The 60,948-nt window shown below is 43.4% G+C and overlaps 1 protein-coding gene across 1 annotated transcript; it reads right to left on the bottom strand.

The window, feature by feature from the left end:
* Positions 1–19,724: 19,724 nt before the first annotated feature.
* LOC124259540 lies at positions 19,725–60,682 on the bottom strand. Its single transcript, XM_046693681.1, has 17 exons — positions 60,634–60,682; positions 57,399–57,419; positions 56,700–56,799; positions 55,502–55,705; positions 45,597–45,833; positions 44,745–44,905; positions 43,551–43,673; positions 41,844–41,955; positions 36,800–36,957; positions 35,768–35,869; positions 35,057–35,137; positions 31,750–31,873; positions 30,672–30,781; positions 26,239–26,412; positions 24,656–25,100; positions 22,520–22,622; positions 19,725–21,217 (listed from the first exon to the last, which is right to left on the bottom strand). Exons 3-16 carry the CDS (start codon positions 56,797–56,799, stop codon positions 22,528–22,530), a joined length of 2,226 nt encoding a protein of 741 aa, XP_046549637.1. The 5' UTR covers positions 57,399–57,419; positions 60,634–60,682; the 3' UTR covers positions 19,725–21,217; positions 22,520–22,527.
* Between the last annotated feature and the right edge of the window lie 266 nt (positions 60,683–60,948).

Here is a 60,948-nt window from a genome sequence, read left to right on the forward strand (position 1 = left end):
TGGAGAGCCAACATAAGCCTATTTTGGAATGTTTAGAGATAATATTTTCGCTGACTGTTACCATTATTTTGTTTAATACTGCCATTGTTAATGTGTCGTCACTGAATTTTGAACTCCCACTCCACTGGGTACCGCCAATGTAATTGCTCTGTAGTAATTGGTCCCGATTCAGTGAGTGAGTGAGTTGGGTTTTATGCCGCTTTTAGCAATTTACCAGTAATATGAGGGAAGGTGAGGGAACCAGACATGGGCTTCACACAATGTACCCAAGTGGGGAATCGAACCCGGCATTCGGCGTGACGAGGGAACGCTTATCCACTAGACTCTGAATTAGTTTAGCCACTCAATTTTGTACAGTCATAGTGATACTGTTGTATTGATTTGGTTGGAAAAGGGTGTTTGCTGCATTAGGTCAATAAACGAGGCTATTCATCTTTGTCTACAATGTTAATGTGTGACTAATCACGAAGCTTTTAAAGGTTATTCGTAATGTTTGTACGTATTTCAAGTGGTCTCCGTATCATTTGGTGTTTATTCAGGTGTAACGTGGAACATGCATGTTGAAAAATACTCCAACATATTGACGTTCGTTTTATTATCAAACCTCAATAAAGGGAACATATTATTTCCTTGAACAGTAAGCTGGACGCTAGTTCCACTGCAATAAAACACCCGAGTCTTTTACCGAACACCTGGTGTCATCACTATTTGATTGTCATTCAGAAACAATCAAACATGGTCGGAACCGTACGACTGACCCCTCATGAGTAGGGACACGGTTTTGTCACAGTATTGATTGTAACAGCACACGAGATTATAATACATGATTTGAAGACGTGCATTGTTAACCCTCACCTATACTTCTTGCCAGGTTGGAGTTGGTTTACATGTATAAACAGGTTCCCGAATATTCTCTAACTCCCTGTAATACAAATACGACAATGTTCTACATTGTCTACAAATACTACCACATGTCAACATGGAAAGGGATGGGTGTGATGATCTTCACACAATGCTGGACTTCTGGTTACTTGATATGTATGGTGAGATGGGAAGCAGGACAGAAAAGGCCAAGGAAAATCCTGAATGATCCAGAAGGCAGGTGATTCTGGAACAGACTTTCCAGATCATTTTACTGTCTTCTCAGTGCCACTGGGCATGCCCGTAAGGTTGTAGCACAATCTAAATATAGCACAACATTGTCCAACACTCATTCTACAAGGTTTAGAGGACGGTGGGGTAGTCTAGGTGTTAATGCGTTTGCTCGTCACACCGAAGACCCGGGGTTGATTCCCCACATGCACACACTGTGTGAAGCCCATTTCTGGTGTCCCAAGCCGTGATATTACTGAAAGCAGCTTAATCCTAGAGTCTCTCACTCAATTTAATGTGAAATGTGACTTAAAGACACGTATTATCTACTCCCACCTATACTTGTCGCCAGTTTGTTGGTGGATGGCTCCGACCCACATATGTGTCTTCTCCTCATAGACGAAGAACATATCAAGCTTGACATTGTGAACTCTAAACAACATCTTGTAACCGTCGGATAACTGAAACAGAATTGATCTTTAAAAAGTGATATTTAAATCTTTTGCATGGCATAACCCTAGCAATTATGCTTTACAGAATCTTGTATGACAATTTCACAAGGAAAAATCATAAGTATGTTTTAATGAATTAATTGGAATAAGCGTATTTTTTTCTAGTAAACCAGGATTTCAAATTTGGCCAAACGTCGTGCCCAGTTTCAAGATGGAGACGTAACTAGATCTATGTGCACAGCGTTCTGTTTCAACATAATGTTTTCGTTCTTTTCTGAGACGGGGCGGTTGGACAGCCTAGTAGTGGAAGCGTTTGTTCGTCACACCTAAGATCCGGGTTTGATTCCCACATAGGTACAAAGTGTGAAGCCTATTTCTAGTGTCCCTAAACGTAATATTACTGGAATATTGCTGATTTCAACGTAATATTACTGGAATATTGCTGATTTCAACGTAATATTGCTGGAATATTGCTGATTTCAACGTAATATTACTGGAATATTGCTGATTTCAACGTAATATTACTGGAATATGGCTGATTTCAACGTAAACTCAACTCAGAGGCTTACTCTTTTCTGAAACTGTATAAATACAAGTATATCCTTGTAGTATTTCTTTGATTCCACATTACTGTGACTTCCACTTTCATCAACTGTGAAAATAAAGAAAGTGTTTCCTTGAGTATGTTGACGATCATAGGTTTTGGCTGAGGCAGATGTTGATTTGTACATTTGCTTCAACCAACAATATATCTCTTCTTGTACCATTTTGATGGAGCTTTGGAATCCCGTACAACATTTAACACATTTTAAGTTTAACATTATTTAAATTCTGCATGTTTTGACATTGTATAAATATAAATAAATTCTTGTAAGTGTTTGGTTTTAGATTCCGCATCGTGTTATTTTTAGAAACTTATGAGTTAGTGAATGACATCCCATAATACACAACTGTTGATTGGTAGCCTTTACATGTTATAGTGAGTGAGTTTTACGCCACTTTTAGCAATATTCCACCACCTTTATGACCAGCAACACCATAAATGGGTTTCACATGTCGGGAATCGAACCAACGCTTTAACCACTAGGGTAATCCACCGTCCCCTTGCTTGTTATAGATATACAGAAAAAAATATGGATGTTTCAAGCATGGTAGGGGTAAAAAAAACGAGGAACAGGTTATATTTTACAAACTGTTACCGGAATGAAAAACAACAATAAGCACCTGCGTATACTTTTTTGATGCTCAGAATTTAAAAAAGCGACAACGCAGTTATCAGAATATTAGAATGAATGAATGAGGTTATGTTTACGCCGCACTCAGCAATATTCCAGCTATATGACGGCGGTTTGTAAATAATCGAGTCTGGACCTGACAATCCAGTGATCAACAGCAGTTGGGAACAGATGACATGTGTCAACCAAGCCAGCGAGCCTGATCACCCGGTCCCGTTAGTGGCCTCTTTCGACAAGTATGGGTTACCGAAGACCAATTCTAACCCGGGTTTTCAGGGGTCCAGAATATTAGAAGAGAATGGGTTTTGACAAAAGCAAATCAGCCAGATGTTCTGGAAGATATCGGCAGATGTCGCCATATTGATTCCCCGGGACATCACTGATGTGATCAGTGGAGTCTGTTAACAGCTCAGTACAGCCTTCGTGTTTCCAATACACAGCGGTGCGTGATCATGTGTATAGAGCTCAGGTCACAAAACAGTTGAAGTTAAGAAACGCTGAGCTCGGAGAGTCCTTGAATGGGTGACGTGTTTGGCAGCTTGACTCCTGAGAGTTTCTAGGACTTCAGTCCTGCTCCACACCGAAACACATGTGACACATGTGGTCTCAATTTAGGCATTTATGTTTGTTCAAAATTGTCTCCATTCACCCAGCAGAAAATGGGTACCTGGTGGGATACGTCGTGTGACTATAACCCTCTAGCGCCTAAGGAGCAGCTTGGATTATCCGGGGCAATGATAAGCAGATTCTGAACACAGCGTCCAGTGAGCAACTAGTCAGATGGATACTAGGCCCTATATAAATGATTTATATTATTATGTTTTACAAATTAAAGATAGTATGCAGCAGGGAGGGTTCAGGTGATCCTGGCACAGTCAGGCTGGTGAGGCTCATCAGCTCAGGGCCCTTGCCCCCTCTACACGCAGCCCAGACAGCGAATGGGACTTCTCCCAGGAAACACTGCCTAGTCGAACCCACCAAGAACTTTCCGGAGAATATGTAAACTCCCCAACACTGCAGCCTTCTGCATTACCCAGAATGTCAGAAGGGCTGTGCTCCCGGTGGAGAACCCGGGCACTCTACTGATCTGCGCAAAGATATAAAGAGGTACCAAAGAACTGAGAACAATGGGGAGACAGTGACGACAGTGTACTAGGGATGCAAGCGAGACATTTAAAAGGCGTACTTTTCCTGAATCTTGCCAATCACGTTGCTGTCAAGACGGACAGAAAATTCAATGATATAGATAAATTCATTGGTTTATCAAAAATAACCAGATCAGGTTTGTTGGCTGGAATTCTTCTCTGGCTGTACATGGGCCTATTCCACAGAAGTTTGAAAGCAGCATTTTCCATTGACCTCGGCGACAAAGCCACAGGCATGGCGGAGACACTAGTGAAAGCAAGAGCCATGCCATCATGTCGTTTAAGATATGCTGTTTGTGCCAAGGAAGGGAATCCACTGACAAGGTGTTGTCTAGTCTCTGTAAATTCATTGCAAAGTCGGCATTTCATATTTATATTTTCTTTAAAAATCACATTTTGGCGACTGCAAGTGGGAAGTGACTTGTCTTGGGCAGCAAAATACAAGCCCTCAGTTTCATATTTAAGACCAGCCGACTTCATCCAAGCGAAGGAGTCGTGGGATTGCTATTCTGTTCCACACACTGTATATATACAGGGTGAAGTGGCTTCTCAGAAAGCTACTCCACAAATGACCGACTCTGGGCAAACTTGGTGAAGGACTTCATTTGGTTTACTTCCATCGCTGTACCGTCCAGCAGTAGATCGCCATCAAACAAAATCAACCTCAAATTTCAGATTCCGTCCAAGTGAAAAGTGAGCACATCCTACTCATTCGTGACAGCAATGGCATAAATCCGCCTGTCATTTTCCCTACTGAGGAGTATTTATACACCTGTACCAAAGAAGAGTTAAAACCTGAATACCTTCAATCCAAATGTTAAGATCCCAAAGTCTTACCTTCCCTTCCACTCGGATGAGTTTAAACCCTGCCTTCAAAAATGCCGGCAGGATACTAGCACTGTAGTCCTGAATAGGAATCTCTATGTCTATATCGTTGGTATATGGGATGATACCACACTGGCGATACCAACCTGATTAATGAGAAAACAATCTTTAATGTTGTTTTAGTACTTAGTACTACAGAACAGATTTTAGGACATCCCATTACGGGCTACATCCCAACGGCCTTCTTCCGACCAATTTGTGAGGGCTGATTACCAGATGTGGAAAGAGACAGTCAGAATGTGTTGAAACACGGGGGATTGATAATGTGTTGAAATGGTTATATACGGGGTGTTGAGAATGTGATGAAATGGTGAAAACAGGGTACTGAGAATTTGTTCAAATGTTTAACATAGGGTACTAAGAATGTATTGAAATGGTTAAACACGGGATACTGAGAATGTATGAAATCGTTAACACAGGGTATTGCGAATGTGTTGAAATGGTTAACACAGGGTACTGAGAATTCGTTCAAATGGTTAACACGGGGTATTGCGAATGTGTTGAAATGGTTAACACAGGGTACTGAGAATTCGTTTAAATGGTTAACACGGGGTATTGCGAATGTGTTGAAATGGTTAACACAGGGTACTGAGAATTTGTTCAAATGGTTAACACAGGGTACTGAGAATGTGTTGAAATGGTTAAGCACGGGTCACTAAGAATGTGTTGAAATGGTCAAGCACAGGGTACTAAGAATGTGTTTGAATGGTTAACACAGGGTATTGAGAATGTGTTGAAATGGTTAACACATGGTATTGAGAATGTGTTGAAATGGTTAAACACGGGGTTTTGCAAATGTGTTGAAATGGTTAACACTGGGCTGATAAATGATAAGTGAAATTAAAATGTTAGTTTTCGATAAGCTGAACAAAGATCTGCGGATACCCTAGTACGGGTCACATACAAACGACTTTTCTGCTGACCAGTCTGAGCATTGGAAAGATCATCAGATTTGGAAAGACAGCCAGGATGTGTTTCCTATGTTATCCTATGGTTAACCTATGGTTATACCCCACATGGGTACAATGTGTGAAGCCCATTTCTGGTGTGCCCCCCTCGTGATATTGCTGGATTATTGCTCGAAAATGTTAACACGAGTTCTTCAGAGCAAAGTTTCAGACTGATCTCGTCAAAACTCTAGCCAGCGTCAGTAGGTTAAACATGGAAAACACAATCTGGCCTTCTATTAAACAATTCATAACTGACTGCTATGTGATGCCATTCCGTCGTCGTGTAGCTGCAGTGAGCACTAAGATCTTATTGTAGTAAGATTGTTAAAATGAAATACGCAATGTAGGAGTAATCAAAATATAACACTCCGGTGCAATATGTCGCGAAGTTCATGTCAATTGCTCTTTCTGCTTCTCTAACACTTTTTTCACAACCCACGAATGGGGATTTTAAGATACTGCTTGTTGGCCAAGGCACACCCACCCACTCTCACTCTACCACACACCCACTCTCTCTCTCTCTCTCTCTCTCTCTCTCTCTCTCTCTCTCTCTCTCTCTCTCTCTCTCTCTCTCTCTCTCTCTCTCTCTCTCTCTCTCTTCACAAAAGCAAACAACGTGTTCACTGGACAGACTTGATGTTCATAGCGATGTTTTGTAGGCCCTAAATTGTTATGCTGCTCTACGTTTTGCGTTTGTTCTGAGAAAAACAAACACTTCTGGCAGCGTTGATGAACACACTTAGGAAACACACCCACTCACACACCCACTCACACACCAACTCACACACCAATCCCCTCACCCACCCACTCACGCACCCACTCACTCACCCACTCACGCACCCACACACACCCACTCACTCACGCACACACTCACCCACCCAGTCACGCACCAACTCACACACCCACTCTGGCTGTGTGAGTTTACTTGCAGTAAGTGAAGAGTCAGTCTGTTGTTAGACAAATCAAATTGCAAATTGTGAACACTGTTATTATCAATATTGTGTAATAAATAAAATTGTTTGCATGTCTGTTGTTTAACGCTGCACATATTATAGTAATATAGCGACGGTCTGTAAATTATCGAGTAGGCATCAGACAATCCAGTGATCAACAGCATGAGCATCGATTTACGCAATACAGATACGATGACATGTGCCAACCAAGTCAGCGAGTCTGACTATCTGATCCCGTCAGTCGCATCTTACGACAAACATGGGTAGCTGAAGACCAATTCTAACCTTGATCTTCACGGTTCGTGAATAAATAGAATAAATATATGATGATCTCACCAAGAAATGTGCCAGCGGCGATCCGGAACCGGACGCCAAGGTGGTCCAGTGACCTTTTAATTTGTAACAAGGCCTTTGCCCCATTTCGTGTAATGTGACTGCTTGTCGGAGGGTTTGCCCTGAGAAATGCTTGTGCTCTGTGATAGTCACATTCGATGAACTTCGCCTTTCTCTTCTGGACCAGGAACTCCTCTATTGGACGAGGGAGGTGGATGACCATGCCGTCCACCATCGCGGGACGGACGTCGAATCTAGTTTGGAAAGGAGAGTTGACATACACTGTAGTTCTACTTCACAGATAAACAATATTTCATAACTGAAATCTGTGGTTGGCTGGCCGATTGGTTAAAGTGTTCGCTCGTGGGTTCGATTGCCCATATGGGTACAATGTGTGAAGCCCATTTCTCGTGTCCCCCGCCGTGAATACATGTATTGCTAAGGGCATTACTGAAACATTCCCTCGATAAATGTTGTCATAAAACCTAACAAAATTAACATGTTCTTTAGATATATGTTGACACGTTGTGAAATCATGTTGTGAAATCAGTTTTTCCATATTCTTGGGGAGAGAAAGTCATGATTATTCAATGCAAGTATTCATTCGAGATGATGCGGGTTAGAATTGGTCTTCAGCAACCCATGCTAACATAATGCCAGTAACGGGAGTGGGCGGTCAGGCTCGCTGGCTTGGTTGATGCATTTCATTGTAACCCAATCGTGCAGACCACCTCCCGGTCAATCACCGGATTGTCTGATGCACACTCGATCATTTACTGACCACCGTCAATTAGCTGGAATATTGCTAAACAAGGCGTTAAACAGCAAACATAGAATGCAAATAAAATCGACACCAACACCGTACATCTCTCACAGATGGTTGTGAGAAAGTATTTGTGCAGTTTTGAGTTTCGAGATGGATTTCTTAAACACATCATCCAGGATTTAATATCCAAGAGAAGAACAAAAATTTATGAAATACACTGAGTCAAAAAAAACCTTCACATTCTTTCTTCAGGGCACTACTAAAGAACAAGAGATGGTAAGATGGTTAAATTGTTATTATTTCATTGCTGAGATCTGTGTGATGTACTCGATACACTGACAGTGCCATAATCAGTTCCATTAGGCTACACCGCCGTTCCGAAACATGGGTATACAGAATGTCAAGTCACAAGAATAAAAATGCAAAATTTCTCAGTTCAATATCGTGTATGGCCGCCCCGCGCATTCACCACTGCCAAACACCGTCTACTCATCGACTGCCTGATGCTTGTGAACACGTGGTTGGGGATTCTGCGCCATTGCTCTTGCAAGGCAGCGCCAAGTTCCTGCAAATTCTGAGGTTGGTTCCTAAGACCACGAAGCCTTCTCTCAAGTGCATCCCAAACGTGCTCTATTGGATTAAGGTTTGGGGACCTCGATGGCCAGTCCATGACGTTGATTCCAGCGTTTTGAAGGAAATGTCGTGTCAACATCGCGATATGCGGCCGAGCATTATCATGCTGGAACTGTAGACCTGGGCCATGAGCCGCCATGAAAGGAACGAGTTCAGGGGTGAGCACCTGGTCGCGGCAAGCAGCAGCTGTGAGGTTTCCTCGGATGACCAGAAGTCGGGAAGAGCTGTTCCCACAGAAAGCACCCCACACCATGCAACTTCCGCTGCCGAATCTGTCGACTTCCTGTACACAACATTGGGCATACCGTTCACGACGTCGTCTCCAGACTATATGACTGCCGTCCGCGAATCTGAGGGTAAACCTGGATTCACCGCTAAAGACGACTCGATTCCAGTTTCTCTGGGTCCATCGGAGGTGACGTTGGGCCCACAGCAGACGTTGACGATGATGAAACGGCGTCAATATTGGCCCACGATATGGACGTCGAGAATGGAGATTGGCAGCCCGCAACCGATTTCGAATGGTCTGTGAGGACAGTCGACCTCTACACATCTCAGCCCTGGTTCGTGTAGTCGGCAGTAATCTGTCACGTTGGTGACCTCGCAAGTCATACACAGTATGACGGCTGCATCCCATTGCTCTTGCGACGTCAATAACTGATCTTCCGGCTTGCAACATGACAACGGCACGTTCACGTTGCACATTTTACAATCGTGGCATTTCAAGTACCGTTAGAACTGTTGTTTAAAAGTGTTTTTTCAATTCTTGAGGCCAATGCAAACACGTGCATATGAAGAAAACTTCGATGCGAAAATCACGTGATCGTCTGCACGTGCAAAACCTGATTTGGCACTAACGTCATTTGCACGACGACTGGATGGGTTTGAGTGGGCTTTGCTAACGTTTTTCGTAGAGTCGACAGATAGGGATCCCATTTCGGATACATAGATGTATCATCAGAGAAAAATTATTCATTATTTTTTCAAATTACATTTTGTGAAGTTTCTTTTTTGACTCAGTATAGTCAAGGAGTATGTCTCCGCAATATGTTCGTTGTGATATTTTTTGTTTGCTGTTAGTAATGCTTAAACATGATGAACGAACTGAAGTACAAATGAACGAACCAACGAACGAACAAACCTGTCATACGCTCCTGCGCTATTTCCAAAAGCAATGTTTAATCCTTTAAATCCTTGACTATTCGTGGCGCTCTGTTTTCCAATCGAACTGTGCCACCAGTAATTATTGCCCCGTTTGTAGAACACCACCAGATGCAATGGAATGTTTCCCGACTGGTGGATGAAGTAATGTGTAGGAATGCTGGGGACATTTAATCTCTCTAAGGACAGCAAACGGGGGGTCTGGAGAGGTCACTTCATTTATTACCACGTCCTGGTCATCGGAGAGATCTCGAAGGAGAGATCCCTGAAACAAACAGAAACATGTATAATCCCGTTAGTCTAATTTGATTGTTTGTTTTTTATCGTCGCATTCAGCAATATCCAGCTACATGCAGGAAGTCTGTAAATATAAGTCTGGACTAGACAATCCAGTAGGTTGAGTGAGTTGGGTTTTACGCCGCTTTTAGCAATATTCCAGCAATATCACTGCGAGGGCCACCAGAATTGGGCTTCACACATTGCAGCCATATTGGGACATCGATACAAATCCTTCGGCGTGACGAGTGACTGATTTAACCACTAGGTTAACCTACCGCCCGAAGACATACTGTGACTTCATTAAAAAGTTTTGATGAGCATGTGAGGTTCTAGACTACAATCTGAAAACGGCTGTATTCTAAATACCTTAACCTACCCTTTTCTCCCAGTCTTGTCCATAGACCCCGAGTGAGATGACAGCCCCGTTCCACAAAGCGATCGTAGCACTAAGATGATCGTAACTCCCATACTTTAACATAGACTTACGACTGTCGTAGCACTAGGATGATCGTAACTCCCATACTTTAACATAGACTTACGACTGTCGTAGCACTAAGATGATCGTAACTCCCATACTTTAACATAGACTTACGACTGTCGTAGCACTAAGATGATCGTAACTCCCATACTTTAACATAGACTTACGACAGTCGTACCGCTACGATCGCTTTGAGGAACGGGGCCCTGAAGTCCAATCTGAAAACGACTGTATTTTAATGTTAACCTACCCTTTTCTCCCAGTCTTGTCCATAGACCCCGAGTGAGATGACATCTCCGACTGAACACAGGGCACAGCGACGGTATTTTAATGTTTTAACCTACCCTTTTCTCCCAGTCTTGTCCATAGACGCCGACAGAGATGACATCTCCGACTGAGCACAGGGCACAGCGACGGTATTTTAATGTTAACCTACCCTTTTCTCCCAGTTTGGTCCATAGACGCCGAGTGAGATGACATCTCCGACTGAGCACAGGGCACAGCGACGGTATTTTAATGTTAACCTACCCTTTTCTCCCAGTTTGGTCCATAGACGCCGAGTGAGATGACATCTCCGACTGAGCACAGGGCACAGCGACGGTCAGACTCAATGTCTGACACCAGGTGTCTCAGCACGGCTGGATCGATGACAAATATAGGGATGTTTCTGTGTAGGCTCTTGTTGGCGAATATCCTGAGCAGCTGCTGTCAAACCGATAAAGCTCAATTACTGGGACACTAGTATCTATCTACTTTCTGCGTCCAATATCGTAGTATCGTAGTACCAGTCTACTGACGCTCACCCTTCCATGTGTGAATGAATGAGCGACTGAGTTAAAATTTAAAGTAAAATATCCAGTATTTCAAGCATATCGTGATTATGAAATTTATAAATTTATTAATGAGTTAAAAAAGCCCCCTTGTAATACAAACCAATACCGATTTGAAACTATGATCGTTTGTTAAACAACTTTTATCCTAAGTTGAATAAAATTCTGAGATTTAAAAGTTCAATTGGCAAGGTGAAATCATACGGATTCGCAATCTTAATTTCACTTGATGTGATTTACTTTTTTGTTTAAAGTGAAATTCATCGGTACGTTGTCTTGGCGGCCGATGAGGAAATAGTGGTACTGAAATTCAGCCAGCCACGTGATCACCTTAGCTATGCGACATGTATTGGGTTGCAGGCACACATACATTACTAACAGGAAGACGCACTGCAACTGTAGCTCACAAACGAGCATCGTGAGCAGGTAGGCTGGTCTATCCGTTGTAGAGTCACGCTAGCCGTGGGTTGTAGCCGTCAGATAATACAATACGAGGACCTTTGTGCAACTCATGGACACCGCTGCAGAACGCTCCATACATGGGGTAACCTTTGTAGCATTACTCCAAGATGACGTCCAAATCAAGATATTTCATCATAGTTTCCCTGAAGCCAAGGAGCAGCACAGAACTGACTGTCATGTGATGCTTGCTGGAAGTGAGGTGACAGATTAGACGCACGGAGCCAAAGCCAGCACAGAACTTACTGTCATGTGATGCTTGCTGGAAGTGAGGTGACAAAGTAGACTGACGAAGCCAAGGACCAGCACAGAAGCAATGATCACGTTTCTGCAAGTCCAAGGACATAACTTCATCCAACGCATTGTAACATTAACTGTGGACACCCTTTACACGTCCGCGAGTCTACTGTCGAATTGGTAAACAGTAAGGCTGTTCGGGACTGCATAAAGCAGTATAACTAATCAGTTAACTGGATTAATTTCTATTACCATGCACCAGATGTTGCTCCAGGTGCTCCAACAGGTACTTGTATACAAGGTATAGGCGTCATTATGCCGTGCCAGTTTATGATGACTGACTAACTCGATACACTGTTGCACAACTCATATGAACAAAAGACGGAGTTTACACCTTTGAATAAAACCCCATAAAACGCACAATAGTCTAGAAGCCAGCCCCCAAAATGTGAAGGTGTGGTGCAGCTGTGGCGACCGAATAGTGTGATATTTCACAATCAGGGATGCCTTAGCTTTGATTAAAGCCCCTTGTTATCACCTATGGTTTAAACATACACGTATTTTTATTCCGTCAAAGCAGAAACTGGATAGGCGAACAAGCCTATTGGCTTATATAAACGCCGCTCCAATACAAGGTTCCAATACAGCTAGATACATAATTGAAATAATATGACAAGAAAAGAATAATACTGAGACACAATTACACTCACAAAAAGGATTGAATAGTAAATATTTGGTCATGGTGTTGGTTATGCCAAGCAACGAAATGAGCTGCCGCAGAAAATCAAGTTATATAGAACCTGTCCTGCATTGAATATACATGTATATGTAGAGGTGATAATCACTGGAAGCGCTTACTTTTAGAAATGAACTGGTGGAATGAGTTGAGAATGTCACTATTTGTTGAGTTATTCAATGCGCCGTTACCGTATAAGGTAAGTCACATCACCTATCGCGAGTGAGTACCGTGCAGGTGCCCTTTTAAGGTGCAATATATCATTTGAGTTATGGTAATATTTTAACCGATAACTGAATGGTTTAATTTAATAACTCTGGTCTGGATTGAGCAATTTTCTTCAAAATAGATTTGGAATGCTCAGATAATGATTTAAAATTGTGGACAATAATGTTATATATGCTCATCGCAAAATTATTTTGGTAAGGTCAATTTTAATTAGTGCATTTGAGTTAAACTTCACAAAATAAATGTAAATTTAATTTCATTAAGTACATGTATTTCTAATTCAACTATATCACGTGAAGATCATATGTACGTTTGGTTAGCACTTTATGAATAAAAAACAACATTGCAAGGAAAGAAAAGTTGGTTCTTTTGTATATAGACGAGCAACATATTAGATGATTTCAGCTCCATGCTTTACAACGCATCAACAATACCAAATATATAGTCTTTGAAGGGCATTTAGAGGTGATCCACATAAAGACAAGTGTTTGTTTCTCGATGTCAACTTCTTTATTGTAAAGGGTCACCACGTTTAGAAATATGTTTTACTCCTTCATCAGGTGAATGAAACAAATGAATGTATTATTGGCCGAGCGAATAATTGTGCACTAGTTTCGAATACAGTCCGTTTGAGACAAAATGATAGTGATGAATTGCAATCTAACACAAAAACAACTAGACATAAAAGAATCAAACCAACGCGGACTGCAATAAATACAAAAGACCAACTTTAGAAAAACATTTGCATAATTTGTGTCACCAAAATAAAAAAAGTTGTTTTAGAAACTGTCATAAACTATTTGTGCGTTTTCCCAGTTTGTTACAAGGGTGCAGTGGCAACTAAAGGAACAGCGCGAAAATCGAGATGCACGTGCATTATTGACGTCAGAGGTGAGGTGAGGTGAAATTGGGTTTAACGTCGTGCTTGAGTGACGTCAGAGACATGTTATGACTGCTAATTAATATACCTTGATACCTACACCGTATGAGTATTGTTTTGATATACCGTTACATCTGATACACACAAGAAGTCATGCTTTGGTGTGACCCAAATCTTTTGAGCTGGCGAGATAACACGTACCCCAGCTGCACAGGCAGTGTGCTGTATGTACTTAGTTCTGGAATACTTGGGTCACACCTTCTAATATTCATCCTTGAAGAAATCATAGACTTTGTGAATGATAGACTTTCATTTTCTCTCACTTTGTCATTCAGCCCATTTCTGGGATCCCCCGCCGTGATAAAGCTGGGATATTGTTACAATCGGCGTAAAACTGAACTCACTCACTCACTCAATACAAGATTATATGTTTGTACAGACGCTGGAGTGCGTGTTAGGTGCCTTAGAAATAGATTCTGCGAGCAAAGCCTTCTCCAAATATTCGTGAAGCATTACCCAATAACCAGATCTGACACGTCTATCACACATAACCAGAAATATAACTACGAAAAGAATACCCATAATGAAAGGCCGATATAGTTCATCAGGTATAGCTGCCTTCAGGTACGTCAAGCACCTTGCTTATATCACACTGGAAAGAGTGGTAAGTGAATAATTATGTGACTAATAGATACAGGGATAGCAGAAATAATATTCATATCTCTGTCCTCTATGATTTCCTTGCAACTTTCGAAACTTTCGGTAAGGTTATCTAGAACGGGGCGGCTCTCGTCGAGAGTACGCAGCTGGATGCAATCCCACGAGGGAGGAAGCCTTGCGCATCGCATCTATCTATTTCTTTCTCCCCCTGTGGGGTTGTGACCGCAGCGGACATTTTGCTAAAATATTTTTCATGCTCTCAGTCAGACAGACATCGCCTAGCCACTATGAACAAATACGGCAATTTACGTTGGATAGTTAGCCTTTTGCCAGATGGACCCCATGCTCACTTAAAAGTCAATATTTCCCAAACCGTCACACCGATTTTCGTGAAATTTGACATGTACCTACACCAGTAGTATATAGAATAGCGAACGGGATTAGGGACTGACCAAGGGCATGGTCCCGTTCCGCTATTGTATATACTAGTTGCGTTTACACAGTACCTGTTTTGCACAGAACAAATATGTTATAGTATACTGTTTATTTATTACTCGCCAGTGGAAGATACTGCAGTGTTATATATTTAGGACAATATTACACTAGTGTAATACTGCTAGACGTATGACGTCATAATGGTTACAGTTATGACGTCACAATGCTAATAACTCTGTCTATATTCCAGCTGTGAACTCAGCACTTCTGAAATTGAGACTTGAAATATTTGAACTGTGATATCTTAAAGATGTTAAAATGTTATTGACTGTTGAAAGATATCTAAAAGATTGTTATAATAAAAATTGCTTTCATTTACTAATACTGCCTCTGAAAGCTGTAAGCCTATTCCAGCTTATATTGAGTCTCTCCTATGTCACAGAAGAACAGGCATTCGGTACTTTTGTCACATAATAAACAGTTTTTGACTTCAGTTCGGTTGATCCAATGATTTATCGACCTTGGACATGTGATATTCACCTCGGCTTCGCCATGTCCAAGGTCGATAAATCATTGGATCAACTTCACTAGAAGTCAATAATTGTATAATGTTGGAGAGTAATAAACAGAATTATAAACCTATCTCCGATTTTCTCTGCAGTAAAGTAGGTTCCTTCCAGAATCGGGTAGACCTCTGCCGTGACTTTGCACCGATCATTTCTAAACCCAGGTTTTGAAGTACACGTTTCGAAACCTCATATCAGGTTAAATTTCGACCATTTCATAACCGAGGTTTTGAAATGGTCGTTATTTAACCTGATATGAGGTTAAATACCCTCGGCTTTACAAGCTCCGTCCCTGCTGCTCTGCCGACCAAGACCGAAGGGGGAGTGTTTTATCCTTTACTACTAAACTCGCGTCCGTGAAATACCATTTTATTAAACTCGTGGAAGATTTAGCATCAAACTCGCTTTCGCTCTTTTGATACCAAATCATTAACTCGTTTAATAAAAATGGTATTACACGGAAGGTCGTTTATTATCCTCTATCTATTTGTTTGTTTGTTTATTTACTCCGCAATATTCCAGCAATGGGGGCGGTGGGGTAGCCTAGTACTGTTCGAAAAGCGCAAATGTGTCCCCGCCGTGATATTGCTGGAAATGGTATGTATGTGATAGCTTTCAAAACTGATAAATATCAATAGTTCCTTTGACTCACAAAAACAGATAAGCCTAGCTGATAACAGTTGAACAGCTGAATATTATCCGTATGAATAATTTTGTGTTTTAGTGTTGATATGCCTTGATACCTACACCGTATTAGTATTGCTTTGATATACCGTTACATCTGATACACACAAGAAGTCATGCTTATAGGTTTCATGTGCCCAAAATGAACATAGTAAACAAAGTGCAATATAGTGGAACAATATGCATGAGATAGCGTTTACACCTTAACAATTTCAATATCTCTTTCTCTCACAAGGACTATGATGTCTGGCTTATCAGTTTATGTTGTTTGATGTGTGCAGGATGAATGTGGTGACAGTAGGATGTTTGAAGCCTTTGTAAATAGGTTTACAAACAATGTACAAACACGGAATAATATCAACATTTTCAGTCAAATATCGTCGCAGCATAGATGTATTTAAATTTAATGAAATTGGTATTATTGATTTATTTGATCGATTAATGCATTTATGCATGCATTTATTGATTACTGATATGAATATTATTTCTGCTATCCCTTTATCTATTAGTCACATAATTATTCACTTACCACTCTTTCCAGTGTGATATAAGCAAGGTGCTTGACGTACCTGAAGGCAGCTATACCTGCTGAACTATATCGGCCTTTCATTATAGGTATTCTTTTCGTAGTTATATTTCTGGTTATGTGTGATAGACGTGTCAGATCTGGTTATTGGGTATGCTTCACGAATATTTGGAGAAGGCTTTGCTCGCAGAATCTATTTCTAAGGCACCTAACACGCACCCCAGCGTCTGTACAAACATATAATCTTGTATTGAGTGAGTGAATGAGTTCAGTTTTACGCCGCTTTTAACAATATCCCAGCTATATCACGGCGGGGGACACCCGTAATGGGCTGAATGACAAAGTGAGAGAAAATGAAAGTCTATCATTCACAAAGTCTATGATTTCTTCAAGGATGAGTATTAGAAGGTGTGACCTAAGTATGCCAGAACTAAGTACATACAGCGCACTGCCTGTGCAGCTGGGGTACGTGTCATCTCGCCAGCTCAAAAATTTGGGTCACACCAAAGCATGACTTCTTGTGTTTATCAGATGTAACGGTATATCAAAACAATACTCATACGGTGTAGGTATCAAGGTATATTAATTAGCAGTCATTACATGTCTCTGACGTCACTCAAGCACGACGTTAAACCCAATTTCACCTCACCTCACCTCTGACGTCAATAATGCACGTGCATCTCGATTTTCGCGCTGTTCCTTTAATTGCCACTGCACCCTTGTAACAAACTGGGAAAACGCACAAATAGTTTATGACAGTTTCTAAAACAACTTTTTTTATTTTGGTGACACAAATTATGCAAATGTTTTTCTAAAGTTGGTCTGTTGTATTTATTGCAGTCCGCGTTGGTTTGATTCTTTTATGTCTAGTTGTTTTTGTGTTAGATTGCAATTTATTGGTATCATTTTGTCTCAAACGGACTGTATGCGAAACTAGTGCACAATTATTCGCTCGGCCAATAATATATATATATATATATATATATATATATATACTCTTACATACTGTAACCGCTACAATCACCCTGAAGAGTAAAGAACGAATCATGTTGGAGAAAAGGCATTCTGTTTTTATTTATCTATGTGATATATATATATATATATATACATATATATGGTAACATGAGCATATAAAAAGTATTCACTTACATACGCTTGATATCCGGAATGATGCAAAAGTTTTTAAGACGTGTATTGGAAATACTGTATGGTTAAGCATTTCTGATCAGTGCGTAATATCTTTAACAACAGCTGTTTGTTCCTAATTGTTTCATTCACCTGATGAAGGAGTAAGAACATACTTCTAAACGTGGTGACCCTTCACAATAAAGAAGTTGACATCCAGAAAGAAACACTTGTCTTTATGTGGATCACCTCTAAATGCCCTTCAAAGACTCTATATTTGGTATTGTTGATGCTTTGTAAAGCATGGAGCTGAAATTATCTAATATGTTGCTCGTCTATATACAAAAGAACCAACTTTCTTTCCCTGCAATGTTTTTTTTTTCATACCTCTTTCAGACACCATCGTCGATGACAGACAAACGCGTCGACAAAACATCATCAGGAGCACGTGGACGGAGTCTGTTCCAGAAGGATTCCTGTACAAGGGCCAGTTGTACATCATGTCAGAGCAATTGGGAATTAGTTTTTACTCTCTGAAGAAGTGTATTTCAAACCGAAACCTACTTCTGTTCGGAGACTCGACACTCAGGCAGTTCTTTTCCAACCTGTTCAAGAGGCTTCAGATGGAATCTTTAACAGGGAACTGGACTACAGAACAATGGCAAAGACAGAGAAGGAGTCAGAGGGAAGACCTCAACTTCAAAATGATCTGGACACCCCATGAGCTTCCGTTATATTTCAGTGATACCGCCCGATCTACAGCCAGACCAGTGTATGTCAATGTTGATGAAATACCAAGTGGATCTAATGATCTTGTTGTCATACATATTTATGCCCATTTTACCAACCACCAGCCTCTTGTGTACAGAGAAAGTATTCGACGTACAGCTAATGCAGTAAAACGGCTGTTACAAAGGTCTCCCAAGGTTATTGTAGGTATTAAAGGAACCCACTGTTATACATCTCCTGACAACCTTGCTGGGGGCTGGAGTCACATCTATGACACCATTATCAGAGAGGAATTCCGAGACATATCGTCAAGGGTTATCTACATAAATGCATGGGATGTCGTTTTGGCGTCCAAGGCTCGTAAACTTCATCCCGTGGCCTGGGCAGTTGAAGCAACATTCAACTCGTTTCTCAATGAAGATTGTTAACTGATTGATTGTTGTTTTACGCCGCACTTAGCAACATTCCAGCTATATGGCGACGGCCTGTAACTAATCGAGTCTGGACCAGACAATCCAGTGATCAACAGCATGAGCATCGATCTACTCAATTGGGACACGGTGACATGTGTTAAGCAAGTCAGCGAGCTTGACCACCTGATCCCGTTAGTCGCCTCTTACGACAAGAATTGCTTGCTGAAGACCAATTCTAACCCGGATCTTCACGAGTTTGTGCGGGCGCGGCCCAAAATGAACAACGGAAGGCCAAATAATCGGATGCTTGTCATTTCGACTCAATGCTATCTTAAGAAGATAAGGAAAACGCTTCCATTCATCGGCCTGGAACACGATTGACATGCCCAGCCTCGGAGAAAATGACGGCCAATTTCAATCAGACTTGCTGGATATTAATTATACGAGTTGCGAAGTTAAACTTTGTGCATCACTCACATGTTTCCGTGACGATACGGGTTTGAAATGGTCTTCATCAACCCATGCTTGTCGTTAAAAGTCACTACAGGCCAAGTCTCCATGCATGCAATTGTATAATTAACATAGATCCATGTTCATGATGTCAATCACTGGACTGATTCGTTTATCCACAGACCGCGGTCCTCGAGTTAGTGAGTTTAGCTTTACGCCACTTTTGGCATTATTCCAGCAATATCACTGTGGGAGACACGAGGCATGGACTTCACACATTGTACCCGTGTTGGGAATCTAACCCGGGTCTTCGGCGTGACGAGCGAACGCTTTAACCACTAGGCTACCTCGCCGAGCCTTAATATTACGGAGTACAGGGTTAAAGGATAACAAACATGTAGACGTGTGGAAACTGATTTTATAAAAGATCTATTGAAATAGTATAATATATTTACATGATAATCATTTTATTGAATAACCTTCGTATATGTACACAAAAAATGACTGGAAAAATCATACCTTGATGAGCATTTTCTATTTTTTCTTTCAAACCTTTAAAAACATTTCCGGTGGTGATTTTACTAAAAACTGATGTTTGAAATGTGCCACGATTAAATCTTCTTAGCAAATCATTATCTATCGCTCCCTGATCCTCAGCTGCATGGTTCCCCGTCGGGTGAGTGAGTGAATTGAGTTTTACGCCGCGTTTAGCTATATTCCAGCAACATGACGGCGGGGGACACCAGAAATGGGATTCAAACATTGTACCCGTGTCGGGAATCGAACCCGGATCGTCCACGTCACGGGCGGACGCTTTATAGAATAGAGGCACCCCCCGATACATGTCTGTGGTGAACTTAAAACAAAGAGCAGCAGAAATATCCCCAAAGAACACCTGTCTGTAGTACGTTAAGTTTTACTTCCATCCGTTCAAACTGTTTATAATGATGGTGATGATAAACAGACCTAGGGAGCGCATATAACAATAATAATTATACATCATGCCTTTGGATAACTGTGAGTTGTGTAGACAGTAGCACACGTTGTTAACGGATGAAAAGCAACGGTTAAGTTGGCTATCGTCTTATAACGATGAGGGCTGCATATGAACCAATCCTCATGATACCCCCGTTATAAAGACTGAAATGTTAAATTGGATGGATAAAGAAAAATCATCTGATATACAGTGGAAGTGAGAGACACATTAACGTCAAAGCATTTCGTCAAGCATATAATGAAGACACCAAGTTTATATATACACACAAATGTATATTTGAAGGATAAGGTCCCCAATAGGGCCCGTAAGTAGGTCACGGCACTTCGCGAGACCTTAGTATTTCCGGTTTCACTCCTTTTCGAATGGTCTCATGGTTGTCAGTTGACAGTAAGCAACCGATAATCCATGTAGGAATAACATATTTTCGATCTAACCATTCGCAAATTCGCCAACTATTACGACTGTCAACAGCCGTGACAGCCAAGCATGGTTGTACACTTGGTCCGGTCAAGAAAAGCCATATTTGGCGTCGCGCAATTCCGGTCCGCTTGCCACCGGAAATCGGGTACAGGAAGTAAGCTGGGCCCCGTCTCGCATATGTCAAAAGGAGCTGGGAACCAGCTTAGTAGCGCCTCGCGAGACTTACAGGCCCTTATATATACACTGTTAGTGTTACCTCCCTTGCTAAACGATGAACACTGAAAATCATTTTATATACAATGTATGGTTTGTGTTAAAAAATCAGTAATTGATAGAAATGAATTGTTGCAACTATAGTTGATTTAGTTATGGTAGTTATAGTTATTTTACAGTAGACATGTTCTTGAAACTCGGTACGAAGCACGTCCATCCATCGGCATCTTGAACATCATACGTATTACATTCTTTTACATTCAGTGCCTGCAAAACAAAATATTCATTGAGTTCATTGTTAGAAAACATAATATAATTCATAAAGGAAATTCACCAGGAAACAAGACCATCGCCCTGGAATGACACGGAAATACAGTGCGGGGCAAAAGAAAGTGTCAACCCTGTGTGACGGTGGCAATGTGATATAAACAAAAATGATGATTTGAACAGTATAGTATTTTGTATGTTGTATTTTGGTGTGAAGCCCATTTCTGGTGTCCCCCGCCGTGATGTTGCTGGAATATTGCTAAAAGCGGGGTAAAACCAAACTCAGTCAGTCAGTCAGTTGTATTTTGATAAGTACTTTTACTGTGCTTCGGCCACTGTTTCCAACCGGGGCGGTGGGGTAGCCGAGTGGTTAAAGCGTTCGTTCGTCGCCCTGAAGACCCCGGTTCAATTCCCCACATGGGTACTATGTGTGAAGCCCATTTCTGGTGTCCCCCGCCGTCATATTGCTAGAATATTGCCAAAAGCGGTGTAAAACCTAACTCACTCACTCACTTTTTCCAACCTGCTTACGCCTTCATAGCGTTTGTAAGTTTATGTTCAACTATATGCTTTCTTTTCCAACAGTTTACAATGATTGCAGTTTAGATTACAGTGGAAGTTCTATAGAGAGTTGGGGCGGTGGGGTAGCCTAGTGGTTAAAGCGTTGGCTCGTCACGCCGAAGACCCGGGTTCGAATCCCCACATGGGTAAAATGTGTGAAGCCCATTTCTGGTGTCCCCCGCCGTGATGTTGCTGGAATATTGCTAAAAGCGGAGTAAAACCAAATTCAGTCAGTCAGTCCGTCTATAGTGAGTATATATATATATATATATAGATATTAGAGAGAGAGAGAGAGAGAGAGAGAGAGAGAGAGAGAGAGGGCAGAGAGAGAGAGACAGAGAGAGAGAAGGAGAGAGAGAGAGAGAGAGAGACACTTCAAGATGTCAAGACCGGGCACACCGGGGGCTTCAACCATGTCATGGTGTGGGGCACCGAGCCTGATCTTCGGCAAGTGATTAAATGAGTAAGGTTTTACGCACGCCCTATCTTCAGGAAACAAACAAACACACAAACAAACAAATGAAGATAGAAGTTACAATCTAAAACCGTGAGTGAGTGAGTTGGGGTTTAGCAATATTCCAGCAATATCATGGCGGCAGACACCAGAGATGGGCTTCACACTTTTTGCACATGTGGGGATTCGAACCCGGGTCTTCGGCGTGACAAGCGATCGCTTTAACCACTAGGCTACCCCACCGCCCCTCCATCTAAAAAAAATATACTAAAATAAATAATACTTACACTGTAATCTAGATGCGCCTGTTTCTTGACAGAAATATCGCAAGACTTCCTCCTCCTGCACCACCAACGACGATCATCACCACGGCAACACCCGCCATTACCCCTGTGACACGAAGATGGCATGCATTTTGTTTCATCAACACAATTCTGACCGAGTGTTTAAGTTCCCCAATGTACTATGTACTTAAATACAAAGGTGGATTTCTTAATGTCATGATTTCGATGTGTCATTCCTATACGAGGCAGGATACGAAAAGCCTGGTTCGAATCCCAAACTGGCCCTTTTAACTCTTGTATTGTCAGGAGAGGTGAAATGGGGTTGAACATGAAAATATTTCGCTCATATGACGACGTGCATGCGTGTGTATGTGCGGCTGCTTGTACTAGTCCACACTGAAGCTGGTTTATAGCGCTAGCTCACTGAGATACAATGTCGCAGTGAAGCATGAATACTCCACTCAGACACATTACACTGACTCCGAGCCGACCAGTCCTCGCTGTACCCATTAATGCCGAGCGCCAGCCAGCTTGTTCCATATGTTAACGTATTTTTGGTATGACGCGACCAGGGATCGAACCCGCTCTCCGGGCGGACGCTCTAACCACTACACCACGTAGGTTGTATTGTCAGTAATTGACGAGTTTGTTTCCACAAACTGATCTGCATCCAAGGCCTTCGAATTCGATATGTCTCGCAACCACAAGCGAGGATTAAAGTCCGGCATTTGAGGGTAAAACTCAGCGGTGTTTGTGTTACATCCATCTCATTTACCGACTTTTAAATTTCAAGCTAATTTTAACATCATGCTTATCTTTGTACATATTATTATGAACCGCCTCCGTGGTGTAGTGGTTAGAGCGTCCGCCCGGAGTGCGGAAGGTCAGCGGGTTCGATCCCCGACCGCGTCATACCAAAAGATGTTAAAATATGGTACTTGTTGGTCCCTGCCTGGCGCTCGGCATTTATGGGTACAACAAGGACTGGTCGGCTCGGAGTCAGTATAATGTGTCTGAGTGGGGTATTCATGCTTCACTGCGGCATGGTATCTCAGTGGGCTAGCACTATAAAACCAGCTTCAGTCTGGTGCTAGTACAAGCAGCCGCACATACAAATACACACGCATGCACGTCGTCATATGAGCGAAATATTCTCAAGCACGACGTTAAACCCAATTCCACCACCACCACATATTATTATGCACAAAATACAAATGAAAGCAGGAGCTGCATGCGTCGATCGAGATTTGACTCAATCGGTCCCCTGTCTATTTCGCGCGTGCAGCATGATTGGTGGAAACATTTCTTTCTCAGCCTTCACCGCAAGAAACGTAATGGACAATTTGAATCACACAGAAACTGTTGCATGTTCACTCCAATGTATACTACTCACACTTTGATAAGGGTCACAAAAATTCACAACTTTACTTAAACGTAGATCTATAATTTAAAATTGTATCCATTCAAAACTAGATAAATAATAATAATATGGTAACCCCTCTTCAGGCAAGCAGTCACTTTAATCTAACCTTAAGCACTTGATACATGAGTAACCATAAAAATGGTTTTCATGGCACCAATCAGCCATTTTGCAAATCATGGAACGAGTCATTCATTGACAAATAAACAACACCTGTTAATAGCAGCTAAGGGGATCAAGAAGATGCAATGGCACACTGAAACCAAGCATCCATGCTAACAATAAGCTTTGATATTTAAACCAAATTTGACCCCACATCATAGTCTTCTGTTGAATCAATGATTTGATCCTTAGCAAAGTGTGAATAGTATATTTCTCACGTCCCAAAGTGAAAATACAATTCGGTGTGTTCAAATCCCGCCAGCTGGGAATAGTTTAGGAGACATTTAGAATGCTGGACAGAGTGCTTTGGCTTGTCACAATGTCTCGCTGATTTTACGCAAGGATGATTATTAAGTTCAATAAATTTTGAAGAACAAAGCCGTGACGTCACTGTAAACTCAACGACACCTACAGTAGATATACAAGTTACCCAAGATGTGTTCCGATTGATGTTTCAATGAGCAAGATGAAATGAACACCCCGCCAATGGGAGGGCCAGATAATGTAGGAACACTGAATTACTTTACAAAGTGAAAAACTAAAATGAAGAACCTTACCCGCCGAATATCCTCCGCCTGACGTATTGCACAACACGTTCTTTGAAGACGCCATGGCATAGGGGTTTCCTGTTGTGGGTCCTTTTGGTGGGTTGATTCCCGGTGTCACCGGCCCTTGTGTTACCGGTTTCTGTGTCACCGGCCCTTGTGTTACCGGTTTCTTTGTCACCGGCCCTTGTGTTACCGGTTTCTGTGTCACCGGCCCTTGTGTTACCGGTTTCTGTGTCACCGGCCCTTGTGTTACCGGTTTCTGTGTCACCGGCCCTTGTGTTACCGGTTTCTGTGTCACCGGCCCTTGTGTTACGGGTTTCTGTGTCACCGGCCCTTGAGTCACCTTTCCTTGTGTCTGGGGAGCAGGGGATGTCGACGGAGGTCGGGTGACGAAGGGCGTCGGTCCTGCAGTCATTTCCTCCAGCGATGCTGGCACCCCAGGCAAGTAGTTGGTCTGGAATAGAGTGAATAAGTACTGTTTTACGCCACTTTAGCATTCTCGCCATGGTATTGCTGGAAATTTGGAAAACGCGGCTTAAAATTATACTCACTCACTGTAAATACCATACTTTCATAGGTGGATATATTTGAAAAGTGAGTGAGTATGGTTTTACGCCGTTTTAGCAATATTCCAGCAATATAACGGTGGGGAACACCAGAAATGGGATTCACACATTGTACCTATGTGGGGAATCGAACCCGGGTTTTCGGCGTGACGAGCGAACGATTTAACCATTAGGCTACCCCACCGCCATCGATGTTAAAAGAAGGATACGGGAATTACAATGTCTAACATGTACCGTTGTGGAGAATCGAAACCGGGTTTTCGGCGTTTTAACCACAAGGTTACTACAGCGAACGGTCTGGAATAGAAGTTGCGATTGCCTAATTCATTTCATTTCACAATGTGCCACGAGTGAGTGAGTGAGTATGGTTTTACGCCTATTTCACAAATATTCCAGCAATATCACGGCGGGTGACACCAGAAATGGGGTTTTACAGGCTGTACGCAATTGAACAATTACAGACGGTAAGTTAAATGGAGGTTTGGATAAATTCCTTTGCTGTGGTTAATAGTAAAACATAATTATACTGTAAAAAATATCTGATGTTGCGATACTTTGTTCTTTGTGTATATACACAATGTATCCTGGAAGTCTATTGAAGTGCTGAGCGGAGTGGGTGAGTTTAGACTTTAAAACGTCTCTAGATAACGCAGAAAGTTTCTCTAAACGCAGAAAGTTCCGTAACTCGGGACTGAGAAGGCATGATCAGACTTCACTGAAGTGTTCGATGAAATACAGATATGATTCTTGAGGACGAAAAGTACGGTAATCTTGAACACGATGATAAGCCCCTAGTAGTCTCATTTCACTGAGAGTAGATGTAGGCTCATTTAGGTAGTGACTGAGTTTGGTTTTACGCCGCTTTTAGCAATATTCCAGCTACATCACATGCGGGGGGACACCAGAAATGGGCTTCACACATTGTACCCATGTGGAGAATCGAACACGGGTCTTAGGCGTGACGAGCGTACACTTTAACCGCTAGGCTACCCCACATCCTCCGATTTTAAAGGACATCTGCCTCACCTTTCCATTGATCTTCAGGTTGACCTGAAATGTGCTTTGCTTCACACTTCGTATAAACTCGGAAGCAGCGAGATCCAACGAGATCCCAGACATGAAGGTAACGACGTCTCCTTTGACTGGTGGAAGATCGGTGAGGTCAAAGCTCAAATGGGCTGTGTGGTTGTATACGGTAATCTGAAAGTAGAGATCGGCTTATGACGCATGTCTATGTTCAAAGAAATACAAATATTATCATATTATTTATTTATTATTGTATAGTTATATAGTGCCCATATCCACGAAACTACTATATGCTCAAGGCGCTGTTTTGTTTTCCCTCGATCACTGGATGTCAACGACACATCGTATTATCAATCTCAACTCCCTGGGAAACATACACCTCTTGCATCCACTGGCCGCACCAAGTTATTGCGGCTTTCCCATCCTTACGAGGTATCCATTCAGAGTGGGCTGGGCTGGGACACATAGACACAGTAACTTGTCCACGTTTACTGAACGTTGCTGTACCCGCAACTAGGTGTTTGCACGTATTCATGTGGCCACAATCTGGTCATATACCAACGGATTCGTCGGTTCTTTTAAGTGCACATGGTTGTGTATTGTACACTAAGGGTTGTGACAACACTGAAAGAGTCTGCACACTAAGGTGACTCCAAGGTTTTTACACCCGGTCACAGGTGGGCTCGATGCCCCCACCTCAAGCTTGCTGGATAAAAAGCCTGGCGCCTTAGACAGCTCGCCCACCGTGTCCCCCAAAAGATGTACATCTTGTCCTACGGAAGTAAACATAAAAGTTTGTTTTTCCATGGGGAACCGTCTGTTGATTAAGGTGGCTCTGTTCCCTCAAGGAAGCCTGTTGGCTGATGTGAACGCTGCATCATTTCAGTTACATTATGGGAGTATGAGGCGTCAGGAACAAGAGTATGAGATAGTGCATGAACTTGTGTTACAACGAGTACCAGACGTAGGGTAAATACTGGTCCCTACTTCAGGGAACCGTGAGAGGCTTGGTCAGAGTGTGTGAAGACGTCTGGAAAAGTGTTGGATTAGGTTTCAGAGTGGGAAAAGGGTTGGAGAATGCATAGCATGCATTGTCAGATAAGGTAACGGTGATGTGGTAAAGTATTCCATAAGGTAACGGTGATGTGGTAAAGTATTCCATAAGGTAACGGTGATGTGGTAAAGTATTCCATAAGGTAACGGTGTTGTGGTAAAGTATTCCATAAGGTAACGGTGATGTGGTCAAGTATTCCATAAGGTAACGGTGTTGGATGGTCTGCTAGATCAGACCAAATAACGGTGTTGGAGAAAGTATAGCATGCAGGGTCAAATAAGGTAATGTTGATAGAGAAAGCGTGGCATGCAGGGTCAAATATGGTAACATTGTTGGAGAAAGTATGTCATGCAGGATCAGATATGGTAACGGTGATGGAGAAAGTATGGCCCTCGGGGTCATATACAGTAGCGATGATGGAGAAAGTATGGCCTGCAGGGTCAGATAAGGTTACAGTGATGGAGAAAGTGTGGCCTGCAGTGTCAGATAAGGTAACAGTTGGAGAAAGTGTGGCCTGCAGGGTCAGATACGGTTACGATGATGGAGAAAGTATGGCCTGCGAGGTCAGATACGGTTACGGTGATGCAGAAAGTATGGCCTGCAGGGTCAGGTAAGATAACGGTGATGGAGAAAGTGTGGCATGCAGGGTCAGATAAGGTAACGGTGATGGAGAATGTGTTGCCTGCTGGTTCAGATACGGTAACGGTGGTGAGGAAAGTATAGCCTGCAGTATTAGATAAGGTAACGGTGATGGGGGAAAAAAGCCCGCAGGGTCAGATAAGGTAACAGTGTCGGTCAAAGTATGGCCTGCGGGGTCAGATACGGTAGAGATGATAGGGAAATTATGCCCTGCAGGGTCAGATAAGGTAATAGTGATGGAGAAAGTATGGCATGCAGGGTGAGATACGGTAACGGTGATTGAGAAAGTATGGCATGCAGGGTCAGATACGGTAACGGTGATGGAGAAAGTATGGCATGCAGGGTCAGATACGGTAACGGTGATGGAGAAAGTGTGGCCTGCAGTGTCAGATAGGGTAACTGTGATGGAGAACGTGTGACTTGCAGGGTCAGATACGGTAACGGTGATGGAGAAAATTTGGGCTGTAGGGTCAGATACGGTAACGGTAATGGTGAAAGTATGGCTTGCGGGGTCAGATACGGTAACGGTGATGGAGAAAGTATGAACTGCAGGGTCAGATACGGTAACGGTGATGGAGAAAGTGTGGCCTGCAGTGTCAAATAAGGTAACGGTGGTGAGGAAAGTATAGCCTGCAGTATTAGATAAGGTAACGGTGATGGGGGAAAAAAACCCGCAGGGTCAGATAAGGTAACAGTGTCGGTCAAAGTATGGCCTGCGGGGTCAGATACGGTAGAGATGATAGGGAAATTATGCCCTGCAGGGTCAAATATGGTAACGGTGATGGAGAAAGTATGCCATGCAGGGTGAGATACGGTAACGGTGATTGAGAAAGTGTGGCCTGCAGGGTCAGATACTGTAACGGTAATGGGGAAAGTGTGGCCTGCGGGGTCAGATACTGTAACGGTAATGGGGAAAGTATGGCCTGCGGGGTCAGATACGGTAACGGTGATGGTGAAAGTATGGCCTGCAGGGTCAAATACGGTAACGGTGATGGAGAAAGTGTGGCCTGCAGTGTCAAATAAGGTAACGGTGGTGAGGAAAGTATAGCCTGCAGTATTAGATAAGGTAACGGTGATGGGGGAAAAAAGCCCGCAGGGTCAGATAAGGTAACAGTGTCGGTCAAAGTATGGCCTGCGGGGTCAGATACGGTAGAGATGATAGGGAAATTATGCCCTGCAGGGTCAAATATGGTAACGGTGATGGAGAAAGTATGCCATGCAGGGTGAGATACGGTAACGGTGATTGAGAAAGTGTGGCCTGCGGGGTCAGATACTGTAACGGTAATGGGGAAAGTGTGGCCTGCGGGGTCAGATACTGTAACGGTAATGGGGAAAGTATGGCCTGCAGGGTCAGATACGGTAACGGTGATGGTGAAAGTATGGCCTGCAGGGTCAAATACGGTAACGGTGATGGAGAAAGTATGGCATGCAGGGTCAGATAAGGTAACAGTGATGCAGAAAGTATGCCATGCAGGGAGGGATACGGTAACATTGATGGAGAAAGTGTGGTCTGCAGTGTCAGATAAGGTAACAGTTGGAGAAAGTGTGGCCTGCAGGGTCAGATACGGCAACGGTGATGGAGAAAATATGCCCTGCAGAGTCAGATAAGGTAACAGTGATGCAGAAAGTATGCCATGCAGGGTGAGATACGGTAACGGTGATGGAGAAAGTGTGGTCTGCAGTGTCAGATAAGGTAACAGTTGGAGAAAGTGTGGCCTGCAGGGTCAGATACGGTAACGGTGATGGAGAAAGTATGGCCTGCAGGGTCAGATACGGTAACGGTGATGCAGAAAGTATGGCCTGCACGGTCAGATACGGTAACGGTGATGGAGAAAGTGTGGCATGCAGAGTCAGATAAGGTAACAGTGATGCAGAAAGTATGCCATGCAGGGTGAGATACGGTAACGGTGATGGAGAAAGTGTGGTCTGCAGTGTCAGATAAGGTAACAGTTGGAGAAAGTGTGGCCTGCAGGGTCAGATACGGTAACGGTGATGGAGAAAGTATGGCCTGCAGGGTCAGATACGGTAACGGTGATGGAGAAAGTATGGCCTGCACGGTCAGATCCGATAACGGTAACGGTGATGGAGAAAGTGTGGCCTGCAGGGTCAGATACGGTAACGGTGATGGAGAAAGTGTGGCCTGCAGGGTCAGATACGGTAACGGTGATGGAGAAAGTATGGCCTGCAGGGTCAGATACGGTAACGGTGATGGAGAAAGTGTGGCCTGCAGGGTCAGATACGGTAACGGTGATGGAGAAAGTGTGGCTTGCAGGGTCAGATACGGTAACGGTGATGGAGAAAGTATGGCCTGCAGGGTCAGATACGGTAACGGTGATGGAGAAAGTATGGCCTGCAGGGTCAGATACGGTAACGGTGATGGAGAAAGTATGGCCTGCAGGGTCAGATACGGTAACGGTGATGGAGAAAATATGGCCTGTATGGTCATATGCGTTAACGGTGATGGAGAAAGTATGGCCTGCAGGGTCAGATACGGTAACGGTGATGGAGAAAGTATGGCCTGCAGGGTCAGATACGGTAACGGTGATGGAGAAAGTGTGACTCGCAGGGTCAGATACGGTAACGGTGGTGGAGAAAATATGGCCTGCAGGGTCAGATACGGTAACGGTGATGTAGAGAGGGTGGCCTGCAGGGTCAGATAAAGTAACGGAGTTGGAGAAAGTATGATATACAGGATTAGATAGGGCAACGGAGGTTTAACCATGCCCGTGTCCATACTTACCATCATATTTGTGACTCTTATCGGCTCGATTGATGCGGCGGAGATAATGCCTATGAGAGCAGCGTACTTGAACTGTTTCCGATTGTGACCGATCAACTGTGTATATTTCTCTGAAACACAAACGACGGCGTGTAGTCCAAAGTCTCATCTAAGATGACACAGGTCGCTAATCATTTTTTTTGCAATTTTCTGAGTCGTCTTAACATTAACTTTTCGTTTTCAGTCCATACTATTATCTGGACAGTATGGTAGACTTGTGGTTAAATCACAGGTCCGAGTTCGTTCACAGCCGATTTCGGGTTTCCCACCGTCATGTTGCTGGAATATTGCTAAATCCCGCGCATAACCATACTCACTCACTCAACCCCATCCCCTTAGCATTGAGTCCGTCGAAATAAAGCTTACTGCCATTGAAATGTGTCGGTTTGACCCCACTTGAAATATTTTCAGAACATGCTTTGGTGACACTGTTCATTCAGTTGAGAACACCATGTTGGATTTGAACATATTTCGAAGAGACTTTAATTTTCCATTTGTGTTTTTTATCCCGGTGTTAAGTAGTACTGTGTGGCGCACTGAGCAAATACTGAGGATGCAAAATATGCGTCCCAAATTGAATAAATTTTACAATTGATGTTTCGTTTAGTTGGTTATTTTCTTATATTATGAAATGTCTGAAATATGTATAGTGTTGACTATACAGTTTACTAGGATATGTGTAAAATCTTGTGGTACATTAATTTGGGTTTTCGATTACCCAAGGTCTCCTTGATACTAAACGTTTCTCACGGTTTTAGTGCAGATGATGTATTGTTGTCCATCCACATGAATTGACAAATGGAAAAATATATTTTTTATGCAATGGCCAACATATTTTATGGCTTGATGATATGCAATGGCCAACATGTTTATGGCTTGACGACATAGAATGACCAACATATTTATGGCTTGATGACTGGCAATGGTCAACATATTTATGGCTTGATGCCATGCAATGGCCAACATATTTAATTGCTTGACGACGTCCAGTTTCTCTGGAACCACCAGTGTTGTCCAGTTACAACAAGACGATACATACGTGGAAAAGCGATCCTGAAGCTTCGCCGTCGTTCTGTGGTCATGCAGTTGGTGACGTCAAAGTTCATGACGCTGGGTTCCTGAGCATCATACTGGAATATGTTACTGGTGTACTGCATGCCAAACTGCGAGAAATAAATGACGGTTTTGTATCTTAGATGCTGAAGTGCGGAGCTCAAATATCTGAAATACTGCCAATCCCGAAACTTCTTTGCTTCTATTTTATGCTGTCGGCATTAGACTCAGGGGAAACTAATCTGTCGCATTTCATCCAGGGAAATTGTTCTGTTTCCTGATAATTAGATACTGACAAACTATTCTGCACGCCCTGACATTAGACATTGGGAAACTATTCTGTCTCCTGACATAACCAACTGGGAAAGTATTCTATTCATTGACATTAGCGATGGGAAACTAATCTGCCCCCTAAGATTAGACTGTGTGACACAATTCTGTCCCCTAACATTAGACTCTGTGAAACAGTTCTGTCCCCTGACATTAGACTCTGTGAAACAGTTCTGTCCCCTGACATTATACTCTGGGAAACAGTTCTGTCCCCTGACATTAGACTCTGTGAAACAGTTCTGTCCCCTGACATTAGACTCTGTGAAACAGTTCTGTCCCCTGACATTAGACTCTGGGAAACAGACTCTGACATTAGACACGGGAAACAGTTCTGTCCCCTGACATTAGACTCTGTGAAACAGTTCTGTCCCCTGACATTAGACTCTGTGAAACAGTTCTGTCCCCTGACATTAGACTCTGTGAAACTGTTCTGTCCCCTGACATTAGACTCTGTGAAACTGTTCTGTCCCCTGACATTAGACTCTGTGAAACTGTTCTGTCCCCTGACATTAGACTCTGGGAAACTTAGACATTGGGTTCTGTCCCCTGACATTAGACTCTGGGAAACAGTTCTGTCCCCTGACATTAGACTCTGTGAAACAGTTCTGTCCCCTGACATTAGACACTGTGAAACTATTCTGTCCCCTGACATTAGACACTGGGAAGCTATTGTGTCCCTCTGACATTAGACACTGGGAAACTGTTCTGTCCCCTGACATTAGACTCTGTGAAACTGTTCTGTCCCTGACATTAGACTCTGTGAAACTGTTCTGTCCCCTGACATTAGACTCTGGGAAACTGTTCTGTCCCCTGACATTAGACTCTGGGAAACTATTGTGTCCTCTGACGTTAGACACTGGGAAGCTATTGTGTCCTCTGACGTTAGACACTGGGAAACTATTGTGTCCTCTGACGTTAGACACTGGGAAACTATTGTGTCCTCTGACGTTAGACACTGGGAAATTATTCTGTTCGCTGACATAACTGAGAAAGTATTCTGCCCACAGACGTTAGACACTGGGGAGCTATTGTGTCCTCTGACGTTAGACACTGGGAAACTATTGTGTCCTCTGACGTTAGACACTGGGAAACTATTGTGTCCTCTGACGTTAGACACTGGGAAGCTATTGTGTCCTCTGACGTTAGACATTGGGAAGCTATTGTGTCCTCTGACGTTAGACACTGGGAAGCTATTGTGTCCTCTGACGTAAGACACTGGGAAGCTATTGTGTCCTCTGACGTTAGACACTGGGAAGCTATTGTGTCCCTCTGACGTTAGACACTGGGAAGCTATTGTGTCCTCTGACGTAGACACTAGACACGTTAGACACTGGGAAACTATTGTGTCCTCTGACGTTAGACACTGGGAAACTATTGTGTCCTCTGACGTTAGACACTGGGAAGCTATTGTGTCCTCTGACGTTAGACACTGGGAAACTATTGTGTCCTCTGACGTTAGACACTGGGAAACTATTGTGTCCTCTGACGTTAGACACTGGGAAACTGGAAGCTATTGTGTCCTCTGACGTTAGACACTGGGAAGCTATTGTGTCCTCTGACTATTGTGTCCTCTGACGTTAGACACTGGGAAACTATTGTGTCCTCTGACGTTAGACACTGGGAAGCTATTGTGTCCTCTGACGTTAGACACTGGGAAACTATTGTGTCCTCTGACGTTAGACACTGGGAAACTATTGTGTCCTCTGACGTTAGACACTGGGAAACTATTGTGTCCTCTGACGTTAGACACTGGGAAGCTATTGTGTCCTCTGACGTTAGACTGACTATTGTGTCCTCTGACGTTAGACACTGGGAAACTATTGTGTCCTCTGACGTTAGACACTGACGGAAACTATTGTGTCCCTCTGACGTTAGACACTGGGAAACTATTGTGTCCTCTGACGTTAGACACTGGGAAACTATTGTGTCCTCTGACGTTAGACACTGGGAAACTATTGTGTCCTCTGACGTTAGACACTGAGAAACTATTGTGTCCTCTGACGTTTAGACACTGGGAAGCTATTGTGTCCTCTGACGTTAGACACTGGGAAGCTATTGTGTCCTCTGACGTTAGACACTGGGAAACTATTGTGTCCTCTGACGTTAGACACTGGGAAACTATTGTGTCCTCTGACGTTAGACACTGGGAAACTATTGTGTCCTCTGACGTTAGACACTGGGAAACTATTGTGTCCTCTGACGTTAGACACTGGGAAGCTATTGTGTCCTCTGACGTTAGACACTGGGAAGCTATTGTGTCCTCTGACGTTAGACACTGGGAAGCTATTGTGTCCTCTGACGTTAGACACTGGGAAACTATTGTGTCCTCTGGGACGTTAGACACTGGGAAACTACTATTGTGTCCTCTGACGTTAGACACTGGGAAACTATTGTGTCCTCTGACGTTAGACACTGGGAAACTATTGTGTCCTCTGACGTTAGACACTGGGAAACTATTGTGTCCTCTGACGTTAGACACTGGGAAACTATTGTGTCCTCTGACGTTAGAACCTAGAAACTATTGTGTCCTCTGACGTTAGACACTGGGAAGCTATTGTGTCCTCTGACGTTAGACACTGGGAAGCTATTGTGTCCTCTGACGTTAGACACTGGGAAGCTATTGTGTCCTCTGACGTTAGACACTGGGAAACTATTGTGTCCTCTGACGTTAGACACTGGGAAACTATTGTGTCCTCTGACGTTAGACACTGAGAAGCTATTGTGTCCTCTGACGTTAGACACTGAGAAACTATTGTGTCCTCTGACGTTAGACACTGGGAAACTATTGTGTCCTCTGACGTTAGGCACTTGTAAGTTATGTTACGCTCTGATATTAGACACTACAAAAGCCCATTCTTTCAACTGACATTAGACACCTGGAAACTATTCTTCCCGATGATTAAACTACTGACAAACTATTCTGTCCCTTGACATTAGACACCGGGAAACTATGCTGTACTCACGTCTTTTACGGTGATCCTGAGCTGAAACGGTATGGCACTCTGGGCGTATTGAATTGGATCGTACCCAGAGGTCCAGTTTGCCTGTAGAAAGTGAATGAGTGAGTTGATGAGGTAAAGTGAGTGAGTGAGTGAGGTCAATTTTACGCCGTCTTTTGCAATATTCCAGCAATATCACGACAGGCAACACCAGAAATAAGTGAGTTGAAGAGATAGACAGACACAGACAGACAGGGAACTATATTGCAGGTAGACAGAGACGTCAATGTCTGGAACAGGGAAACCAGTGGTTGATATTGTGAGCTACGAGTTTGACACCCGATTCACCCAACCTATTACGTCACCTCTGTACCAGCACATGTTGTTGTGGAACAGATCTATTCGGGCTCAGTTTTCAGTGAGTGAGTGAGTTTAATTTATGATTTATGTTTTCGCAATATTCCAGCACTATCACGGCGGGGACACCAGAAATGGGCTTCACACACTGTACCCTTTTGGGTACTCGAACTCAGGTCTCCGGCGTTACGAACGAACGCTTAAACCATTAGGCTACCCCACCACCCCAGTAGAAGACAGGGAATATTTGAGAGAGTCACAGTGTTTGAACTGACCGAATGTTATTTTACGCCGCGCCAATGTGTCTTAAATAATCTCGCATGTTCTGTTCCAGCAAGTATCTATGCCATTACACCAAAATTAAGAATTGAAACCTACCGAGACAAACGCCCACTCCCAGGTAGAGTTGGTAGGTAGACTCGGGGGGAAGTCAGTTCGCAGAGACACCCATGTGTCACAGTCAACACCTCGGATTGATTTCTGAGGAAGTGGACAAATAGATCAACATGTCTCCGGTTGATTTTACCAAACGCCATATCGCCGTTAAAACTCAGTTCGTCAAATTGACATTAAGTAATGAGAATATGCTACAGTAATATCAGAATACGATATTACTTGTAACGCCACACCGAGCATTAATGCGGCTTTATTAAGACAGTCTGTAAATGGACAAGTTCTATCGGCCAGACAAACCAATGATTGACACCATAAGCATCGATCTATGAAATTGGGTTACGATGACGTGTGCCAACCAAGTCAGGGAGCCTGAGCACCCGATCCGTTAGTCGCCCCCAACGCCAAGTATGACATTCTAATCCAGATCTTCACGGGTCAATACGAAATCAAAAGAGTGTAAACAACTTTGCAAAAAAGATCGAATGGAGTTCTTCCTGAAGATACAAATATATAAACTTAATTTTTCAAAAAGTACCAATTCTATTTTAGTTGTGACATTTCCCGTGGTAATTGTTGATATCTCATAGATTGAAACTGTTTCAGACATTCCAGCACACAATTTCTTGAACACCTTGACCTTGTTGGCAAGCCTTATATTTACAGGAGCATCTTGTAATAAGGATCGGTCGCTTGGTTGGTTTGTTATTTAACGCCGTACGCCGCTATATGGCGGTGGTCTGCACGTAATCGAGATCTGGACCAGACAATCCAGTGATCAACACAATGAGCATCGATCTACACAATTAGGATACGATGGCTTCTGTCAACCAAGTCAGCGAGTCTGAGCACCCGATCCCGTTAGTCGCCACTAACAAGAGAGGCAGCAGAATGTTTCCATTCAATGCATGCAACATTTGGTTTATGTTTCAAAAGCCAAAAGAAGAGACAAGCTAAATCAAAAATGATAAATCGTGGCCTTAAGTCGTTCAGTAAAATAAGACGAGTAGTGTTTACCAAGCCAGTGTAACTGTAGGTGTTGTCGAAATGGAAGAACTCTTGCGCAGTAGCTATGCGCACATGTTGGGGGTCTTGCATGCGGTCATCCCAGTTGTCCTGCGACAGAGCAGTCACAGAACAGTTTCCGCGGACCGTGTCCTTCACGTATTGTATACCTAGATGCATACAGAACATACAGAAGAATGTACAAGGACTTAGTGTTTCATATAATATAGAAATCTACACATGGGTTAAAGAAGAATGTTCGAGGACCGTGTCCTTCACGTTTTGGATACCTAGGTACAGAGCGAACATACAGAGGAAATATTCGAGGATATAGTATTGTATATAATGTATATCTACGCGGACAGGGGTTAAAGAAGAATGTTCGAGGACCGTGTCCTTCACGTACTGTATATCTAGATACATTCAGAAGGGTTTTATATAAGAAAATGTTATATAATATATACTTTTCCAAAAAAGAAACGTATAACCCAGGAATCTGTATAACTCGTCCACAAATACACTTTAATACATGAATTTTTGCATCAGTTTAGAAGGTAATGTCTATATAACCAAGTGGATAATTTTAGATAAAGGAGACGCTGAGCGCGATGGTGACCACGTAGCACGGTCCCGACGTCGGGTCTCCTGGCTCTAAGAACAACCTCTTTCAACCGGTTCCGTACAGTTTGATCGGATATCCTCCGAAGTCCTTGCACCCTGGCTGATGTGCTCTCACCCGTGGCAGTACGGTCACGCAAATGAAGTACCCGGATGTACCGATCTTGGGCTGCAGTGGTGACTCGAGGTCTGCCTGTACGGGGACGGTCATTTGTTATACCTGTTTGGTTGTAACGAGCTGCAAGCAGTGATATCGTGCTCAGACTAACATTCAGACGCCTGGCAACAGAAAATTGGTAATCTCCAGCGTGCATTCTTTCAATGGCGATGTTGAGTGTCGCAGCGTCAAGACGTGGCGTAGTGATTTGACCTTGAAACTCCTTCAAAACGAATGCCGATTTCCGAAAGTAGTCCGACTTTTTATAGCCAGAGAGTGCATGCTCTTTGCTGCACAATTTCAACTGGAAGGTGATTTCTGTTGCGTTGTGGCGATGCCGTTTTAATTCTTGTAAGAAATCTCATCAAACTCAACATTTCAGGTAAAGTCGATTTTTCGTTTATGCAATAGTGTAAAATCATGTTATCAACACTTTTGTTACATATTTTGACGATTGTTTTGAAAAAAAAATAAAACGACTATGCGTTTCTTTTTTGGATAGTATATATCTACATAAACAGGAGTTGGAGCAGACTCTTTGAGAACCAAATATTTTAGATTATGTAAATCTACACAGACAGGAGTTACAGAAGAGTGTCCAAGGATCGAGGGTGTTCTATTATATGCTGTATATCTGCACAGACAGGAGTTACAGAAGAGTGTCCAAGGATCGAGTTTTTTATTTACTGTATATCTGCACAGACAGGAGTTACAGAAGAGTGTTCAAGGATCGAGTTTTTTATTTACTGTATATCTGCACAGACAGGAGTTACAGAAGAGTGTCCAAGGATCGAGTTTTTATTTATTGTATATCTGCACAGACAGGAGTTACAGAAGAGTGTCCAAGGATCGAGTTTTTTATTTACTGTATATCTGCACAGACAGGAGTTACAGAAGAGTGTCCAAGGATCGAGTTTTTATTTACTGTATATCTGCACAGACATGAGTTACAGAAGAGTGTCCAAGGATCGAGTTTTTATTTACTGTATATCTGCACAGACAGGAGTTACAGAAGAGTGTCCAGGATCGAGTTTTTATTTACTGTATATCTGCACAGACAGGAGTTACAGAAAAGAGTGTCCAAAGATCGAGGTTTTTAATATACTGTATATCTGCACAGACATGAGTTACAGAAGAGTGTCAAGGATCGAGTTTTTATTTACTGTATATCTGCACAGACAGGAGTTACAGAAGAGTGTCCAAGGATCGAGTTTTTATTTACTGTATATCTGCACAGACAGGAGTTACAGAAGAGTGTCCAAGGATCGAGTTTTTTATTTACTGTATATCTGCACAGACAGGAGTTACAGAAGAGTGTCCAAGGATCGAGTTTTTTATTTACTGTATATCTGCACAGACAGGAGTTACAGAAGAGTGTCCAAGGATCGAGTTTTTATTTACTGTATATCTGCACAGACAGGAGTTACAGAAGAGTGTCCAAGGATCGAGTTTTTTATTTACTGTATATCTGCACAGACAGGAGGTACAGAAGAGTGTCCAAGGATCGAGTTTTTTATTTAATGTATATCTGCACAGACAGGAGTTACAGAAGAGTGTCCAAGGATCGAGTTTTTTATTTACTGTATATCTGCACAGACAGGAGTTACAGAAGAGTGTCCAAGGATCGAGTTTTTTTTATTTACTGTATATCTGCACAGACATGAGTTACAGAAGAGTGTCCAAGGATCGAGTTTTTTATTTACTGTATATCTGCACAGACAGGAGTTACAGAAGAGTGTCCAAGGATCGAGTTTTTTATTTACTGTATCTGCACAGACAGGAGTTACAGAAGAGTGTCCAAAGATCGAGGTTTTTTTAATATACTGTATATCTGCACAGACAGGAGTTACAGAAGAGTGTTCAAGGATCGAGTTTTTTATTTACTGTATATCTGCACAGACAGGAGTTACAGAAGAGTGTCCAAGGATCGAGTTTTTTATTTACTGTATATCTGCACAGACAGGAGTTACAGAAGAGTGTCCAAGGATCGAGTTTTCTATTTACTGTATATCTGCACACAGACAGGAGTTACAGAAGAGTGTCCAAGGATCGAGTTTTCTATTTACTGTATATCTGCACAGACAGGAGTTACAGAAGAGTGTCCAAGGATCGAGTTTTCTATTTACTGTATATCTGCACAGACAGGAGTTACAGAAGAGTGTCCAAGGATCGAGTTTTTATTTACTGTATATCTGCACAGACAGGAGTTACAGAAGAGTGTCCAAGGATCGAGTTTTTTATTTACTGTATATCTGCACAGACAGGAGTTACAGAAGAGTGTCCAAGGATCGAGTTTTCTATTTACTGTATATCTGCACAGACAGGAGTTACAGAAGAGTGTTCAAGGATCGAGTTTTTTATATACTGTATATCTGCACAGACAGGAGTTAAAGAAGAGTGTTCAAGGATCGAGTTTATTTTATATACTGTATATTTACACTACGCAGAAAAGAGGTACAGAAGGGTGTCCAAGAATCGAGGTACATGTATTTATATACTGTATATCTACACAGAAAAAGTGATACAGAAGAGTGCTCAAGGAACTAGTATTTCATATAATGTATAACTACACAGAAAAGAGTTACAGAAGAGTGTTCGAAGATTTAGTGTTTTTACAGATTGCATATCTACACAGACGAGAGTTGGGAAAGAGTGTGCAAGGACCCAGTATTCTACAGCACAACCAGAAGTTATTGAGAATTTAAAGATTGTAATCTTTTTATTTTTTTCACTCATTACTCACGTATTAAATGTGAATATTAGCAGAACATAACTCCAGATTCAAAGACAGGTGAACAGTTAGTATTTTGTCAAGTCAATATGGGCAGCAATGCAGGCTTCAATGCGGCGCGGCATACTACTGATCAAAGGAGTTAGAAAGTCGTGGTCCATGCTGTCCCAATATCGGACCACCTCTTCTTTCATTTCAGAAATATTTGTCAGATTTTTCTTATTGACTCTTTCCTTCATAAGTCCCCAAACATTTTCTATTGGATTTAGGTCAGGGCTATAGCTTGGCCAATCTAATAATGTCATATTTTGGGTCCGAAAGCAGGCCGGTGAATGCTTTGAACGATGTTTTGGGTCGTTGTCCTGCTGGAAAATCCAAACATTTCCATAGAACACGTGAGCAGATGGAAGTAAATGTCCCTCGAGAATATCTGTGTACCGCTCACTGTTCATATTCCCTTCAAATACACAAAGGTGCGTTGCCCCTAACACAGATATGCTACCCCACGCGTTAAATTTCGGACTGTACTTTGGGCGCTGATACAAAGGTTTTTAGTTTCTTGGGTCCAGAATTTTAGTGTATTAGGAAAAAGTCACACAGAACTTTCATCTGAGAAAATCACATTGTCCCAGTTAAAATTTCTATGCTGTAAGCACCAGTTCAACCTTCCTCCTTTTGTTCAGGTTTCATGATCGGTGATGGAATTCCTCGATTTTTCTGCCAACCCATTGCATGCAGCTCAGTTCTAATTGTCTCCTTATAGACAGCCACAGTTCCTCTATCAATCATATCCAGCTTTAAGTTTTCTAAACTCCTTCGTTTGTTTTTAGAAACAAGAATACCAAGCCGCCTCCTGTCACCGACAGTCAATTTTATGGGCCTACCTGCGCCTCCCTGTTGCTCAGTGCCATATCCATTTGCAATATTTTTGAAAACACGATAAACAGTGGACAAAGGGATGCCTGTTCTAATTGAAATCACTTTAGCTGATCTGATGTCCTTGTTATAATACTCTAAAATCAACTTCCTCTTTTTGTCTAAATCGTCCATACTGAGGATCACTGAAAGTGTCGTCTGCTAGCAAGTAAACAAAGGGGATAACTCTTCACAAAATAATGAAAAAGGATTAACGGATTCTCTCATGAATGAAACCAGGCACTTGATAGCTGGTCAAGGTTGTTTATACTAGAAATCCAATTAAACATATTCCTAAAATTCTCAATAATTTCTGGTCATACTATATATACTGTATATCTACACAGACAGGAGTTACAGAAGAATGTTTCAAGGACAGAGCATCATAACGCAAATTTTTTATAAAGCATCCATCAATCGAACGGTTCTGAGTTCCGCAAACAGCAGATTCTGACGATCTTACCGTTATAGAGACCTCCACTTACACAAAGTGTCATGACCCGGAAACTACGATTTCTTCATTAGGCGTCATTTGAATCATACAGGATGAACAGCGTTTAACTGTATAAATTACATATTATTAAATACTAATTCTATACTTACCAACGCACCTAACTACGTTTTCCTCCACCCACCTGTTCTAAAGTCTCTGACAATGCTGAGCAGGTTTGTTCCATACTGGGAGGCAGAGCCAAAGCTTGGAACCATGTCGAACTTTGTCAGTTTCATTCTGGAGTCAAACCATTCCTGGACATGAAAAGAATGTCATGAGAGGCCCTTAGTGTCTTCTTAGGACACAAAACGACCATTTATTCTGAGAAGACGTTTTTACCATGAGGAGACTTTATTGTATCGAGGAGACTTTTTTCGTGTAAGGAGATAAACATTAGGATGAGCGATATGTCGGTCTTTGTCAGTTTCATTCTGGAGTCAAACCATTCCTAGACATCAAAATAATTTCATGAGCGGACCTTAGGGTTTTCTTATGACACACTGCGACCTTTTTATTCAGAGGAGACGTTTTCGTTTATCGCGAGGAGGCTTTTTGTCCTGAGGAGACTTTTTATAGTCTTCTGAGGAGATAATTAGAAATGAAGCCACAAAACCCTTTCCACATCCATAAGAAATATCTGCTCAAAGCCGAGTTTATGGTACAGTTGTGACTACATCATGAGTATATTACATATGTTTCAGCAGTATTACAGCTGTGCTACGTTTTTTCGTAAACACATAGTGTGTATTGATAAGATGACGATTTGTATTTTAAGCTGTTCACTGGTCCCTCTGGGCCCATGGGTTGATGTACCCTCGATGTTTGCTTATGTTCCCCTCGCCCGAACAACGTATAAATAATTGATCTTACTTAACACCTCAATGTTAATTTTGATTTGGTTGAGGCAGGGGTATCGGATCATAATAAGGAGTACCAGAGCTAGGCAGTTAGCCAGAAATAAATCTTCAGATGACATAGAATCTAGCAGACGACAAGAAAAACAAATTTAGAGTTGTCTCCCTTCCATCGATTTGCATTCGACAAACATCGGTAATTTACGTACATCATACGTGACTTAATTATTCGAGATAACAAATTACTAGCACCAAGTACCAAATGAATTCCCACAGTTCGGCATTCCCAGCGGATAACTTAGAAAATGTTACTCGCTTGTAAGCGGGGTACGTTGAAAATAATAGAAGACCTTCTCATCTGAAAACGACATTTCTATGTCGGGTAAGATAATGGCTGTTAGTTCAATATATACTCAGCGTCATTATTGACGGGACATAGAGGTGTACAGGGTGTCAAACATGAACATTTTCTGATGGGTCTGAGCGTATGGACAATGTGACAATGTGTATTCAACAACAAAAAATAGACCACGACCTTTACAAACAAGGGCAAAGTTGAATATGACAGGCAAAGGCTGAAGCCAACCAGTTGTTTAGCCCACGCACGTGCAGAACATGACGAGGAACTGTCTACGGGCATGGAGGTTTTCATTGAAGTTGCATCTGAACACTTTTTGTCCATGCTCAGGCAATAATGACGCTATGTATATACAAGTTCACTGCTGTTGATTGTAGAGCGTACTGGGCGACAATGAACATACTTTTTGTCTGTTATTCAACGCCTCAATGAGCAATATTCCAGCTATATGGCGGTGGTCTGTAAACAATCGAGTCTGGACCCGACAATTCAGTGGTTGACATAATGAGCATGGAACTACGCAATTTGGATACGATGACATGTAGTCAACCAAGTGATATGTGAAAAAATAGTCAGCAAGACTGACCACCAGATCTCTTTAGATCTCTGGGTGTCAGTGAACATAACATGTTATTACCGAGGTAAATGTTGCCATCTTCTCCACTTCATCCACCTGCTCCACGGCCATTGACAGGACATCCGGGACATTAGGTAAAGGCTTTGTGTTGATTCGTCCTGGGCACACGACACTCGCGTCCATCTAAAACCACAAAATGAAAATAAAAAAATAAAATATGATCAGGAGAGTGCCCGGGCACTCGGGCACTCGGGCACTCTCCTGATCATACAGCTCTTCTGACACTCCTGGTAATGCAGAAGGCTGCAGTGTTGGGGAGCCTACATATTCTCCGTAAAGTTCTTGGTGGGTTCGACTAGGCAGCGTTTCCTGGGGCAATGAGCCTTACCATTCCTGACAATGAGCCTTACCAGCCTGGCTGTGCCAGGATCACCCGAACTGCATTTTTTCATCTTAATCTGTAAAACATAATAATAATTACGAAAATACGGTTCTTTTCATTCATACGGATCCAGACTCGACTCGTAACATTCTTTTTCATTCTGTAGAAAAATTAGTGGATGTGTAGGGTTCCTCCCTTTGCCACGCCCGGATCCGATGATCATGGATTCGAACTCTGATTCATCCCTATTATAATCCCTGGCTACTTGTGGCATATGCCTACTCGATTTTTACATGCTCACCCTCTTGCGAACAATTGTAGTAATACGGTTATATACGTTTCATTGCCACTTTGCCTCTTACCCCGAATGGAATTTATTTTGGCAGATAACTGGAATTTGTTTTCCCCTGATCTTCATATTTTCTACATATACTGTGTCACATTTCTGTCACAAACCCTGTTTTGTACCTTAAACCCTACTCAGCCTCTCGCACAATACACCCAGACAAGTGTACTTCAAGTCACGAGCGGGGCAGCTTAGTTTTACGCCGCCTTTAGCAATATTCTACCAATATAACGGTAGGGGACACCAGGAATGTGCTTCACACATTGTACCCATGTGGGGTATCGAACCCGGGTCTTCGGTTTGATGAGCGAACGCTTTAACCACTAGGCTGTCCCACCGCCCTCGTCTTACGATGAAGAGGTTGCTAATGACTGACTGCCGTGATATTGCTGGGATATTGCTGGAATGTTGCTAAAAGCGGCGTAAACCCCTACTCACTAACTCCTGTGGAATACGAGGAACTTATCAGGTATTGGATAAGTATGAACTATATTGCTATGTGGCAAGAAAAATCAGTTGTTTCTACCTCGAAAACTCTTGGGTCCTTAATGTGGTCCCTGAAATGCACAAACTCGTAGAAGTGTTCAAAGTTATGGGATTTGGTGAACGTGTCTTGGACCTTGCCTATCACGTGACATCGAACAGGCACTTGGGGCACTCCAAGAGAAGTGTCCCACATATCCGGGTCTGAAAATACATGAATCATCTGTGACAGCAAAATGACATTTTTTTTCCAAACATGTTTTATCTTGAAATAGTCGATATAATACAAATACATAAACATAGTTACAATAACGAATATAGGTGTAGTGAAAATTTTGTGACGTCACAACTACGTCATTGTAACGTCATCTCGATCCTGTTATCATGCATACAACCCATCTCTTGCAATATTCTACTTACGACGAAGCACAACTGTTTTGTTAGAGGCGACTAACGGGTTCCGGTGGTCAGACTCGCTGACTTGGTTGACACATGCCATCTGATCCCAATTACGTAGATCAATGCTCATGCTCTTGATCACTGGATTGTCTGATCCAGACTCGGTTATTTACAGACCACCGACATATAGCTGGAATATTGTTGAGTGCGAAGTTAAAAGGCAACTAACTAACATTCTTGGCTTAAGGGGCGACTAACGGGATCGGGTGGTCAGGCTAACTGACACATGTCATCGTATCCCAGTTACGTAGATCGATGCTCGTGCTGTTGATCACTCGATTGTCTAGTCCAGACTCGATTATTTACACACCGCCCCCATATAGCTGGGATATTGCTGAGTGCGGCGTTTAACAACAAACCGACCAACCAACCAATCGCTCCGTCGGGAAAATACTGCGGTGCACGGCCTATGGTACTGACTAGATCACACACTCACCTGAGAAAAACCACGTGACATTCATTGATGCTTTCATCTCATCCCAGTACTGACACGACTGCCATCCCTGCACCCAGATCCCGCGCACCTGACTCTGACCCAAGTACTTCTCCGTCACGTTGGCCCCGAAGTGCATCGCTCCAGAAGCAGAGAAGATGCGACCCTGCCCATTTACCCGTTTGTACCCGAAGAGGAAACGCTGGCCAGATGTGGACAGGTTTGACACTTTACAACTGCCTGTAAAAATATAAAGAGAATAATGATAATGAGTGAGTGAGTTTAATTTAACGCCGCTTTTAGCAATATTCCAGCAAAATCAAGGCTGGGGGACATCAGAAATGGGCTTCACACATTGTACGCACGTTGGGAATCGAACGCGGGTCCTCAGCGTGACGAGGGAACGCTTTAACCACTAGGCTACTCCATCGCCCAATAATTATAATGAAGTTGCTTTAAATGATAAAATAGCATCAATATTGGCTGTAATGATAACAGTGATGATGTCGATGACGACCACGACGACATTATGATAACGACTACGTCGACGACGAAAAATACGGAAAATAATTCGTCTAGACTAGTGAACATGATGAGTATGGACCCGATCCAAGGGACATAACTCGGTACAGGGCAGCGATAATGCACTCCGAGATTCAAATGAATCAGCTCTGTACTGGGCAGCGAATGTAGAGTCCGGGATATAAGGGAAGCAACTCTGTGTGGAGTAGCCATTGTAAGCTCCTGGCCACAAGAGAAGCAACTCGGTATGGAGCAACGATTGTTCACTATACTGGCTACAAGGGAAGCAACTCTGGATTGAGCAGCAATTGTTCACTCCTGGCTACAAGGGAAGCAACTCGGTATGGAGCAACGATTGTACACTCCTGGCTACAAGGGAAGCAACTCGCGTATGGAGCAACGATTGTTCACTCCTGGCTACAAGGGAAGCAACTCGCGATCGGTATGGAGCAACGATTGTACACTCCTGGCTACAAGGGAAGCAACTCGCGTATGGAGCAACGATTGTTCACTCCTGGCTACAAGGGAAGCAACTCTGTATGAAGATTGTACACTCCTGGCTACAAGGGAAGCAACTCGGTATGGAGCAGCGATTGTACGCTCCTGGCTTCAAGGGAAGCAACTCTGTATGAAGATTGTACACTCCTGGCTTCAAAGGAAGCAACTCTGTATGGGGCAGAGATTGTACACTCCTGGCTTCAAGGGAAGCAACTCTGTATGAAGATTGTACACTCCTGGCTACAAGGGAAGCAACTCGGTATGGAGCAGCGATTGTACATCTCCTGGCTTACAAGGGTAGCAACTCGGTATGGAGCAACGATTGTACACTCCTGGCTACAAGGGAAGCAACTCGGTATGGAGCAGCGATTGTACGCTCCTGGCTTCAAGGGAAGCAACTCTGTATGAAGATTGTACACTCCTGGCTTAAGGAAGCAACTCGGTATGGGGCAGCGATTGTACACTCCGGGCTTCAAGGGAAGCAACTCTGTATGAAGATTGTACACTCCTGGCTACAAAGGAAGCAACTCTGTATGGGGCAGAGATTGTACACTCCTGGCTTCAAGGGAAGCAACTCTGTATGAAGATTGTACACTCCTGGCTACAAGGGAAGCAACTCGGTATGGAGCAACGATTGTACACTCCTGGCTACAAGGGTAGCAACTCGGTATGGGGCAACGATTGTTCCTCCTGGCTACAAGGGAAGCAACTCGGTATGGAGCAGCGATTGTACACTCCTGGCTTCAAGGGAAGCAACTCTGTATGAAGATTGTACACTCCTGGCTACAAGGGAAGCAACTCGGTATGGAGCAGCGATTGTACACTCCGGGCTTCAAGGGAAGCAACTCTGTATGAAGATTGTACACTCCTGGCTTAAGGAAGCAACTCTGTATGGGGCAGAGATTGTACACTCCGGGCTACAAGAGAAGCAACTCGGTATTGAGCAACGATTGTTCACCCTGGCTAAGGGAAGCAACTCGGTATGGAGCAGCGATTGTACACTCCGGGCTTCAAGGGAAGCAACTCTGTATGAAGATTGTACACTCCTGGCTACAAGGGAAGCAACTCGGTATGGAGCAGCGATTGTACACTCCGGGCTTCAAGGGAAGCAACTCTGTATGAAGATTGTACACTCCTGGCTACAAGGGAAGCAACTCGGTATGGAGCAGCGATTGTACACTCCGGGCTTCAAGGGAAGCAACTCTGTATGAAGATTGTACACTCCTGGCTAAAGGAAGCAACTCTGTATGGGGCAGAGATTGTACACTCCGGGCTTCAAGGGAAGCAACTCTGTATGAAGATTGTACACTCCTGGCTACAAGGGAAGCAAATCGGTATGGAGCAGCGATTGTACACTCCGGGCTTCAAGGGAAGAAACTCTGTATGAAGATTGTACCCTCCTGGCTACAAGGGAAGTAACTTGGTGTGAGAGCAGCGATTGTACACTCCGGGCTTCAAGTGAAGAAACTCTGTATGAAGATTGTACACCCTGGCTACAAGGGAAGCAACTTGATATGGAGCAGCGATTGTACGCTCCGGGCTTCAAAGGGAAGCAACTCTGCCATGAAGATTGCGCCACTCCTGGCTAAAGGAAGCAACTCTGTATGGGGCAGAGATTGTACTCTCCGGGCTTCAGGGGACGCAACTCTGTATGAAGATTGTACACTCCCTGGCTAAAAGGAAGCAACTCTGTATGGGCTCAGAGATTGTACACTCCTGGCTACAAGGGAAGCAACTCGCGATCGGTATGGAGCAACGATTGTACACTCCTGGCTACAAAGGAAGCAACTCGGTATGGAGCAGCGATTGTACACTCCGGGCTACAGGGAAACAACTCGGTATGGAGCAGCGATTGTACAATCCTGGCTTCCAAGGGAAGCAACTCAGTATGAAGATTGTACACTCCGGCTACAAGGGAAGCAACTTGGTATGGAGCAGCGATTGTACACCCGGGCTTCAAGGGAAGCAACTCTGTATGAAGATTGTACACCCCTGGCTTAAGGAAGCAACTTGGTATGGGGCAGAGATTGTACACTCCGGGCCTACAAGAGAAGCAACTCGGTATGGAGCAACGATTGTACACTCCTGGCTACAAGGGAAGCAACTCGGTATGGAGCAGCGATTGTACACTCCGGGCTTCAAGGGAAGCAACTCTGTATGAAGATTGTACACTCCTGGCTACAAGGGAAGCAACTCGGTATGGAGCAGCGATTGTACACCCGGGCTTCCAAGAGAAGCAACTCTGTATGAAGATTGTACACTCCTGCCTACAAAGTAAACAACGCGGTATGGAGCAGCGATTGTACACTCCGGGCTTCAAGTGAAGCAACTCTGTATGAAGATTGTACACTCCTGGCTAAAGGGAAGCAACTCTGTATGGGGCAGAGATTGTACTCTCCGGGCTTCAGGGACGCAACTCTGTATGAAGATTGTACACTCCTGGCTAAAGGAAGCAACTCTGTATGGGCTCAGAGATTGTACACTCCTGGCTACAAGGGAAGCAACTCGCGATCGGTATGGAGCAGCGATTGTACACTCTTGGCTACAAAGGAAGCAACTCGGTATGGAGCAGCGTTAGGCCGCTCCGGGCTACAAGCGGGAAACAACTCTGCATGAAGATTGTACAATCCTGGCTACAAAGGGAAGCAACGAGGTATGGAGCAGCGACTGTTCACTCCATGGCTACAAGGGAAGCAACTCGGTATGGAGCAGCGATTTTACACTCCGGGCTTCAAGAAAAGCAACTCTGTATGAAGATTGTACACCCTGGCTACAAGGGAAGCAACTTGGTATGGAGCAGCGATTGTACACTCCGGGCTTCAAGGGAAGCAACTCGGTATGAAGATTGTACACTCCTGGCTTAAGGAAGCAACTATGTATTGGGCAGCGATTGTACACTCCGGGCTACAAAGGAAGCAACTCGGTATGGAGCAACAATTGTTCACCCCCTGGCTACAAGGGAAGCAACTTGGTATGGAGCAGCGATTGTACCTCCGGGCTTCAAGGGAAGCAACTCCGTATGAAGATTGTACACTCCTGGCTTAAGGAAGCAACTCTGTATGGAGCAGCGATTGTACACTCCGGGCTTCAAGAGAAGCAACTCTGTATGAAGATTGGCCTCCTGGCTACAAGAGAAGCAACTCTGTATGGAGCAGCGATTGTACACTCCGGGCTTCAAAGGAAGCAACTCTGTATGAAGATTGTACACCAGCGGGCTACAAGGGAAGCAACTTGGTATGGAGCAGCGATTGTATAGCCCGAGGCTTCAAGGGAAGCAACTCTGTATGAAGATTGTACACTCCTGGCTAAAGGAAGCAATTCTGTATGGGGCAGAGATTGTACCTCCGGGCTTCAGGGGAAAGCAACTCTGTATGAAGATTGTACACTCCCTGGCTACAAGGAAGCAATTCTGTATGGAGCAGCGATTGTACACTCCGGGCTTCAAGGGAAGCAACTCTGTATGAAGATTGTTCCCTCCTGGCTACAAAGGGAAGCAACTTGGTGTGGAGCAGCGGTTGTACCTCCGGGCTTCAAGTGAAGCAACTCAGTATGAAGATTGTACACTCCCTGGCTACAAGGGAAGCAACTTGGTATGGAGCAGCGATTGTGCCCTCCGGGCTTCAGGGGACGCAACTCTGTATGAAGATTGTACACTCCTGGCTAAAGGAAGCAACTCTGTATGGGCTCAGAGTTGTACACTCCCTGGCTACAAGGGAAGCAACTCGCGATCGGTATGGAGCAACGATTGTACACTCCTGGCTACAAAGGAAAGCAACTCGGTATGGAGCAACGATTGTACACTCCGGGCTACAGGAAACAACTCTGTATGAAGATTGTACACACCTGGCTACAAGGACATCAACTTGGTGTGGAGCAACGATTGTACACTTCGGGCTCCAAGGTGAAGCAACTCTGTAATATGAAGATTGTACACTCCTGGCGACAAGGGAAGCAACTTGGTATGGAGCAGCGATTGTACACTCCGGGCTTCAAAGGGAAGCAACTCCGTATGAAGATTGTACACTCCCGGCTAAAGGAAGCGGCTCTGTATATGGAGCAGCGATTGTACCCTCCTGGCTAAAGGGAAGCAACGAGGTATGGAGGAGCGACTGTTCACCCTGGCTACAAGGGGAAGCAACTCTGTATGGAGCAGCGATTTTACACACCGGGCTTCAAGAGAAGCAACTCTGTATGAAGATTGTACACTCTTGGCTACAAGGGGAAGCAGCTTGGTATGGAGCAGCGATTGTACACGCCGGGCCTAAAAGGAAGCAACTCGGTATGAAGATTGTACACTCCGGGCTTAAAGGAAGCAACTCTGTATTGGGCAGCGATTGTACACTCCGGGCTACAAGGGAAGCAACTCGGTATGGAGCAACAATTGTTCACCCCTGGCTACAAGGGAAGCAGCTTGGTATGGAGCAGCGATTGTACACCCCGGGCTTCAAGGGAAGCAACTCTGTATGAAGATTGTACACTCCTGGCTTAAGGAAGCAACTCTGTATGGAGCAGCGATTACACTCCGGGCTTCAAGAGAAGCAACTCTGTATGAACATTGTACACTCCTGGCTACAAGAGAAGCATCTCTGTATGGAGCAGCGATTTACACTCCGGGCTTCAAAGGGAAGCAACTCTGTATGAAGATTGTACACTCCGGGCTACAAGGGGAAGCAACCTGGTATGGGGAGCAGCGATTGTACACTCTGGGCTTCAAGGAAGCAACTCTGTATGAAGATTGTTCCCTCCTGGCTACAAAGGGAAGCAACTTGGTGTGGAGCAGCGATTGTGGCACACTCCGGGCTTCAAGTGAAGCAACTCTGTATGAAGATTGTACACTCCTGGCTACAAGGGAAGCAGCTTGGTATGGAGCAGCGATTTTACCCTCCGGGCTTCAAGGGAAAGCACCTCTGTATGAAGATTGTACACTCCTGGCTAAAGGGAAGCAACTCTGTATGGGGTGCTTGATTGTACACTCCGGGCTCAAGTGAAGCAACTCTGTATAGGGCAGAGATTGTACACTCCGGGCTTCAAGTGAAGCAACTCTGTATGAGATTATTGTACCTCCTGGCTACAAGGGAAACAACTTGGTATGGAGCAGCGATTGTACACACAGAGCTTCAAGGGGAACAACTCTGTATGAAGATTGTACACTCCGGCTACAAGGGGAAGCAACTGCTTATGGAGCAACGATTGTACGCTCCTGGCTACAAAGGGTAGCAACTCGGTATGGAGCAACGATTGTTCACTCCTAGCTACAAGGGAAGCAACTTGGTATGGAGCAGCGATTGTACTCCGGGCTTCAGGGAAGCAACTCAGTATGAAGATTGTACACTCCTGGCTACAAGGGAAGCAACTTGGTATGGAGTAGCGATTGTACCCTCCGGGCTTCAAGGGAAGCATCTCTTGATGAAAATTATTACCTCCTGGCTTAGGAAGCAGCTCTGTATGGGGCAGAGATTGTACACTCCGGGCTACAAAGGGAAGCAACTCGGTATGGAGCAACAATTGTTCACCCCTGGCTACAAGGGAAGCAACTTGGTATGGAGCAGCGATTGTACCTCCGGGCTTCAAGTGAAGCAACTCTGTATAGGTGTAGAGATTGGTCCTCCTGGCTACAAGGGAAGCAACTCGGTATGGAGCAGCGATTTTACACTCCGGGTTTCAAAGAAGCAACTCTGTATGAAGATTGTACACTCCTGGCTACAAAGGGAAGCAACTCGGTATGGAGCAGCGATTGTACACTCCGGGCTTCAAGGGGAAGCAACTCTGTATAGGGCAGAGATTGTACCTCGGGCTTCAAGTGGAAGCAACTCTGTATGGAGGATTGTACCTCCTGGCTACAAAGGGAAACAACTTGGTATGGAGCAGCGATTGTACACACCGAGCTTCAAGGGGAGCAACTCTGTATGAAGATTGTACACTCCTGGCTTAAGGAAGCAGCTCTGTATGAAGATTGTACCTCCTGGCTACAAGGGAAGCAACTTGGTATGGAGCAACGATTGTACCCTCCGGGCTTCAAGGGAAGCAACTCTGTATGAAGATTGTACCTCCTGGCTAAAGGAAGCAACTCTATATGGGGCAGGGTGTACTCTCCGGGCTTCAGGGGACGCAACTCTGTATGAAGATTGTACACTCCCTGGCTAAAGGAAGAGGAACTCTGTATGGGCTCAGAGATTGTACACTCCTGGTTACAAGGGAAGCAACTCGCTATCGGTATGGAGCAACGATTGTACACTCCGGGCTACAAGGGAAGCAACTCGGTATGGAGCAGCGATTGTACACTCCGGGTTACAAAGGGGAAACAACTCTGTATGAAGATTGTACACACCAGGTTACAAGGACAGCAACTTGGTGTGGAGCAACGATTAATACACTTCGGGCTCCAAGTGAAGCAACTCTGTATGAAGATTGTACACTCCTGGCTAAAGGGAAGCAACGAGGTATGGAGCAACGACTGTTCACTCCTGGCTACAAGGGAAGCAACTCGGTATGGAGCAGCGATTTTACACTCCGGGTTTCAAAGAAGCAACTCTGTATGAAGATTGTACACTCCTGGCTACAAAGGGAAGCAACTTGGTATGGAGCAGCGATTGTGAACTCCGGGCTACAAGGGAAGCAACTCTGTATGAGGATTGTACACCCTGGCTACAAGGGAAGCAACTTGGTATGGAGCAGCGATTGTACACACAGATCTTCAAGGGAGCAACTCTGTATGAAGATTGTACACTCCTGGCTTAAGGAAGCAGCTCTGTATGGGGCAGCGATTGTACCTCCGGGCTTCAAGAGAAGCAACTCTGTATGAAGATTGTACACTCCCGGCTACAAGGGGAAGCAACTGCTTATGGAGCAACGATTGTACGCTCCTGGCTACAAAGGTAGCAACTCGGTATGGAGCAACGATTGTTCCTCCCTAGCTACAAGGGAAGCAACTTGGTATGGAGCAGCGATTGTACACTCCGGGCTTCAAGGGGGAAGCAACTCAGTATGAAGATTGTACACTCCTGGCTACAAGGGAAGCAACTTGGTATGGAGTAGCGATTGTACCCTCCGGGCTTCAAGGGAAGCATCTCTTGATGAAGATTGTACACCCTGGCTTAAGGAAGCAACTCTGTATGGGGCAGAGATTGTACACCCGGGCTACAAGGGAAGCAACTCGGTATGGAGCAACAATTGTTCACCCCTGGCTACAAGGGAAGCAACTTGGTATGGAGCAGCGATTGTACCTCCGGGCTTCAAGGGAAGCAGCTCTGTATGAAGATTGTACACCCTGGCTTAAGGAAGCAACTCTGTATGGAGCAGCGATTGTACCTCCTGGCCTCAAGGAAGCAACTCGGTATGGAGCAACAATTGTACACACCTGGCTACAAGGGAAGCAACTTGGTATGGAGCAGCGATTGTACACTCCGGGCTTCAAGTGAAGCAACTCTGTATGAGGATTGTACACCCTGGCTACAAGGGGAAGCAACTCGCGTATGGAGCAGCGATTGTACACTCCTGGCTTCAAGGGAAGCAACTCTGTATGAAGATTGTACACTCCCTGGCTAAAGGAAGCAACTCTGTATGGGGCAGAGATTGTACGCTCCTGGCTACAAGGGAAGCAACTCGCGATGCATGGGAGCAACGATTGTACGCTCCTGGCTACAAGGGAAGCAACTCGGTATGGAGGGAAGCGATTGTACACTACCTGGCTTAAGGAAGCAACTCTGTATGGGGCAGAGATTGTACCTCCTGGCTTCAAGGGAAGCAACTCTGTATGAAGATTGTACACTCCTGGCTACAAGGGAAGCAGCTCGCGATCGGTATGGAGCAACGATTGTTACACTCCTGGCTACAAGGGAAGCAACTCGGTATGGAGCAACGATTGTTCACTCCTGGTTACAAGGGAAGCAACTCGGTATGGAGCAGCGATTGTACACCCTGGCTTCAAGAGGAAGCAACTCTGTATGAAGATTGTACACTCCTGGCTACAAGGGAAGCAACTTGGTATGGAGCAGCGATTGTAAACCTGGGCTTCAAGGGAAGCAACTCTTTATGAAGATTGTACACTCCCTGGCTACAAGGAAGCAATTCTGTATGGGGCAGAGATTGTACACTCCGGGCTTCAGGGGAAGCAACTCTGTATGAAGATTGTACCACCCTGGCTACAAGGGAAGCAATTCGGTATGGAGCAGCGATTGTACACTCCGGCTTCAAGGGAAGCAACTCTGTATGAAGATTGTACACACCTGGCTACAAGGGGAAGCAACTTGGTATGGAGCAGCGATTGTACACTCCGGCTGCTTCAAGTGAAGCAACTCTGTATGGAGCAACGATTGTACACTCCTGGCTACAAGGGAAGCAACTCGGTATCGGGGCAGCAACGATTGTACACTCCGGGCTTCAAGGGAAGCAACTCTGTATGGAGCAACGATTGTTCACTCCTGGCTACAAGGAAGCAACTCTGTATGGGGCAGAGATTGTACACTCCGGGCTTCAGGGGAAGCAACTCTTTATGAAGATTGTACACTCCTGGCTTAAAGGAAGCAACTCTGTATGGGGCAGAGATTGTACTCCGGGCTACAAGGGGAAGCAACTCGGTATGGAGCAACGATTGTTCACCCTGGCTACAAGGGAAGCAACTCTGGTATGGAGCAACGATTGTACACTCCTGGCTACAAGGGAAGCAACTCTGTATGAAGATTGTACACTCCTGGCTACAAGGGAAGCAACTCGGTATGGAGCAGCGATTGTACACTCCGGGCTTCAAGGGAAGCAACTCTGTATGCAGATTGTACACTCCTGGTTAAAGGAAAGCAACTCTGTATGCAGCAGAGATTGCGATCTGCTAGCTTCAGGGGAAGCAACTCTGGATTGAGCAGCGATTGTTCACTACGATTTAAGAGACACACCTTGATCAGGGAACATCCCGATGAACTCGTTGTGGGCGTAGTCGTAATAGGCCTTGTATTTCTCGTTGTAAGAATACTGTTCGATCATGCCTCTGTTGTGGACGTCGTCGAAGTGTTCGTGGACCTCTGTCGTCATGTTTTTGTTCACGACTACGGTGTCGACGTGAACCTCAAACGTGTTGGGGATAACTGGTCTCAGCACCACTGAAACACCAGTTAACATAATTTAACATCGCATAAACCACATAACATGATTTGAACGTCCATGCTAGTGTTTGGAAAGACTGAATACGATCTTTGCTTGTGTTTGGAAGGACTGAATACGATATTTGCTTGTGTTTGGAAGGACTGAATACGATATTTGCATGTTTGGTTGATAAGGCTGAATCAGTAATATTCCATCTGTGTGGGACCCGTGTAGGTCCGGGTTAGAATATTGGCCTTCAGTAACCAATGCTTGTCGTAAGAGGCGACTAATGGGATCTCAGGCTCGCTGACTTGGTTGACACATGTCATCGGTTCCCAATTGCGCATATCCATGCTCATGCTGTTGATCACTGGATTGTCTGGTCCAGACTCGATATGTACAAACCGCCGCCATGTAGATGGAATATTGCTGAGTGCGGCGTAAAGCTCCACTCACTCACTCCATCTATGTGAACCACGACTGTAAACAATCAAATCGCGACAATCCAGTGACTGACACCATGAGCATCGATGGATTCAGTTGGGATACCTGTCGCGCATCCAACCGACAGCAATCCCGTTGTTCGACTCTTAAGACAATAATAATAATCAAATTTATTGATTTGCATAGCGCCTTCCTTCCAACATTTGCTGCTCGGTGGCGCTTAAAGGTTCAGACAAGCATGGACTGCTGAAGTTTTAACCTCCATCTTTACGGGGTCTGTTATTGACTAGACGCATAAGAACAGCCACTGCCTCCTGTAGTATTGGTACATGAACACTGCATTTCATTCACTTGTTTGCTAGTTATGAGTCAAATCTTTGTCAGGAAACGTAGAAAATGAATGAACAGTTAGTCAGTTATTGACAGGCATGTCATAAAATAATCATTGGATATATACTTAATAAGAAATTTCGGTTTCTTAAGTTTAATGATATCATATCAATTACAGGTCCATGACCATTTCTAAAGGGTATTTTCTGTGTTAGTTTCTCGTGGTATAACACTTGCCTGATGTGGGTTGTGGCGGCAGCGGGGAACACACAGAAGTGTCCAAGGAACCGGCATCAATCAGCGGCAGCAGCAGCAGCAACATCAACAAACCACGCATCTGAAAAACTCATCCGGAATTAACATGATACTTCTCGATCGTGTTGGATGGCAGATAGAAGATCAGGTGGTGTGGCGATTATTGCACTTAAGTTACGACGTACATGTATGTACACGTGTGTGTGTTTGTGCGTGTGTGCGTGTGTGCGTGTGTGCTATTGACACCGTTCGGAACCAATGCCTATTTCATTCAGCTTGACAGCTGACGTGCCATGCAACAGTTTCACATGGGTACCCACGCACACACTGACTCTAGTCTCGGTGTGAGTTTAGTTCTACGCCGCACTTAGCAATATTCCATCTGAATGACGGCGGTCTGTAAACAATGGAGTCCAAACTGGACCTAACAATCCAGTGATCTACGCAGTTGTGATACGATGACATGTGTCAACCAAGTCAGCGAGCATGGCGCCTCTTACGACAAGCATGGTTTGCTGAAAACCAATTCTAACCCGGATCTACACGGGTGTATACAACAGGGACAAGATGACAGACATCAACCATTACTTTGGTTGCTGAGGTACAGTTCCAAACTACATCTTCATTGGAACTCTCTGCTAGTGCCAATTCTTTCGCTTAAAGTGGGAAAATAGAACTTACCTTGCTGAGATTCAATAAAACCTGCAAAGAGACCAAGGCACATATTAAGAGAATACAAAATAGTGAAGATGGCAATTTGAATGAATGATGATAAGAACATTGACAAACTTTTAAAGATGAAGATTTCAGTTTTGACAAACAAATAAATATGAATATTAGGTTATTGACAAACAGGTGAAGACTGCTTTATTGAATAACTAACAAAGATTAAGATTTGGTTTTTGACAAAATAGCAAGGAGGAAGATTGGTATATTGACAAACTAAAGATTTTGAAGATACGGGTCTTGTTATGCTAATAAAAAGATAAAATCTATGTCATTGAATAGCCTTTTAAGTTGAAAATTAGGTTATTAACAAAGTAATAAAAATGAATATTGGGTTATCAAAAAAAATTAATTTTTTTTAATGAAAATAAGGATATTGGCAGAGTAATATAGCTAAAGATTGGAGTATTGATAACCTGATACATACAAAGTTTGACAAATAGTGACAAACTATTAAAGATGATGATGGGCTTATTGACAAAGTAATATTGAAAATGTCATTAGAATTTTGAGAAATTAATTATACCTATTACATACAGGCATGCTCATAGAACTGTTTCGGCAGGGCAACACTAAATGTGTTATTTGGCTTTATTATCCATATGGTGAAACATAACCAGTGTCATATATTATCATATGTGCACATGTGCACATATCACTTCTGCCTAGCAACCATTGTTTCTCTATGTCGTCGTCTGTGACGTCACTTAAACAATTGAACGTGACGTCAATGAACAGGGCAGTCACACTTGCTTACCGTATTTTACTGCACAAATGTTCATGCATAAAATGGATAATAAACAAATTATTACACTCGCAAGTGTGCCACACGACTTATACAAAACTCGTGCAAAATTGTGTTGCCGTCGCTCTCGCTCGGGCAGTACAAAATGTCACACTCGTTTCGTATAAGTCGCATGACAAACTTGCTCGTGTAGTAATCTCTATATAGGTTTGATAATGAACTAGATACACGACTCCACGTACATTCCTAAACATACAACCCTATTAAACACTGATCTACCGAGTTACATACACCTCTTACGGGCATTACCGCCCCCGTGGTTATAGCGTCCGCCCGGAGAGCGTCATACAAAAATACGTTAAAATATGGTACTCGTTGGTCCCTGCCTGGTGCTCGACATTAATGGGTACAACAAGGACTGGTCGGCTCGGAGTCAGTGTAATGTGTCTGAGTGGGGTATTCATGCTTCACTGCGGCATGGTATCTCAGTGGGCTAGCACTATAAAACGAGCTTAAATCTGGGGTAGTACAAGCAGCCACACATACACACGCATGCACGTCGTCATATGAGAGAACTAATCTTAAGTGCGAAGTTAAACCTCATTTCATCTCAACTCTTACGAGCATTGTATAACTTTAAAAGAACACACAAACACCAATAATGGTTACACTATAATGACACGTAAACCAGGGTTTAACGCAGTGTGCGAAATGACCACTGGCCCGCTAGCCCGTGGCTAGTGAAAATCTAGTCGGGCCAGTAAATCTCCACAGTCACTGGCCCGACTGCCTAGTGAATTGTCATGGGTTCATTTTTTAAATACATCATTCTCTCCGACTTGTAGTTTCAATACACAGTTAAATCATGCAATATTATGGCCTGATAAATGATGGTATTTTACCTTTCGGTAATATTTGGCTTAGTTTCTACATAAAAAATTCGGACTAGTGAATTATTTTGTGGGCTAGTAACCTTCAGGCATAGCTAGCCCGACTCGCCAGGAGAATGGACCTAGAAAAAAACCAAAACACCGCGTCCAGAGTGACCCAAAGCATTATTGTACCCACAACAAATCCAGGACTTAAATGTTTGGTTGTATCTTTCAGAGCGGTTGCATGCATCATTTCACTCATCAGTCCATGATCAATGTTTCATTCCAGGTTCTAACAAAATGATAAAAACATACAGTTCTCTACACCACACCGTTACATCACAGGACCCTCATATTGACTGACTGACTGAGTTTGGTTTTACGCCGCTTTTAGCAATATTCCAGCAACATCACGGCGGGGGACACCAGAAATGGGCTTCACACATTGCACCCATGTGGGGAATCGTACCCGGGTCTTCGGTGTGACAAGCCAACGCTTTAACCACTAGGCTACCCCGCCGCCCACCCTCATATTGCGCGATAGGACCCTAATAGCTGGGGGTCCCGGAACCCCCTTGTTTGTGAATTGAGGTAAAACCATGGTAACGGTTTGTGACGTATGCCACCGGTGGAGCAGGATACGCTAAGAGCATAATGTTTTTATGTGTTTCACGCTGCCACCAAATTCTGAACATTGGTCGGTCGGTCGGGCGAAAAAAACTAAAAAAAAAGAAAAACCTTGATAAAGACAATTCTACAAACAAAATGTTCTTGATTCTCATCTATTGTAATTCTTATTAGAATTTCTCGCGTTCTTTGGACTTGTGGCAGCGACTGATTAAAACATTTTAGATAGATAAACATTTTATATGACGAGGCGGTACGTTTTAGGTTCGAAGCTGCGGTGTTGGCATGAAAAAAAGGGGATTGGCAATAAAATTAGAAAGGTCGGTCGGGCGATGAGAAACACAAAAAATAAAAATGCTGCCCTAGTCCTTTCGCCAACGCTTGATATCAATCACCACTGTGTGTTGAATTGGTGATTTATTAACAAATACAGTCGGATTGGTCTATCCTTTCAGCCGACCATTTTTGTTGCTACTATATGTAAAAATGATACCATTTCTTCAGAGACATATAATAGTATCTATGACAACAAGAAAAATACCTTTAGCACCGTATGCTGTTCCGTAAATATGTACTATGAAGAAATATCCCTGTATAGCAACGTAACTATATTTTATGTGTAGATGTGTATTTCTAACCACTCCTACATAAATCATTATATCAAATAACCCTTTGATAAGGGTGAACATAAGATTGTTTAACAATACGCCAATCTCATTGTCAGTGAAGACAAACACAGTATAAATAGTTCAACACTTAAGTTTGAATATTCCAACTTGATGGCATCATATTGGACACGAATCTCTCTGTAAACGAAAAACGGATAGTTTCTTGTGTTAAATACCATTTCTTAAAGTCGAAGTGTATAATGGACGTTATTTCAATACGTAAATGTATTAATCAAGGTATTAAATTTAAATACCGTTTATAAATAAAATCTACCTACCTGGGGCGTAGGAAATCCGAGGTGACCATTTATCACGGAGAGTGTCACAGTGACGATAACAACATGAGTAAAGTCCAGGTTAACCGTTATCTGCCATTTACTGAAGAGACAGGGAGTGTGTTAAACAACCACTGCAGATTATTATAGTTATGATGTTATAACAACCTTTAAAAGTACAGCCAACAATTTTATATTTGTGACAATTTTCTATTTTATTACAGTGCCAAGTTACGATGTACAGCAAACTACGGTTTTAACGAACTCCAAGGACCATAAATTACAGTTCGTTATAACCGTAGTTATACATACGCAGTT

Source organism: Haliotis rubra, unplaced genomic scaffold, assembly GCF_003918875.1.
Source record: "Haliotis rubra isolate DU_JTF1 unplaced genomic scaffold, ASM391887v1 Scf727, whole genome shotgun sequence".
Classification (NCBI taxonomy): domain Eukaryota; kingdom Metazoa; phylum Mollusca; class Gastropoda; order Lepetellida; family Haliotidae; genus Haliotis; species Haliotis rubra.

Excerpts from the sequence above, each read along its gene's own strand:
- LOC124259540 (XM_046693681.1), bottom strand. The coding sequence starts at position 56,799 with ATGCGTGGTTTGTTGATGTTGCTGCTGCTGCTGCCGCTGATTGATGCC. Across the intron at positions 43,674-44,744 it reads AGGACCCAAGAGTTTTCGAG|ATGGACGCGAGTGTCGTGTG; the intron begins GTAGAAACAACT and ends TTGTGGTTTTAG. Across the intron at positions 26,413-30,671 it reads TAAGAGTCACAAATATGATG|ATTACCGTATACAACCACAC; the intron begins GTAAGTATGGAC and ends CTCTACTTTCAG.